General features: G+C 34.8%; 5 protein-coding genes and 1 long non-coding RNA gene across 17 annotated transcripts in view; 4 read left to right on the top strand and 2 right to left on the bottom strand.

The window, feature by feature from the left end:
• Window positions 1-3,601, bottom strand: part of LOC149383690 (nucleobase-ascorbate transporter 6) — a 6,778-nt gene extending 3,177 nt beyond the window's left edge. The window contains exons 1-7 of one of the 3 annotated variants that reach the window (XM_089629472.1): window positions 3,165-3,601; window positions 2,668-2,816; window positions 1,931-2,028; window positions 1,318-1,497; window positions 772-872; window positions 279-354; window positions 1-58 (exon numbers count right to left, since the gene is read on the bottom strand). The exon at window positions 1-58 is cut by the window's left edge and continues 2 nt beyond it. In XM_089629472.1, the coding sequence (XP_089485598.1) occupies window positions 1-58; window positions 279-354; window positions 772-872; window positions 1,318-1,497; window positions 1,931-2,028; window positions 2,668-2,770 (616 nt within the window). In that variant the 5' untranslated portion in view covers window positions 2,771-2,816; window positions 3,165-3,601. The other 2 variants (XM_089629473.1, XM_089629471.1) reach the window with 2 other exon arrangements.
• Window positions 3,602-20,711: 17,110 nt separating this feature from the next.
• On the top strand, window positions 20,712-23,382 carry LOC149383689 (ribosomal protein L29 family protein). 2 transcript variants are annotated; one of them, XM_089628174.1, is made up of 4 exons: window positions 20,712-20,850; window positions 21,009-21,211; window positions 22,329-22,486; window positions 23,028-23,382. In XM_089628174.1, exons 2-4 carry the CDS (start codon window positions 21,034-21,036, stop codon window positions 23,133-23,135), a joined length of 444 nt encoding a protein of 147 aa, XP_089484300.1. In that variant the 5' UTR covers window positions 20,712-20,850; window positions 21,009-21,033; the 3' UTR covers window positions 23,136-23,382. The 2 variants fall into 2 exon arrangements, with proteins under 2 accessions (XP_089484300.1, XP_089484301.1); XM_089628175.1 differs by having other exon boundaries at window positions 20,761-20,850; window positions 21,016-21,211.
• Window positions 23,383-24,409: 1,027 nt separating this feature from the next.
• On the top strand, window positions 24,410-25,860 carry LOC149383688 (uncharacterized). Its single transcript, XR_016301898.1, has 2 exons — window positions 24,410-25,317; window positions 25,646-25,860. It is a non-coding gene; the product is annotated as an uncharacterized LOC149383688 (long non-coding RNA).
• Window positions 25,861-29,922: 4,062 nt separating this feature from the next.
• LOC149383687 (uncharacterized) lies at window positions 29,923-36,287 on the top strand. 9 transcript variants are annotated; one of them, XM_089628464.1, is made up of 6 exons: window positions 29,923-30,113; window positions 30,275-30,424; window positions 30,832-31,203; window positions 31,308-33,570; window positions 33,646-35,619; window positions 35,970-36,287. In XM_089628464.1, the coding sequence occupies exons 2-5, from the start codon at window positions 30,341-30,343 to the stop codon at window positions 35,580-35,582; spliced, it is 4,656 nt and encodes a 1,551-aa protein (XP_089484590.1). In that variant the 5' UTR covers window positions 29,923-30,113; window positions 30,275-30,340; the 3' UTR covers window positions 35,583-35,619; window positions 35,970-36,287. The 9 variants fall into 9 exon arrangements, with proteins under 9 accessions (XP_089484590.1, XP_089484589.1, XP_089484584.1 ...); XM_089628463.1 differs by having other exon boundaries at window positions 30,239-30,424; XM_089628458.1 differs by having other exon boundaries at window positions 29,923-30,151.
• A 682-nt stretch (window positions 36,288-36,969) lies between these two features.
• LOC149383686 (rac-like GTP-binding protein 3) lies at window positions 36,970-39,520 on the bottom strand. Its single transcript, XM_089628468.1, has 8 exons — window positions 39,134-39,520; window positions 38,647-38,734; window positions 38,363-38,472; window positions 38,206-38,269; window positions 38,047-38,111; window positions 37,862-37,927; window positions 37,465-37,562; window positions 36,970-37,372 (listed from the first exon to the last, which is right to left on the bottom strand). The coding sequence occupies exons 1-8, from the start codon at window positions 39,236-39,238 to the stop codon at window positions 37,333-37,335; spliced, it is 636 nt and encodes a 211-aa protein (XP_089484594.1). The 5' UTR covers window positions 39,239-39,520; the 3' UTR covers window positions 36,970-37,332.
• A 3,876-nt stretch (window positions 39,521-43,396) lies between these two features.
• LOC149383685 (uncharacterized) lies at window positions 43,397-47,839 on the top strand. The gene is made up of 2 exons (XM_089627881.1): window positions 43,397-44,492; window positions 45,804-47,839. Exons 1-2 carry the CDS (start codon window positions 43,397-43,399, stop codon window positions 47,837-47,839), a joined length of 3,132 nt encoding a protein of 1,043 aa, XP_089484007.1.
• Window positions 47,840-63,900: the final 16,061 nt, after the last annotated feature.

Genomic DNA, 63,900 nt, shown 5'->3' with positions numbered 1-63,900 from the left:
GTGAGACAAATAGTAGGATAATAAGTTGTGGAAGCCCAATCTCCACGCATTTAGCAACCTGATTTTTTTTTTTTAATCAAACGATTAGTTTTGCAGTGGTTCGGTTTATCAAGTACATGTAACAAAAAGATGGGCTCTTATATCCGGATTTTAACCAGAAAAAGTAGCTTTTTAATACATGTTTGACTTTTTAGGCTATATTTGTCAAACAAACGGTTGACCGAGGCTAACCATTCCTTCAAACAAAAATTTAACTTTAGTCTCTCATCTTTACATACCCCAGGGAAACCCAACTCATAAAGCCCAAAGCCAGCAAGAGCTACTAAAGGCGTAGCTGAAAGTGGACTCAAAAACCTGAAGGACAGCAATAGGAAAAAAACATTAAATACACAAAAAAAAGGAGTCCAATAGGTAAATAAACAGATTTACAGTTTGACATTGCTAAATAGTCAACGTTTCGTAAATCTTAGGTAAATAACCACTTTCATATATTTACAGACGTAAATGTTAAGTAAATAGTCAGTTCCATTTATTAGGCCACATCATCTTTATGACTATTTACTTAAGATTTACGAAACGTTGGCTATATAGCAATTCCAAACGTTTTAGTTGGCTATTTACCTAATTTTTTGTAAAATAAAAAAAAAAGTTAATTACTTGTATTCGAAATCAATTGCTACTACAAAAGCAATTGCTATACAAATAGGTTTTTTTTTTCACTTCTCTCATCTAGATTGAGTTCATGAGAAGCTGATCGACCACGAATATTACCTTGCAACATTACGCCAAAGGCCACTGAAGCCCAAGACAATCTGAAGAGTTGAGGCAACAATGAGAGAACCCTGAATCGCCCGCATTGTGCTCTTGAATTTCTGAAATAATAAAACGGGCAATCCCACAGTGAGAATGAAAACTGAAAAAAAAAATATTGAAAATAAAAAAGAGTAAACGAGCATGCAATAGGACCAAATGTCATGTGTATCTATTAAAAAAAACACTAATAATAAGGTTTTATTCATAACTTGATTAAAATAAAATGAAACTTTTTTTTAACAACATGGGAAAAAAATTTGCAAAAAACGTCTAGTGATCTTACCTCGTTATGAAAAAGGAAAATGCATATTTGAATTCAAATTAAACTTATAAAATCGAGTAGTTGGTTTGATTCAAAAGCTTCTAAACTGACAGTTGTAAGTATCCCCAGAAACAATGAAATTCGTAAGTTTCTTTAAAAAAAATAAAAAATAAATAAATAAATAAGAGAAGAAATTCAGGCAAGCCAATAAACATAGCTAGGGGCGTAAAGATCGTAAAAACCTCAACAGGGTCGTCGGCGTTATCGCTGAATCGACCGGCGAGGATAATAGAGATCGTGGCGGGAACGAAGGTGTACGATCCTCCGATTACAGCGGGTAATCGAGTTCCAAACAAAGTCTGTAGCAATGTGTTGAGACCGGCGACGAAGAGCAAGGTCTGGATAACCAGAGCTTTCTCTTTCTGTCATTAGAAATAAAATAAAAAATTGTTAAACAACTATGAAACATCAGCTATTAAGCTTCAAATGGCTAGCTTGTTAGAATGTCCTTTAAAAAAATCAACAAAAAAATATTTTACAATTACAGCAAAAAACATAGTAAAAATAACAATAACCACAGCTTTCTCTTCCTAGTATATTATATATAAAAAAAATGGCAAACACAAAAGGGTCATTTAAAAAACAATAAATATGGTAAAACAACTGTATTGGACACACACACACACACACAGCGGGTAAAACAATATATATATACAGAAATGGCTGAATTTTCACATTCTACATTGACCTAGTGGCTTCAGAGTGTCGATTGCATATTAAATTGGCTATTTTGCAAAACCTTAAAGTTTCGTTAAAAAAATTACAATCGAGACTTGTTTGGTTCTCGGGTCTTACATTTCCACCTCCCATTTGAGGAACAAGAGCGGTGGGGATGAGAACAGCGGTCCCGAGCATCACAAGATAATGCTGAAACCCGAGGAGAATCGCCTCCGCTGCATCATCGAAAAAATGGTCACAACTTCATCAAGTAATTTCAATAAACCTCTTTTAATTACTGATCTTCCACATAGTGCCCAAAAATGTAAATAAGTATGTTAATTCAATCCCATTGAATAAGTAAAAGATCATTAATTAATTATTAAAGAGCAAGGAAGTTAGTTCAAAACTAGAGTCAGCTAAATTAGCTCCATCATATTTGTGAGTACAACTTTCAACCCAGAGCAACATACTAAATGCTTAAATTATTACCAATAAATATAATTAGGACAATAAGTGACTTATCTATAAGCTTACTAACTAGTCGTTTAAACAATAATACCCATAAATTCTAAAAAGACGTCAGCAAAGGAAAACTCAACTTAAAAATTATTTTCCAGATATGGAGAATCTAAAAACTCATCTTAATCATCACCTTAAACTAAAATTCATTTTCCTTTTTTTTAATCTCTTCTTCAAAAGAGAAAGACCGAAAAAATATATTTTTTTTTTCAAGGAGATAACGTGCAAACATAGAACTACTGCTATTTTTGCAATGTAAACATCATCTTATTTCTATAGACCAACCAATACCACTCCGACGAACATCAAAATGAATAGAAACAATTAAAAATAATTAAAAAATAAAAACTCACGCCATGGTGGTGGACTGGTGATACAGTAAGAGATTCCCGGAAGTTGATCCTTCGGTGGGTGTGGCTGAGGCTCTTCCGCCTTCGGAGCTGCTCCTCCCGCCATTGTTGCTCTGAAGCTTTCTCTCTCTAGACCTCACTACTTTCTCTCTCTAGAAAAAAATATCAAACAACAGAAAGACGGCGTGAGAACCGAATCTCCTAGAGAGATACCCAGATCCCAAATCTTCCCTAAGCCTTTCGAAAGCAAAGAAGTTTTTCTTTTTCGACTCTACCGGAACAAGATGGTATGGAAAGAAAGGAGAGAAAGGAAAGTAAAGGAAAAGGAACAAAACACTCTCACATGTTGAATCATGAAAGCCCACGAAGACTTAACATGTAATGCTTTTCTCTTTCTTTTTTTTCATTTTTTTTTTTTGGTGATAATAATTGCGAGATAAAGCTGAATAAGAGAAAAGCAGATAGAGAGAGAGAGAGAGAGAGAGAGAGAAAGAAAGTACCTTTTAGCGAAATGTCGAACAAGTGAGAAAGTGGTGGAGAGGGAGTGAGTGAGTGTTAGCTAGCGAGCAAAAGCGAAGAAGCTCAGAGCCAAAAACCCATTTCAGTACTATTCTTTTTATATTATTATTATATAATACTTTTATACCCCCCACTAAAAACCCCAACAAATATGCTTTCTAATCTTCAAAGTTTAATCACAACTCACCCAAAGAGAGAGAGAGAGAGAGAGAGAGAGAGAGAGAGAGAGAGAGAGAGAAATGTTTCTTTTTTCTCTCTTTCAAAGCAGAGAAGAAGGTATATAGGTGAAAAAATGAAGATATTGTTGTATAGAGAGAGAAAGTGCAATCATAGAGCTTAATTAAAGTTTATATCTACTCTATTTCTTTCCTTCCTTTTCTCTCTCTCTCTCTAAAACTAGAAATAGTATCTGCGTGTGTGTTTGTCTGTGTATGGTACCATGGTGTTTTTTCATTTCACTGTTTCTCTCTCTCTATCTAAGCTGAATTGTTTTTTACTTTTTTATATTATATTATCGTGCTAAACTTTACTTTCGTCTATTTTATTATTTTCAGTGCATTGATAATTATTCGGTGCTTTTTAATATTTACTGTTTATGCAAAACGCCATGGAAGAAGGAAAAAGAGTGGAAAAAATCCAAATACGAAAAATTAAAATATTAACGTTAATTGCGTTTACGTGCAACAAGATTGAAGACAAACGACGTCGTTTTGTGATCGAGACGTGTCGGCCGCGGAATATCTCTGTATATACTGGCATTTGGCAATATTATCATCACCATGTCCCGGTTTTCAATATGCCATAGAAAGGTGTTCCTGAAATAAAGTATCACGCAAAGCTTTTTCCTTTTCCAATTAATTTAAGCCCTGTGGTTTTGTACTTTTGTTTGCCCAAAGGCCAAAACACACTAAATAATGTCCTTCTAAATTTAAAAATTAATGAAGTGAGTCGTGTTTATGAATTATGACCTTAAAGTTACCTACTTAAAATTTTAAATTGTTCCCTAACCCAATAAAAAAGGATAATTACATTTTTAGTTGTAAAGAATACACAAATAAATACAATTGCTACAAATAATACAAGGTATTGTAGACTTAGGCCCCGTTTTGTTATGTTTTCTATTCCTGTTTTCTGTTTTCTGATTCTAAATTTTAGAAAATAGTTTTAGAAAAACTGTTTGGTTATAAATTCAGAAAACAGATTTAGAATCATGTTTCTGTTTTATTTGAAATTTGCTTAGAAAACAGAAAACAATGAAAAGTTATTTTCTATTTTATCTCTATACAATTGAATGGAAAACATAACCAAACAACATTTAAAATACTCTTAAACGTAATTCTAAATCTATTTTTTAAATTTAAAAATTAGAATCAGAAAACAGAATTTAAAAACAGAAAATGAGTTTAGAAAACTAAACCAAACGGCCCCTTATTTTTTTGCCTTTTTAAAAGGCAAGAGTTCCTTTTTTTCTTCCAAAGACACAATAAAGATCTTCCAGTGAGCATATTCAACAAAATTCAAATAAAATGGTTTATTTATCGGTAGCTATAAATACAACATACTTAAATTGGTATTCAAATAATATTAGTTTGTATCTGAACACAAATTAATTTGTTATGATGATGTTTTAATTTTAGCACTACTTGACAAAATTTAAGCATTATACAATTTAGACATTAATATAATTTTATCTCAAACAAATTTGAAGGTTGATATCCGTTTATTTTTTATGCGTCTCATTTTGTGATATCTAAGTTTATAAAAGATCCTTCCTATTTGGAAGTGATTTCAAGCATGTTTTATAAATTATCATGTCATGGAAGTGTGTTGCGGAGAATATCAAGTACTTGACTTGAAAACAATGTACATTATGATAGTTTAAAATTGTCATAATAAATTATACATACTTAGTTTGATATATTGATAATTTCACATTACTTTTAAAGTGGAAGACGCATGTTCAATTTTTATGATAGAAAACGTCCTAAAAAAAGTAAAGAACGTCATGTTTGATAAATGTTGCAAGTAATAATGTATAACACATCATGTTTTGTTTTAGAGAGTGTAAATAAATGAAATATGATTTGCAGTCGATAAATAGATCGTTGAATAAAGCATCATGAGATATGTGAGATATTATACTTAATACATTTCAGATTGAGAGAAACCCGAGTCGCAAGCTGTTAATGATATGTGTGTTCTATTAGATATGTGTGTTCTATTAGAGAAAACCATGTTAATGATGGTGTGCCCTCCGCCATACACAGAGCTTGGAGGATAAAGCTGAGACTCTAAATAGAACACAAATTCTACAAAAATGGGCACTTATGATTCAACTTACGAATTATATGCATCCAATAATTATATTATCAAAATAGAACACAAATTCAACAAAAATGGGCACTTATGATTTAACTTACGAATTATATGCATCCAATAATTATATTCTCACTATATTGAGTCCTAGTGCTCTATTGTCGGTGCATTGTTATTTCATTATTCAAATAATATATATATATATATATATATATATATATATATATTATTGTATTTAGCCATTGATTTACATTTCGTTACAAATATTATTCATTCTTCTTATTTTTTTAGCAAATTAGACCTATGACGAACCATAGCTGAAAATCAAAATTAGTACTCCAATTCGTAAAGCAAGAAATTGTTTTAGGCGAATTTTCACATCAACACTTATCATTACAAGTCTTGTTGTTCATCCTATTCCCTGGTTTCTTTTAGCGTCGATAGAATTCTTGAATGAGAATAATGATATGAGATAAAAACATCTTAATCATCATAGATTATAGATTTTGTGGATCGTATCCAAGTCTAAAACTTATACTGTATAAAAGTTTTTGCTTATGCACTTTGTTAATACCGAAAATGGATCAACACTTAAAGTCGGCCGCGGTTCGGTCTAAGGCCGGACCCTATGACCGTGCAATGGTCGGACAGAGAAGATATCTCCAAACTTGAGCCTCTGCCATTCCGAAACGAGGTTTTCGATGGCTCTTGACCTGAAAAAGAGAGAAACGTGAGCTAGATGGGTGCAGAGGGGTTTCCTCCGGCACGCACTCTGCCGCTCAACATTAGTCAAACTGCTATGTGAGGTGGGGGCCTTTGTTATCCCTTAGGAATTATAGAGAGAGGAGGTATGAGGTGAGAGGGAGGTTTAGTTCTGTTAAGTTCATAAAAACTTACCTCCAAAATAATGAGATTATTGGGAATTACACATGTTTCACTAATGCGGAAAATAGAATCCTAAACAATTTAGATTCTACAAAAACATGAACACCAGATCTAGTTTCCATTTTAATTCTACATTCGATGAGCTACTATAAAAAAATCTAATAAGAACTATTCTAATAGAAGGATCAATGAAAACTTACATGAATTCCTGCTATTTGAATTTCTAAGCCGGTTGACAATCTTCAAGTCTTCGAGATCCTCGCATTCTTTGTGGATAGATCGACACCAAGTCTTCCGAGCCGTTATCCGGATGAACAAAGATCTAGGTGTGGGCCAACTCTATTGCTACACAATTACTTCGACAATGTGTCGGAATAATTTTCACTTTTTTGGGAAGTGTAATAGACGAATCCTCTCAAACCGAGAGAGAGAGGAATTTCGACCAAACATTAGGGGAGGGGTCGCACCGTTTTCCAAGAGTGGAAAAGTGTTTGTATGGTCGATTTTCCATTTAACCTAGGAGAAGTACGTCATGCTAATGTTCCTTGGATGATCCACATCTCAGGGTCAGGTGCTGATGAGCACATTGAACTATCCATGTGGCTGAGAGCTCTTACAACTCAGGCACAACGACGCAATTATCAGGGGCGCGTTCTACCACTAAACTAGGTAGTCCGTCGTGCGGGCCTTCTGCTTGGGGCCCGCTATGCCAAAAGGAGACAAACTTCATTCCTCTATTTCATTTTTTACGCCCCCACGTCCTTCCCGTGTGGCAATGTGGGAACGTAAAAAATGGGATCCTATCAACTTGTTCTAACCTAAGATAATAAGCTCATGAGCTTAGTTTTACTTCACCGTCGAGAAATGAAAGAAGACTTCCATCTCCAAGTTTAACTCAAACGTAGCCCGCTTATTTTTGGGTGTGAATCAGTTTTAAACCAAAAAACCCAACAAGCATTAGCTCTCCCTGAAAATGAGGTGATCCAGCCGCACCTTCCAGTATGTCTATCTTGTTACGAATTCACTCCAATCATTAGCCCTGCCTTCGGTATCCTCCTCCTTGCGGTTAAGGTAACGACTTTGGGCATGGCCAGCTCCCATAGTGTGACGGGCAGTATGTACAAGGCTCGGGAACGAATTCACCGCCGTATGGCTAACCGGCGATTACTAGCTATTCCGGCTTCATATAAGCGAGTTTCAGCCTACAATTCGAATTGAGGACGGGTTTTTGGAGTTAACTCACCCTCGTGGGATCACGACCATTTGTCCCGACCATTGTAGCACGTGTGTCGCCTAGGGCATAAGGGACATGATGACTTGAAGTCATCCTCCCCTTCCTTCGGCTTATCACTGGGAGTTTGCTCACCAAACTCAACGGTGGCTACTAGACATGAGGGTTGCGCTCATTACAAGATTTAACCCAGCACCTTACAGCACAAGCTGACGACAACCAGGCACCACCTGTGTCCGCGTTCCCGAAGGCACCCCTCTCTTTCAAGAGGATTCGCGGCATGTCAAGCACTGGTAAGGTTCTTCGCTTTGCATAGAATTAAACCACATGCTCCACCGCTTGTGTGGGCCCCTGCCAATTCCTTTAAGTTTCATTCTTGCGAACGTACTCCCCATGTGGGATACTTAACGTGTTAGCTACAACACTACACAGGTCGATACGCACAACGCCGAGTATCCATCGTTTTCTACTAGGAATACTAGGGTATCAAATCCCATTTGCTCCCCTAGCTTTCGTCTGTCAGTGTCGGCCCAGCAGAGTGATTTCACCGTTGGTGTTCTTTTCGATCTCTATGCATTTCACCGCTCCACCTAATATTCCCTTTGTCCCTCCCGTACTCCAGCTTGGTAGTTTTCACCGCTTGTCCAGGGTTGAGCCATGGGATTTGACGGCAGACTTAAAAAACCACCTACAGACGCTTTATGCCCAATCATTTCGGATAACGCTTGCATCATCTGTATAACCGCGGCTGCTGGCACAGAGTTAGTCGATGCTTATTCCCCAGATACCGTCATTGCTTCTTCTCCGGGAAAAGAAGTTCACGACCCGTATACCTTCTACCTCCACGCGGCATTGCTTCGTCAGGCTTTCGCCCATTGTGGAAAAATTTTCACTGCTGCCTCCCGTAGGAGTCTGGGTCGTGTCTCAGTCACATTGTGGCTGATCATCCTCTCGGACCAGCTACTGATAATCTCCATGGTAAGTTATTGCCTCACCAAGTGATAAGTGTTTGAGTAATTCTGTCATTAGGTTGTCATTAGGACCTTATCCCGGGATGGTCATGCCACTTTGCCATTCATCCTGGTCGAGTCTAAAGACTCTTTGTCCTTGTCGTGTTGTTAGACCTTTGTCTTGATCGTGCCCTCGATGTCTTTATCCTGATCATCTCGTTGGACCTTTTATCCTAACCGCCTCGTCGGGTTCTTTGTCATGATCGCCTCGTTAGACCTTTTATCCTGAATGGGTCACTAGGTTGTTTATCCAGACCATCTCATTCAACTTTTTATCCTGGCCACGTCATCGGGTTTATTATTCTGATTTCCCCGTTTGACTTTCTATCATGGTTGCATCATCGGAGTTCTTATCTTGACTGAGACATTGGAGTTTTTATCATGACTGTGTCATTGGATTATTTGTCTTGGATGTGTCATTGAATTCTTTGTCTTGATTAGGCCATTGGATCTTTTATCCTTGTTAGATCGCGGGACATTTTATCCCTGTCGCGTTGCTTGAAATTTTATCATTGTCGCGTCGTTTGATATTTTATCATTTTTGTGTCGAAGGACGTTTTATCCTTGTGGCGCCGCATGTCATTTTATACATGTCGCGTCGTAGGACATTTTCTCATTTCTGAGTCGCGAGACATTTTATCCTCGCCGTGTAGCTGAAAATTTTATCCTTGCCGTGTAGCTAGACATTTTATTCTTGCCATGTAGTTGAGCATTTTATCATTGCTATGTAGCTGGACATTTTATCATTGCCACGTAGATGGATATTTTATCCTTACCGACTACCTGAACTTTTATTCTTACCACGTCACTAGACCTTTTGGACATGCTCTATCATATTGTCTTGATCCTTCTTGGGTCGGGCATTGTGAGTCACTTCCCTTTTGCTTTGGGTTGAACTATCATTTTTGGTGCAAGGAAAATTACCCCATTACACACTTCCCATCTTTTGATTAGGAATCGTCACATTTGCTCTGGTGGAATGGTTTATTTTTTTAGAGAAGTCGGGATTAGTGGAAGCACTAGAGATAAACATGTGGAATGAAACAATTTGTAATTGATATTGGTGTATTTATCCAAATACAATGCATGTGTGGACTAAACTTGGGTATTCGTAACAAAACGTCATTGCAAATCTGTCAAGATTGGCTTCACCATCGTCCCCCCTACCTTCGCCTCGCTGGTCGCATCTCTCCTCATAGGGGAACTCGTCCCGCCCAACTTCGATGTGTCGAATTGTGCCTCCAAAAAACACAACTTATGATTCTCATCCACGTATAGTCGAAGAAAACTCAACCGATGAATAGAGTCGCGGTCAAATTTGGTCCAAAGGGAGAGAAGGAAATTAGATATGATAAAAAGTTTCGGAGAAAAATAGAGGGATGGAGAGAAGAATAAAAAAGCGCTAGAGTTTGAGTAGTCGTCGATCATTCTTTTATATTCGACTTAAATTATAAAATAAAAAAATAAAATAAAAATTCCCTTCTTTCTTTTGTACTACCAACCTGAATTCACATTCCGTTTCCTTTCTTTAATGTGACTTTTCACACTGGTCTCCAGCTTTTTTCTTGCTTCCAAAACATAACTTGAAAGTCAAAAGTCACAGTGCTCTCCTAATCCTCCTATCCGATACATCCCTTTTCTTTCACTTTCTTTTCTCATCCTTTTTTTATTTCTTCTTCTTCCTCTCGAAGGAATACAGTTGTAAATACATTTTTTTCTTTTTGCTTGCAAAGAACCTTTTTCTTTTTCATAACAAATGTCTCATGCATATAAATATATTTACGGAGATAATTAGAAAAGGTGTATGACTGAATAGCTTATATATCACATCATACCTAAAAAGTTCCCTTTCCTACTTTATAGTTTTTCAATCACCAATGTTAAAAAATATCCACGCATAAAATTAAATTTAAACAGTTTGTAATGTATTTGAAAAACTTGAACAACTGGGAATTATTCCATGGGGTATTTTTGCGTGTGTTCAACGATAACATTTATTAAAATAAAAATTTTAAGCTATTTTTAATTTTTTTTTCCTTACATAAAATGGTCGACTCCAATATTGAATATTGTTATCATCTTAAATTAAGCTATTAATGAAATGGCACAGTACTAATATAAAATTGTCATATAAATTCTCAAAGTGTATGAAAAAGTTGTACGTCCTCCAGCTCCAATATTTATATTTTACTTTTAGGCGCGTTCTATTTGTCAAAAATACATAACTCTTAAAGTTTAACTACACAATCACTTATTTAATAAATAAATAAATAAAAAAGAAAAAAAAATTGGGTTTGATTTTAGTATGTAGAGGTATATAGTCACATCTCAATTTTTTTCTCCTTCTAAAAAGTCTTTGTGCTAATTAATAGATAAATATCGCTTGTATGCAGTGATGGAATTACATGAGGTCCAAGGGTTAACCTTCAATTTTCTTTTTTATATTTTTTGCTTTTTTTAAAATTATCTTAAAAATTTACAAATTAACTCAATTTGAGATTTTTTTTTTCAAATTAATCCCTTTTTAATTTAATCCCCTAATGAGTATTTCTTCATCCGTCACTGCTCATATGATATCACTTTTTAACTCAACAATTAATTCTTTGTAAGTCAATAATTCTTTGTAAGTCGCTTTTTATGGTTTCTAATATATTTTTATTATATGCATGGCTGTATAGACAAAGATATGTCAATTCGTGAGAGATTTAATGCTAAAAACTATATATGGGGTTGGAAATGAGGGATTGAAAAGATGTAGGCACATGGTGTTGTTGTGGTTGGTCATAAAATTCATGGCTAACTTACTTTCATGTATTTATCATGGAACTTTTCTTTTTAATTTAACTTTTTATTTTTTAATTGGTCAAACTTGTACACCTAGTAAAAATTATTTCCAACAAAATAATTCACGAGGATAAAGTCAAAGAAGCTTGGACATGTGTAGAGAGAAAATGAGAAATTGGTCGGTGAGCATTAGTACTTTTCTTGGCCAATGCTTAGAATTTTATTTTTTGGTTGAAGATCACTCTGTGAGTTTTTTTTTTATATAAATAATTTATTCATACATGTCAAAATTATAATTAATTTATGCTGAACTTCTTTAGTGCATAGTATAAGAGCTAAATCTTAAATTTTAATATGTTTATATTTTAACATATGTGAGAATTGAAGCATCAACATTTCAGAACAGTGCAGAGCTTCAATAAGGATGGTATAATACCAAATCTAGCTGTTGCGATGAATTAATACTTATGAGGTGGAAGTGGATTTGAATTTTATTGCACACGTAGTAGTAATAATAATAATAATAATAATAAAATAGCTATCTAAGTCATTTCAAACTTATTATTTCCTAAATAACTAACGTATGTTTCAAAAGTTTAAGCAAAATAACCATTTGACTTAGGTGGCATCAATGATAGTGTTGCAAAATTCCAAATCTAACTTTGGATATATAATTCACATTTTATTTATTAATTTCACAATTTAAAATTCAAATTCGTAGCAAAATATTGGAGTTGACACGGTTACTATCAATTACGTGATTTTCTTTTCTAAATTTGTGGAGTTAGTTATTATAAATATTTATTTACATTTGGTTATTGGCTTTTTTACATAATAAAAGGAATAATTTATTTTATTCAGTTTTTACGTTTTATATATGGTTATTTCATTTTTAATAATTTTTAAGCAATATTTGTAATAATTTGAACGATTTGACGCATATTAACGATTATTATTTACGACTATTAATAATTTTTTTTTTTTTGCATGTTAACACATATTTATAAATATTAACGTGTATTTCATTAATATTTTTGTAATCACCTGTGTGAATGTTTGTTTCTTCCCATATTATCGAACTCAACTTACTGACATGTGCACATTAAAATACAGGAATTCAAGAATTAATAACTAATATTATTTTTTTTATGATTAAGAACCAAAATAAGTACATCATATTTTGGAAATATATTAACTGCTATTAATTATTATTTACTACTATTTACAGTTATATATTAACATATATTTGAACGTCAATTATGAATCTACTTGGTTTTCTTCAGTGGTATCATCTTCTTGCACGTTTTTCTTCTCATATGTCAAATATATCTTGTTGACCTGTACACAATTATTTTGTTAATATATATTCATATGCAAATCCAGAATTCACTTTTTTTTAATATGCTATTAACATGTAAAACTCTTAAAAACGAAAAAAGCAAAATGAATCTGCTTGGTTTTCTCCATGTGCGTTATGTTCTTTTTCAATTGATTAACTACTATTATCGCATTTAAATCACAAAAAGGCTTAAAATATTTAGTTATCAATAACAATTATTAATCGAATAACAATTCAAAACAAACAAAAAGCCTACAAAAAATTATTGAATTTCGAATTTATGATTCATCGGGACAGGATTGTACGAAACCCTTTCAAAATAAAAAAAAAAATTGTTATTAACACTTACCTCAATAGATTCGATTTCTTCAAATGCTAGTTTAATCGCGATTCAAACCTTAGCTTTTTCTTCGTGGGTTGCAGAGGTTTTTTTTTTCTCTCGACTGAAATGTTTTTTTTTTCCCTAATGAAATTAAAGAGAAAGTAAACTTTCCCATTGCATGTTTGTTTGTATTTATTTCCTTGATTAGCGCAATTCAAATTAAGAACTGATATTTATTTTGATTAAATGAAAAAAATCGTGTCAACTGAGCGGGAAAACACAGGGACATCACATTAACTAATTGGCGATATTTTGATGGTTAATAAACACAGTGGTCAATTAACTAAAATGAACTAATCGTTGACTTTTTCGCAAAATTATAGTTTCATTTTGGCTATGTAGTTATAGGACCCTAATAATAATTATATATAATAATAATATGGACTAAGTTATAGTATAAGTTTTTGGGTAATTTTCAAAACACTGGGATGAATTTATATATTTTTTGCTGTAACTAAATATACGTGTATGTTGGAAAACTAATTTTGGATTATGTGTATATATATATATATATATATATATATAGAGAGAGAGAGAGAGAGAGAGAGAGAGAGAGGTTCAATTCCCTTGAATATAAATGTGACAATGACCAATGTTATACAAGTTTGGTAGTTTAAGCAAGGTTCATAACCAGATTTTCATGCATATAGGTGTAAAGTGTAATGACTTTATTTTAATGGTATTAGGTTGATGTATTGGCCATGAAGTTATAATGTATTCTTACGCAGTATTATAATTGCAATAGACGTGTGTTACTCTCTTTTACTTTTTTTAAGTAAGAGTCTAATGACTATCTAGTCATATGAAACGTTAGAAGTTTTCAAATAATCAACGTTTCATTATTTTTTTATAAATAGCAATGTAAATCTATTTACGCTATTAAAATGATAAAAACTAGAGTAAATTTTTTATAAATATGTGTAAATAACATTAGTTACGTTATATTTTATGTTATTTATGAAGCATTTTGGCTATTTACAAAAAAATTAACAAACGTTGATTAAAACGCAAACGCTTATGTCTATGTGGCTTACATCACTAAATAATTGTTTAAGTAATCACAAAGAAGAAGAATGTGTGTAAGTGTGTGTAAGAGAGAGATTATCATGATGTTCCTTAACAAAATTCTTGTGCCCACATGATAGCTTCAATAATACAATATTGAAAGATTAGTTGGACACTTGATCGTTACATGAGCAACTTTGTCAATGTTGAAAAAATTAGAGAGAAAAGGAGAACTAATAATAATGTTAAAAAGAAAAAAGAGCAATTGAGGAATTATAATATTGTATATATAAAGAAGGAGCTGATAAGTTTGTCTTCTATCTTTAAAGATTCAAGATTAGATTTCCCAATCAACTTTTTATTTTCCAATCAAGACATGTCAAAATCATATTGGTGGGAGCTAACTTTTTAGAGATGTATTTCAAATCTCAAAACCTTAATAGATGATTATGAATTAGAAAATGAGTTGTCATTCTCAATTTTCATGTACAAACCCATTTAAAAGAGGGTGATTTTCAAAATCACTATAAATAATCCGCTGTTCAACCCTAATGGAGCAAGGGAACATGTTTACTATTTTGTGGGGCTAATTAATTGAAAAAATTACACATATACACTCTGTCTTTTAGTGAAATGTCGATCGAGTTTAACTTTTGATTTTAAAAAATGTCGACTTTATACTTTATGTTTGATTAAAATGATGAAATTATACCTTAAAATAGATAATAGTGTTATAAATATTTCTTCTATTGACTTTTCATTGATGTTGACTCTAATATTTATATGTAAATCTCATTTTACCCTTATTCACTCGCACCCTATATGTAATATATTTAAAACAGAAAAACAAACAGCAATATCTGAATTGTGAGAACACAAACACATGAAATGGGTAAAAACCGATAATTGATATCAAAATCACTTATTCGAGTACAGAATCCAGGACTCAGAGTTGCAATTCGAACATGGAAGGAAGTCATATCTTGGAGTGTATAAATTTTATTAATCTATTTTGATTAACAGATTTTTTTATTTCAAAATTGGAGATTTGTGAGTTATGATACTGGTTAAGGGTTTGGTTCAGTTTCTTATATAAAGTCAACATCAATGAAAAATCAATAAAATGAAGATTCGTGACACTATTATCTATCTAATGTATAATTTTTTCATTCTAATTACAAAAATTTAGCGATATAAGCCACATAAACATAAGCGTTTGCGTTTTAGCCAACGTTTTGTAAATTTTTCGTAAATAGCCAAAAGTTATTGTAAATATTTCGTAAATAGTCATACTTACTAGAAATGTACTCTGCGTTTTTTATTATTTTGATAGCGTAAATAGATTCACGTGGCTATTTACAAAAAATTAACGAAACATTGGCTATTTCAAAATTTCAAACGTTTCATATGGTTAGATAGCTACTGGATCCTTTTAATTAAACGGAGGGTACAAACTCGATATTTTTTGAAAACCAAAGATTAAACTCGACATTTCACTAAAACACAGGGTATATATGTGTCATTTTCCCTAATTAAAAAACGAAATAGGGATAATATAAAAATTTCTTATTTAATTTTTTTAAAAAAATAACAATAATAAATATAAGAAAATCAATATTTGAAGGGGCAAATAATAAATATTAGTCCCTATATTCTACAATTCAGCAACCCGGCTCCATTGAGATCACAAACATCAAAGTTTTCACGAGATAATATTATAATGGCAACTTGTTCATGTGAAGAAACGGCGCAAAAAAAATAAATAAATACATCCTTACAGACAAGTACAACTAAGTGCCATTACATGGCTTGTTCGCTCTTCGATTTTGTTTTAACTAATTTTCATTATGACTCATTTTTTTTAATTTATTATTTTTCGTCAATACACAATGTGAGAGAAAAATTAAAGTTTTTCACTCTCACCCAAGTCGAGAGGAAGTCATAGAGATTATGGGATGAGCAAGACAACAAATTAAGAGAGAAGAATATGGTTCTTAGCCACCTACTATCTCATCCAGAAGAGACTATATTTTGATAAATGTTGACATAATTTTTAATGTTGAAAACTCATATGGAAACCTCCAATATCACTCTTCTATTGAATCTCGAAGAACCGCTATACAATGGCAAGTATTAATGTGATTTTTCATATTGCATTTGTGAGACGCGTGACGGGGTGGAGAATTGTCGCATGCATCACTTAAGGTCTTCGGAGTCGCTTTTGACGGTCTTGAAAGGGTCGCGAATGATTGCGATGGACCCAAAAATGTCGATATCTCAAGAGGTTCTTCGAAATCACGATGAAGACGGTCAATCGTTTTTGTTTGTCGCAAGAAGACCGAGGTAAATTGGGTTAGTTGGAACAAAACACACATGATCTCCAAGAAACATTGGAAGAGACGATCGAGGTGGTGGTCCTGGTTTTCTCTTTGTTGGAAAGTCAGATTTTCGATCTCCGCCCCCTAAAAGAGAAAAGCAAAAATATGCAAAGAGGGCAAATAAAGATTACCCCGAAGTCATTTAAGCTAAATTTTAAGGGGGGGAGGGGATCTTATTTCGTCTCTAGAAAGGAAGTCGAAAGTGAGGACTGAGAGAAAGAATGTTGGGATTAGTTTATCTTGTGAAGAGTGAACTTATCTCACAATGATGAAAATGAGATGTATTAATAAGAGTTTAAGGGTGTTAGGTCCTTTGGTTGGGCATTTGGGTGATAAGAGGTGTGGTAGGCAGTTGTGGCAGGCCTAGGCGAGCAGCTGAACTCGCTGGCTATTCCTGGCGAGTAGATGAGCTCAATTGATGAGCTCGTTGGAGAGTAGATGGCTCGCCGGATGGTGTTGGAGACTAGTTGAGGTTGTCGGCTGGTCCTACAAACAGTTGAGCTCGCCAAGTGGTCTAGGTGGACTAGGTTGGTCGAGCACATTAGTGAGCCAGTTGAGCTCCCCGGCTGGTCCTGGCGAGCAGTTGAGCTCGTCAGCTGGTCTAGGTGGACTAGATTGCGCGAGCACATTAGTGGGCCTTCACAGGGACCATGTGAGCTTCAAAGTGCTCGATGGGCATTCCACTGAGGCAAGCGGGCCAAAGGGCTAGGCGGGGCTTGTGTCACGTTGGCGAGCCTTTCACTTGTGATAGGTTGGTCACCCGTGATGGCGAGGTGGCTAGCGGTATGCGATATGTCTTACGATATGTGCATCTGGGCGAGCGTGGCGTAGTGCGACTCTGCGCGCTGGATTTTCTGTGCGCGAAGAGGCTTGGTCTTGAGCTTGTATTTTGGGCCAAGCTTTGGCCCTTTGGTGTCGTGGGCTCGATGAGCTGGCTTGAGCTTTTGGTTTCTCGGTCTTGTTCTTGAGTCGTTTTTACATTTGAGATAACGTTTTAACTTTATGAAAAATGATGTATAATAACAGAGTACCCTCGTTTAGTATCCTACGACGAGTTTGATATTTCATTGTTTGTTATTTCATATGCGCTGATTTGAGTTTGATAGTTCATATTGGTTAATAAGGTGTTGGTTATTTTTTTTTTCCTGCATCGACATATACTTCTTGATAATTATTTCCATAATAAACTAGCTATTTGAAAAATAATACAAAGGAAAAAAATTATAATTTAAATTATGACATTTCTTCTCTTTTTTTTCTCTCTTATGCACTAAACAAAGTGGTATGGGAAAAGAAGGTTGATGAGAAGGCAATAAAAAAAACAAAGGACAGAACATGGATGTTGTTTTCATTTCTAAAAAGGGGATACACAACAATCACACAGTGTAGCACCCATGAAATAAAGGGACCACAAATTAGCAAATTGCATGGCATTTCTAGGTCCCTTTTAATTTTACTTCATTTTATTTTATTTAATGAATGAAAGATGGAAGAGATATGGTTGTTTGGTGCTTTATTTCTTAATTTCACGCGCACACTTCTCGTTTGCCATTTTTAATCCACGCACAGAGATTGTGTTGTTTGGTAGCAATGCCCACTAAGACGTATCAGTGGTTACTACATCTATTTCACGCCAATGTAACTTTGGACTCATTAGGAAATTTCTCAAAAAAAAAAAAAAAAAAAAAAAAACTTCCTTCACTTTTGTCATTTAAGCTGTTTTACTTTCTGTTTGTCAGGAATCTGTTCTGAATCATGAAAGTAAAGTTGGCTTCTTGATAAATAGTGAAGAATAACTTATTGATGTCAAATCTTAACCAGTATGAGTGAAAAAAAAAATTGTACCAATAGTTTCCCATTATTTATACCTTAAACTATCGATTGCAGAATTTAATTTATGGCAGAAGCAAATGAAGACTCGGAAGTTTTCCATATTTACCAAGTTTGACACACTTCTAATATCTATTATGTTCATAAGTATCACTTGTCATTTGAGTCAGAGCCTGTATAGATTACCACAATAAAGCCCAACACTGAATTCATGGGTCAAATCACAGGCCCGAAAATGTAACGACTAATTAAAATAGACTAACTGTTTGATATTAAAAAAAAAATGAAGTGTTGAGTATGATATAAGCTACTAACATCATGACATTCGGCACGGAATGCAACGGAAGTGGAAGCTTGCCGTTAACCTTGGTGTACCTGTCGGAAATACTGTCTTCCGTGTGGCACGAAAATGGCAGTCGTCCTTCCGTGGATTGTCGGAAATGGCAAAGAAGTTGTCGAAAATGACATGCACAACGAATATCGTAAAGAGAGCGTTATGAGGGCAGAAGAACGTGGCTTGTTTGAGTTTTTTTTTTTATAATTAATATCAACCGTTAGATGAGCAACGGTTGGAAAATCATTGGCTGAAAATAAATGACCGTTATTTGAACGTTGGGACCGTTGGAAAATCAGAATAAAGTGTGTCTAATTTATTGAGTTTTAGGGTTTTCTTGTTGTTATTCATACATTAAAAGAGAAGATAAGAGAGAGAGAATGTCACTGTTGGAAGTGTGAAGAGCGAAAATCGACATATGAAAGTAATGGGTATGTTTCCTTTGTGTTTCGACATATAATCATTCATTTACAAGCTCTAATTTCTTTTTATTGACCTAAAAATCATGAGTTCTTTCGCTTCTGAGCGTTTTTCAGATGTTCGACCGATATCTTGAATTTTCGACCAAGTTTAGGAATTTTCGACCGTTTAGTATATTTTTTGACCAATTTAGATTTTGTGTTGTTTTCGACTGATTTCAACAAAATTTTGACCAATTCTTAAATTTTTGACCATTTATATAATGGTGAACTTTCATCGAGTTTAACTGTATTCGATCGTTTAGTATATTTTTCGACCAAATATTCAGAAGAAGTATTGGGCAATTTATTTTGATGGATAATTTAGACTTTTTATGTGGGTATGTGTAGATTTTTTTAGATAATTGGTATATAGTGTAGTGTTTTGACACCAAAGGCTCTATAGTGTAGCTTTTATCAAGTTTCTCATTCTTAATTCGAATAAACGATTGATTGGATAACCAATTTCAAAACATAATAACCAAGTTTTGAAATGATTTTAGTATACATTTGCTTGTAAGAATCAGTTGATCAAAATTTGAATTTAGACAAAATTGAATAAGTTCTTGATCCTAAATTTTGAAAACCAAAAGTTCAATTTCAATTATTGAAATGGGTTTAAACCAAACTGCACCAAATCGAAATCTAAGAAGAAAAAAAAAGTGTATGAGATTGAAAAATAACACAAAGAGTGAGCTTAAGTTCATGTGAAAATTAGGAAAATAAAATTTAAAAATACATCATTTCTAAAAGTGGAATTTGCTGTGGAAGTCACAACAACAACATATTATTTCATTTGTATCACAAATGAGTCTAAATTGCATTCATGTTTTTTTTTTTTGCATATTTATCACTTATACAATGTCTTAATTACCCTTCTATTTTATATTCAACAAAAATTCATATCCACACACAAACTCTAATCTCTCATCAAATTCCCTCTCAAACCCTAATCTCTCTAGCTTAAGCTCCGACTACCGCGCCGATCGCCGCTCTGACGAGGCCACCGCCGCCGTAACCCTCGCCGGAGCTCTCGCCGGAATCACAAATTCAACCTTCTAGTCTACTTTTGTTTTGTAAATATTTATCTGTGGTTCTACTTTCTTCTTCCAGTCTATTTTTGTTTTGTAAATATTTAACTGTGGTTCTACTTTCTTCTTCTAGTCTACTTTTGTTTTGTAAATATTTAACTGTAGTTCTACTTTAAGGGTATTTTGGTCTAATAATAAATAAAAGTGATTTACTTGTAACATGTTTTTTGGTGGTGACATAGATGCAATTTTGTTCATAAGAAGTGACTTTGGTGCAAATCTCCCTTTCTAAAAATGGGTGTTTTAAATCCATATTTTTCAAACTCTAAACAAATATATTCTTTATTACATAAAATTTTAAAAAATAAATAAAATTAAATAAAACAAAAAAAAATATTTAAAAAATATATGTAAACATTAAGAAAAATATACCACTTAAATTTGTGTATATAAAAAAAATTCAAAACACGTTACCTTTGGGATTAGTTTCAAAATGACACTACCCCATAAAATTTCCACGAATTTAATAGGCTTGAATTGTAGCTGAGGTTAGAGGCCCATTTTATTAGTACCGTAAAAAGCCCAATCATTCGTCTTTCTCTTCACTCTCTCACTCCGTCTCTGCCCTTCTTCTTCTTCACAGAGTCGAATTCCATTAAACGCGAAGCTCGTATCGTCACCAAGGTACTCGAAACTTCCATCGATAACCTCAGTTTCTCTAATCACTGCGCATAGATCAGACTTCGTGATATTTCTCTCCTTGTTTCTAAGTTCCGTCACGGCTTATTTGACTTGTACTCGAAGATTCGTCGATAACGTAGTTTTTTCGTTTCCCTTCTTAGTAAGCAGCGAATTCGATCGCGAGTCATGTTTCTGTCGAGATATTTGGGTAGAGCGCTCTTGTCCGCGGCGAAATCGGAGACCTCAGCCGCCACGGCGACGGCGGCGGCGACGGCCACTTTTACGGCGAGGAGAGCGAGAAACCCTCTCGAGGAGTTCTTTGAGGCGGAGAGAAACGTTGAAGACGAAAAGCCCGTTGTTTATGGTACATTTCTTGTTTTTTGATCTAGCGATGCGATATTATTCTTCGTTGCTTTTTCTTTTAATGGCTTCCAGTTATATCTCTTACAAACATTGAACACTCTTTTATTTCTGTTGGACTGCAAATATTCTTCCGCAACTCTAGTAGTAATAGTATTGGTTCAATTTCTAATGTCGAATTCTCTTCATAGTTCATTCGAAAATGTAAAAAACAATGAAACTCGATTAAGTAAAGTGAGATATGTTTGCTCCGGTTTGATCCATTTCTCCCTGGCTCTCGCTGGAGGATAGCGAGTATATTTCAGATATCCCAGAAAAGAAGCTTGCTAGGAAATTAGGATGTATGGTACCGCGTCGTTCTAGCGGCAAGGTGTTTGATGAAATGCCCGAAAAAGACTTGGTTTGAGAAAGGGCCAAGTAAACAAGATTTTGTTTGAGACTTAGTTGTAGATTTTGGATTTGGTATTTCTGCAACAATTTTACTTCAAATTTTACTTAATTTGGTATTTAATCCTTTGCACTAAATCCTTGCAGTAAAATTGCAAATCTCCAACAATTTGAAGTTTGTTTACTGATTGTTTTAACACGTTTTTTCATATAATATTTTTTATATGAAAAAACTGTTTAATGAAAATTGACGTGTTTGTGTGTGTGTGTGGGTATCTGTATTTTTTTTTTTTTAAAAACATCTTTCTGGTTGAGCGTATTTGTCGGCTAAGGTATACACAGGTTGCAATTTTTTGAAATGGAAGGCTTGATGGGAGCTCTTAGCTGTACATATACCTGACTACCAACTCATGGCTGCATAAAATAAGACCCTAATGACTCATTAGGGTTTAGAGAAGCTTATGGCTAGTGCTTGATTTCATTACATTTTTCCTTTTGTTTAAGTGACAACAAAATCAGCATAGACAATGCAACCTGAGTTACAAGAAAAACAGGATCGAGATCAACCGTTATCAGTGTCTTATGCTGCCTATACCTTCAATTCACTAATACCTAAAGCGAAAAGAATTGCTGAGTTTAATGATGTTCTTTTCCTACATTTGAATAGCCATGGTATTTAAACGATCGCTTGTCATCATTCTTTTGTATAAACAAGAATACCACTACTCTTTCAGGTCGTGGCTGGAAAGCTTCTGAATTGCGATTGAAGTCTTGGGATGACCTTCAGAAGCTCTGGTTTGTTCTGTTGAAGGAGAAGAACATGTTGATGACACAACGCCAAATGCTCAACGCGCAAAACCTTCGTTTTCCGAACCCTGAACGAATTCCAAAGGTATATATAATATTATTCTTACCTTGTTGCTCCGCTGTATAGGCTAGATTGTTCTTCCACGTGAGATTGATTTATTCTTATTTTTTGTGTTTGTAGCGTAGCGTTGTGGATGATCGTTTTTCCATTTAGAATAAAATTAAACTAGATATCTAGTACTTTAAGCTGATTGAGTATTTGACAAAACGCAAAAGAACATGCATTATATATGTAAAGCAAAGCCCACCATTAATGATTTAAAGTGCAAGTCGTTTATCTCTCTTTAAGTCGTACTTGAACATGGATGAAGTAGAGCAAAAGATTTTTGTAGTTCAGTAACAGTTGATTTTATTAGCCGACTAAGTGAAAGCTTTTTTCTATTAGCATGAACTATTCATCAGAGTTTGAACATAACGTAAACTATACTAAATGTCACACCATTAAATAAAACATGATCTGTTTACTTGAATACCCAAATTTTCTTCTGCTTCCGACTTTCTTGGCACAAGATGCTAATCTATATCTCAACAATTACCTGTTGGCCTGAACACAACTTTGTCATCAGGTGAGGAAGTCAATGTGCCGAATCAAGCACGTACTTACAGAGAGAGCTATTGACGAACCTGATCCGAGGAGGTCTGCTGAGATGAGAAAGATGATAAATGCTTTGTGATGGCTTTCGAGCTCTCGTCCTCTATTGGGTACGCCAGATGTTTGTAGCGCTATTATCTTTATCTTTATCTATATGGAGTCATTAGAGAGACAATTTTAGATATCGAGGTGTTGTCTTAGCAGTTAGCAGTGTCGTATTTTCTATTTATGAGTTTTCTTGATAGAATTGTGCAATATGCCTATGAAGAAACACTTGATGTTAAGTACGAACTGAGTTTCCATAGTCCAATCTGCTTTTTTCTTGTGTATGTTTTTTTTTCCTTCTCCTTTTCATGGGGTATTTGTGGAAGAATATATCATCATTTTCTTATTTGAATAAAAAAAAATGGTTTATTCAGATAAGAAACTCTCAACTCTACTTTTGCCTAATGAAATGAGCAATTTTGTACATGTGCTGTCATATCGTTGACTCTACTAGTACTAGTAGCCAACCCCACTACTTCTGTGTAACGCTTGAAGAGCCAAGACAAGTCATATGCCATAGCCAAATCTAATCAAACTTGTGAACCAGACTGTTGAACTTTCCTTTTACGGTAATTTCTTTTCTTTCTTCAGATCTTATATAGAATTAAAGCCTCATTTATGCGTCATCATAGCACCAATCAATACTTCTGTGTAACGCTTTAAGAGCCAAGACAAGTCATAGGCCATAGCTAAGGGCAACTCCAACCCATTTTCTATATTTGGTGTTAATTCAACACAATTTTTGTGTTGATTTAGCACCAAATTTTTTTCCAACTCCAACCACAACACCAAATTTCACACTAAAAATACTATTCATCATTATTATATTATTAAAACAAAACAATCTCTTTATTAATAAATATTTCAATAAATAATTATAATGGTGATATTTTTTAATTAAGTGATTAAAATAATTTAGTACTTACCAATAATTTTCCCGGTTATTAAATTGTGTTTTAAGTATTTATTATGTCTTTTAAAATTATGTTATTGTTTTTAGTTTTTATTTTATTTTGTGTGTTTAATTTAAACTTTGTAATCTATGTTTAAATTTTTATGTATTGTTATTTTGTTTTAATGTATTTTTGTAGTTGAATTTTGGTGTTTTAAAAATATTTGTAAAGTTATGTATATATATATATATATATATGTATAAAAAAAAAAAAAAAATTGCCGTGTGAACAGTGCCACGCCAAATTTGGCGCAGCACTGTACAACACTGCAAATTTGGTGTTGGTTTTGCAGTGTGGTTGGAGGAAAAAAAACGGCATATTTGATGTTATAGTGTGTGGTTGGAGATGGCCTAAATCTAACTAAACTTGTGAACCAGACTGTTGAACTTTCCTTTTGGGGTAATTTATTTTCTTTCTTCAGATCTTATATAGAATAAAAGCCTCATTTATGCGTCATTATAGCCCCAATCAATAGTTCACAGTCCTCTCTTTCCCATTAATCCTTGAGGTACCAATCAACAACTTCTATTTTCTATCTTTCGGGATTCAGATCTTATATAAATAAAACCCTAGTTTATGCGTCATCATAGCACCAATCAATAATAGTCCACAGTCCTCTCTTTCCCATCCGTCCTTGAGGTACTTCGTTCATTCATTTCATAGGCCATTCAATTATCCCAACCAACACGTGTGCTTGCTCCGTTGAATTGCTCGATTTGTTGCTGAGACATAATTCTAAGGACCAAGGAGTATTGATTCCTTTCAGAGATTATGCACTTTTTAAAAGCATTGGGAAAAAAAAAAAAATTTGTTTCTGGGTTATTTGCTTTTGTGTAATTCCGCACAATAACAGTCTACTTCTTTTTGTTTTGTTCTGTTTTATGTGTTGGTGAAATAGTACTAAAATCCCTCTGGCTTCTGTTTTAAAACAATAAAATTTTAGCATAATTAATGTTTGATTAAATTTAATTGTGTTTATATTTGATAAATAAATTTGAACATGAGTTATTTTTTTTTATTATATTAAAACGATAAAGCATATACACTTGAAGTTTTCCCACCTAAACATCTTCAGAACTGAGAAAATGAACTACTTAGATGAGCTGTTATAAAGAGTTGCAGTGGAGCTAATGGCGCTCGAGATCGGTAATTAGCTCAGCGATATGATAGAGACGATGTATTATCGTCTTTTTCAGCTGATAAGAGTTCTGAACGACTACAAAGCCAAACTTCAAGTTCTGGACAAGATGATGCCAGTTGTCACGGGTAAGTCTTACATGCTTATTATCAAACATAAAACATACAGATCTATGAGAAACTGAACTAGACACCTAACAGATCTGAAAGTTTTATGTCTAAAAGTAACCATGTTAGACTTACCGTGATTGTTGGCATCATCTTGGAGCTCCGTAGTCTTAAAGAACTCTTTATAAGATGATGAAGACAATAATATATGATCTTTGTAGTTTAGCAACCACATGTTTCTCTCGTTGAGTTGCGCTACTATTTCATTATAGCTTCGTCTAATGTAATTGCTACTCTTTCATAGTTTGAAACCGGATTATGCAAGTAAATTTTCTCATATTCTGTATAGGTTTTGGCGGGGAAGGAAAACAGGGTTAGGCAAACAATTGTATGTGTTCTGTTTGAAAGAAAAAGCAACACACACTTATTAGGGTACTGTATGTATATAAACTTCTTGCAATGTTGAAATTGTATTTTAGCTAAGTGTTTGGTTAATAATTAGAAATCAGCCATTCTTATTATCAACCAAATTGACACGTCATTAAATTAGCTAATTTTCTCTCTCATTATTTGCTATGTAATGAAATTGGCTAATTTTTAACTATCAACCAAATGGCGACTAAAATGCAAAGGACATAATAATTCAAAACATTTAATAAGAAATTAGAATAATAGCAAAACAATAACTTACCCACAAATAAAAATCTCACGAAATTTCCAAGAAACTCTTTATTTGTTGTAGATCTTGATAATATCTATGTTACATATTCTTGCTTGATGAGCCCAAACGAATTTGAACGATAGTTTTGAAAGATTAATGTCTGTGGATGTGGATAAATTTTCGGTGAAAATTAGTATAAATAAATAAATAGAGAAACAGTTAAAGTTTTGCCAGATAAACTGATAAAGAACCAAAAGCTCTTAAAGCAACTACAACCATTCTTTATTTGAAGAGTTTGTGTGTAAAATAAAAGGGCAAACTTTATCTCTTTGGCAAAAGATAGAGAATAGTTGTTTCCCTTTTCTTTTTAGTAAAAATAAAAAATCAGAGTGTGAGACTCTCAAAAAAGAAAAAGAAAAAGAAAAAAAAAAAGAGAATGAGACTCGTTATCGTACGATAAAAGAGATGGTTTTTCTGACTTCTGAGTTCTGACAACCTGCAAAAACACGCTCTCAATTAAGTTCCTCTTTTTAACACGGACATATAACGTGGTTTGTGACGACCATATAAAGTAAACCCACCAACATTTTCCTAAATAGGAAAGAAAGGTATAAAAAAAATTAAAAAATGTGACTAGTTCGAGTTTTGTTTTTAAATTCTTATTTCTTCTAGTATACAAATAGTGCTACTATGAGAAGGCATAAAACAATAAGAAAAAGACAATTCGGCTTGTATATATAATGAAGTTTAATTAAAGTAGCAAATATATTTTTGCTTCTTCAAATTATCCAATGGAGTTTAATCGTTTTTATTCTCTCTTAATTAATTTATTAATGGAGCAAGTCTACGTGTCCCTTACCCACTCAATTAGTTGAAACTTGAAATGTTATTGAAAATGATCTAGGATGCATACGTGAATTGGTTCAATTTATTTGTTTCCATCATTCCATAATTTTAGATGGTGATTTTATAATGTTTGATAAATGACAATACCAATACAAAGATTCATCAATTTGAAAATGAAAATATTATTTCAGATCAAGAACATATTTTGAAACTCATTGTTAATGACTTGGGATCACCATCTTCTAGCTTGTCACTCTCAAAATTTACGCCACTCTCGAAGGAACTTAACTCATCATTTAGCAGGGCTATTAGACCGTGAGGCTATACTCTGCTTTAAATTCGTAATCCACTTGCAAAACTCTGGCAATACCTTCAACGAACTTGGCCTTGTTTAGAAAAATTAATTATCTTGTCTGAGAACTTTAATTAGTATGTCCAATTATGCCCGTAAACGACAACAACTGAACCATTTTCTTGTTAAATTGGCTTTGAATTTTTGTCCGATGTAAATTAGACTAATAAAATTCTTATACAACTTAATATATATTTTCAATTCACTAAAATGTATTAGAATAGAATACAATACGATATCATATTTTTGAGGTCTTTGTTCTCCAAACTGAGAATTTCTACCTCGCTCGGGTTCCTCATAACATTTCATGCCATTTGTCTAAGTCTCTCGTATTTATAAGCTAATATGAGTTCTTAGTATTATATATTAACGGTTAATTTTTCTTATAATTATTATATTTCTCTAATTATAGAGTCATAACATACTATCTGCATAGAAATTTATAGTGATAAGAACTTCTACTAATTTCATATTAACCAGCTTATTGAATTTATGAGTATTCTATATTAGTGCCTAACTTATAATTTTTCTAGAAAATTGTAAATGTCTAATATCTAGAGTCGTAATGGTTGATGATGATAGGTAACTTCTCAATTCAAGTAATATAAACTATTATTTTCCGTAGAAAAAATAATTTTTAGCTATAAAAGAAACAAATTAACTATACATTAAATATATATAATATGATTAAAGAGCTAAGCATAATTTTGACGGTGAGACTAAAATATAATGTTTCGATCAGCCATCAACTGATATTCTTGCAAACTTAGAACGAAACACTCCGTTCTGCATTGTTCCGGAATTAATCATGTATTAAAAAGAAATATAAAATAAACTTTAATATCTAAAAAAGACTTATAATTTTACTGGTAAATAATATAAAAAATGGAACTAAATTTTTTGTATCGTAAGCAGACCGATTCTGGGTCGGAATAGAATAGAACAGAACCGGTTGTGCGCATATTATTATTATTATTATTATTATATATGAAGGAGAGGAGGGTCTTTCTCTCACGAAACACTTTTTTTAATTTTTTTTAGATTGGACCCTCAATACAAATAATGTTCATTCGTATTGATTTTTTTTTAATCAGAAAGATAAAAATATTTTTCAAAAAATTTTAAATATATTATTTCAAACTTAAATATTTCTGAACATTTCTGTATATATTTATTTTTTCAAACTAAAATATATTATTTATTTTGGGAGACATATATTGTTTGTTTATTATAAATTACACTGAATTGTCTGAAAACCAAGCTGATGAGTTAGAAGAGCAAAGATATAGCTCATGCTTACTTAAGCACGCAAGTGTCATAATAATAATAACCCAAAAAATATAATAATAGAAAAAAAAACTTCCAAAGCTTTTTCTGCCAAAGAAACAGAACATTCACATCATCATCTCTCTTTCTTACTTTTAGTAATGTGTGTTGGAACAACACAAGACAACCTTAACTTCTCTATCATATTATGCGTCTCTCTCTCTCTCTCTCTCTCTCTCTGTGTGACTGTTTTACCCTCATAATTACCTGTTTGCCCTTCCAGCGCAAACACTCGTATTGGCCTCACACCACAGTCCCTACCCCTATCAGCACTCACCATCACCAATTTTGCCCACATCTCGATGCCCAAACTAAATGATTATTTAAAACTTAATTTGATCATGTAAACTTCAAATTATACCTTTTTCTTTGAAGATTGAGAAATTTCTTAGTGTTTAAATTAGTTCTTAAATTATTTTCGATGTAAATTTTGTCCAAAAATTCAAATCCCTCAAGCTAGGATAAAATATAGTATAAAATTGATAGTTAATTTTTTTCCCCCGTAATAAATTCAGGAAGTATTTATACAAATAACTAAAAAAATAAACAAATTAAAGTAACATTTTGAATCATGACTCCCCAATAATCATCATAAGAAACGAAAAAAGTCATATGATGTTAGTGACAACAAGGTATCCCCACAAATCATTATGCTTTGAGTTACATGAGTGTTTTGTGTTTACATAGTGTTCAACACGACAAAATTATTTTTAATATGTGACCAATATAGATAAATACCAAATAATTATATATAACAATATTAGGAAATGCATTTTTTTTTCATTGAATCATCACGACTTGTGTTTGTTTAATTAATCTATGTAGTTTTGGATAGTTCATCAATTTTTAGTGTTTTGTTTTGCTGTTAAGACATAAGACATCAAATTTTATATATTATGCTTGTTTGTAAAAATAAATAATCTTTTAGAAATTGAAAGTGTTAAAACGTAAATAAATGATATTATTATTTTCAATTTTCTTTAAATATCATCAAAAGGCATTAAAAATTAAAAAGAATACATTTCTTATTATTCTTTTAACCTTGCGATCTAAAATTAAACCACTATTTAAAATCATAGCTACACTAGCTAGTTCCATATTTACTAATTTATTGATTTATTTTTCATTAAAAAAACTATAAAAATACTAAAATAATTGTTTAAAAAAAAAAGTCAAAGAGGTTCAGTCAGTCAAAACACATCTAATTGCCATCAAAAGTCCTCTTCCAAGTCATATTTCTTTTTCAATAATAAAAAAATAAAATAATAATATTAAAATGACACATCCTATCTCTTTAGAGTTTTGAGAGTGTCACCCGTGGGTGGACCTATCGTTTTTCTCTTTCTCTATCTCTCTCTTTTCGGGCTGACCGATCTGCCCGAACTGACCGTTTATTTCTCTCTCTTCCAAAATACGCCTTTCCTTTTTTTTTTTTTTTCCCTTCCCTCTCTCTATCTCTCTCATCGTTTTTTTCCCTCTCTCTCTCTCTAAAATTCTCTCTCGCGAATTCGATAGCGTTGGATCGACAAGCGGCTCGAAATCTGGACCTCTCAAATTCGGATCTGACCGAAAGTCTCGGACTTCGAATTCCGATGGTTTGAGTTAGGGTTTCGGTTCGGCGGTGAAATTTAGGTCTGGTCCTTTTCTTCGATCTAGGGTTTTGATTGGAGGTAGGTACGAGAAATCCAAATAAAATAAAATAAAAAGACCAGCTTTAATTATTTCGGGTGGGTTTTGTTGTTGTTTGATTGGCGTAGAAATTAGGGTTTGGATTTGATGATTTTCGTGGCTAGGATTTCGATTCAAACTGGAATTGGGGGAAATGCGAAGGTGAGAGAATTAGACAACAGAGTCGGCTTATGTGGACAGTCCCCTCGCGTGTAGTCCTCGCAGCGGATGGTTCTTCTTCATCGTCTTCGTCTTCGCTGAATTCATTTCACAAGGTTCGATTATCGTATGTTTGATTTTTACTTCAATATGTTCATAGGCTGTTTCTCGAGATCTTTTTTTATGTCTCGGTTTTAATTACTTTTTTTTTCTTTTCGATTCAATTCGAGGCTTTCAGATTCGAGGCTTTTTTGTTTTGATTCGGAGGAAGTTGATTTGAGGGGTTAAATTTTGTTTTTTATTGTTAAGTTTTTGTTTTTACGCATTTTTAATTTCTTTATGTTTATCAGATAGATACATAAATTAGTTGGGTGTTTTTGCTCGTCATAACTTGGACTTTTCAATTCTCAAGTAGATACATGAATTTATGAGAAATTCAAGTTATAACTCTTAAAACCATTTCTTTTACCTTCTTTCTGGGAAAATAACATGTAAAGAATCGCTATGTTTTTTGTTCTTGTAGGACGGGCGAAAGATCAGTGTAGGTGAATGTGCTCTGTTTAAACCTCCTCAAGATTCACCGCCGTTCATTGGAGTAATTCGTTGGGTTACAACAGGAAAAGACAAGAAGTCAAAGTTGGGGGTCAATTGGCTATATCGTCCCTCTGAAGTAAAGCTCGGTAAAGGCATCCCGTTGGATGCTGCGCCGAATGAACTTTTCTATTCATTTCATAAGGATGAGATTCCTGCTGCGTCGCTACTCCATCCGTGTAAAGTTGCATTCCTCCCAAAAGGCGTCGAACTTCCATCTGAGATCTCCTCGTTTGTCTGCCGGAGGCTTTACGACGTTTCAAACAAGTGTTTATGGTGGTTAACCGATAAGGATTACGTTAACGTGAGTTTCGACTGCCCTTAACTATATTAATTTTGTTTTTCTTCACTTTTCTTGGATTCCCAAAAATTTTCGAGGTCAGAGCTGATTTTAATTTTCTTTTACAGGAGCGACAAGAAGAAATAGATAAACTTTTATTTAAAACTCGAGTAGAAATGCATGTAACGGTGCAATCAGGTGGTCGGTCTCCGAAGCCTACGAGCGGTCCTACATCAACCTCACAGCTAAAATCTGGATCGGAGGTTATGCAGAATAGTGTATCGTCGTTCTCTTCCCAAGTCAAAGGGAAGAAAAGAGAGAGAGTGGAGCAGGGCTCTGAGCCCTTCAAACGGGAGCGTGTTACGAAGACCGACGATGGGGGTCCCGGTCTTAGTAGACAGGAGTCCCTTTTAAAGTACGAGATTGGAAAAATAGCAGAAAATGGCGGGCTTGTTGGCACGGAAGGCGTCGAGAAATTGGTGCAGCTCATGCTTCAAGATAGAAACGAGAAGAAAATAGATTTGGCGGGCAGGACAATGCTCGCCGGAGTAATCGCAGCCACGGAAAAATACGACTGCCTCGGTGAGTTTGTGCAGCTACGAGGGTTGCGCGTATTTGATGAATGGCTCCAGGAGGTCCACAAGGGAAAGGTTGGGGATGGAAGCGGGTCCAAGGATAATGACAAATCCGTCGAGGAGTTTCTCTTGATTCTGCTTCGCGCGCTGGATAAGCTCCCCGTGAATCTTCAAGCCTTGCAGATGTGTAACATTGGAAAGTCTGTGAACCATTTGCGTTCTCATAAGAATTCGGAGATCCAGAAGAAAGCAAGGAGCCTGGTTGATACATGGAAGAAACGTGTGGAAGCCGAAATGAATATTAATGACACGAAGGGCGTCTCTTGGCCTGGGAGGTCTCGCGCCGAAGTTGGAAACAGGCATTCGGGTGGGTCTTCTGATGTCGCCATGAAGAGCTCGGTTGCGCAGATTTCTGGCTCCAAATCCGCGTCGGTTAAGATTGTCCATGGAGATAGTACAACTCGGTCTGCTTCTGTTTCTCCAGGGTCTATCAAATCTGTCCCGTCCCCTGCCTCGGCTAGTATGGCGGTGAAAGACGGGCATCATCGGAATACTGGTGGAGGTGCTGGGATGTCTGATGTTCCTTTAACTCCAGCCAGGGATGAGAAAAGCAGCAGCTCGAGCCAATCCCACAACAACAGTCAGTCTTGCTCCAACGACCATGCCAGAAATGGAGGCGTTTCTGGAAAAGACGACGCAAGAAGTTCCAGTGCTGGTTCAATGAATGTGAATAAAGTATCGGGCGGTTCCTCTCGACCTCGGAAATCAGTGAATGGATTCCAAGGCTCACATTCTGGGAGTCATAATAGGGAAATTGGGTCCGGCAGAAATTCTTCTCTGCAAAAGAATAAAGCTGTTGAAAAATCATCACAGTCCGGGTTGACTAGTGATAAGGTACTTGATGGGGCCAATGCTGAGGGAAATAGTCATCATAACAAGTTGATCGTCAAGATTCCAAATCGAGGCCGCAGCCCTGCACAGAACAGCGGAGGCTCTTTTGAAGACCCTTCGATCATGAGTAGCAGAGCTTCCTCTCCGGCACCTTCAGAGAAGCCCGATCAGTACGATCGTACCTCAAAGGAAAAGAACCATGCATATCCGGTCACTGTTACCTCTGAAATAAATGCCGAGTCGTGGCAAAGCAATGATTCTAAAGATGTGCTGACGGCCTCTGATGAAGGCGATGGATCTCCTGCTGCCGTGGCTGATGAAGAGCGATGTAGGACTGGTGATGTAACCAAGAAGGTCGTTGAAGTACCAAAAACTGCATTGTCATCGACGGGAAATGAGCCCAAACCCGGGAACCCTCAAGAGGCTTGTCTCAGTTCTATGCATGCTTTGGTAGAAAGCTGTGTGAAGCATTCTGAAGGTAATGCTTCGGTGACAGCTGTTGATGATGTTGGTATGAATTTGCTTGCCAGTGTTGCAGCTGGAGAGATAAACGACTCTCCTCAAAGAAACGCCCCGATTGAGATTGCCTCTGTAGGAAACAATCTCAAAGAAATATTATTGCCTACAGAGAACCTTGCTCAAAATAAACGACCAACCACATGTGGTATGGTTGACAGACATGGGAAGCATGATAGCGAAGCTGGTAATGCTGGGTTGAAAATTAGCGAAGAATCCTTGATCAAGTCTGGAGAGAAGCCTATGCTGGAAAGCACTGCACTCGAAAAGGTTTCTAGTACAGATTCTCAGAGAGCCGAAGGCTGTGAGGAAAGCAAGGGGTCGAAGGAGGGTGTTCTGGCTGCTGCTCCTGCAATTGTCTCCCCAAAGACGAGCGAGAGAACCACAGGTGAAGCTAATCCCAGTACAGGTGATTATTTCCTATGTTCATTTAAGATTGGTAATAGTTGCTCGAGTAAAGAAGTTAAGTTGACGATTCCTAAAGTGTCATCTTTATCTGCAGCTCTGGAAACGGAAAGCAAGAATGAAGGGATTAAGAGTACCGTGCCAACAGACGAGAAGACCACTGCCTCAGTAATAGCCTTGAAGCTCGTGAAAGGGGATTCTGAGGACCGATTGCCTTCTGTATCGGGGAGAAAGATCCAGGAAATAAAAACGGAAAAGTCTGAAACAGTGGATATTAAGTGCCGAGACGACAAGTCTAAAAGTCCAAAAACTGAGCCAGAAAGAACTGTGCCTACGACTCCGGAGATTCGAGTTACAAGTGAGGCATGCACCGGTGTTGCTCGCACAAGTAGTGAGAATATGGAGCGCAAGACGGAAGGCAAAGAGACTGACAAATGTCTGGAACCAGAGAAGTTATCATCCACTTGTGACGTCCAAGAGGCAGAACTGGGAAGATCCAAGGCTTCAAAGTTGACCGTCCTCAAAACGGACAATGCTGAGGAATGTACGTCCAGTGGAGATTCTTCTTCAAAGTCCTCTGTTGTGGTATCAGACGCAGATGCAAAAGTGGGATTCGACTTGAATGAAGGTTTTAATGCGGATGATGGGAAGTACTCGGAGCCCAAAAACCCGGTACGTGGATGTTCACCTGCTGGTAATTTGATCAGCCCGTTACCTTTTCCCGTTTCTTCGGTTCCCAGTGGGCTTCCTGCTTCGATAACAGTCACCGCCGCTGCTGCAAAAGGTCCGTTTCTTCCGAGCAAAGGAGAGGTTGGATGGAAAGGATCAGCAGCCACAAGTGCTTTCCGCCCCGCTGAACCCAGAAAGGCACAAGAAGCGTCTTCTGGTGCAACGAATATCGCACAGCCCGAACCCACTACGGGGAAAAAACGCCCTCTGTTTGATTTTGATTTGAACGTACCCGACGAAAGAGTTTTGGAGGATACGGCATCAAGATACAGTGGTCACGATACAAGTCCTCAACTGCGAGGTCGATCCACTAGTGCTACACAGGTTCGTAGTTCCGGTGGACTCGACCTTGATCTGAACGAAGTTGACGAGGCTGCGGAGACGGGTAATTTCTCAATAAACAATGCCTCGATTTTGCAAGCTAAATCATCGGCCGCCGGCGCTCGCATGGATTTCGACTTGAACGACGGTCCTATTGCTGACGAGGCGAGCACCGACCCGGCTCTGTTCGGTCATAAAATCCGGAGCAGCGTGCCGTCCCAGATACCGGCTTCGAGTCTCCGGTTGAACAGCACAGAAATGGGCAGCTTCTCTTCGTGGTATCACCCGGGGCCCGCTTTCCCAGCCGTCAGCATTCAGCAACAACAGCCTCTCTCGATCATCACGGCCGGCGGGCCCCAGAGGATGATGGGCGGGCCCACCATTCCCGGGAACCCGTTTGCTTCTGCTCCAGAGGCTTACCGGGGAGGACCTATTCTCTCGGCTTCTCCGGCCATGCCTTTCCCTTCCACCTCGTTTCAATACCCCGTCTTCTCTTACGGAACGAGCTTCTCGATGCCTCCCACGACGACCTTCCCAGGCGGTCCCACCACCACTTATATGGACTCATCGGCAGCCGGTGGGAGGCTTTCCTTCCCTGCGGTGCATCCGCAGCTAATGGGACCCGCGGGCAGCGTTTCGTCCAATTACCCGAGGCCGTACTTGATCAGTCTCCAGGACGGCGGTATCGGCAACAGTATCGTCGGCAGCGAGAGCAGTAGGAAGTGGGGGAGGCAGGGTTTGGATCTCAACGCGGGGCCCGGAGCCCCGGAAATCGAGGCGGTGAGGGGAGAAGAATCTTCTGGTGGCCTTGTTCCGAAGCAAGTATCGGTGTCGGGTTTTCAGGCCATGGCGGACGAGCAAGCCTCGAGGATGTTCCAGTTCACAGGTGGCGTGTTGAAGAGGAAAGAGCCAGAGGGAGGACGGGATGGTTACAGCAACAGCAACAAGCAACCCTCGTGGCACTAGGAACGTGTATTAGTGATTCTGGTGACAGTTAAATCTTGTAAGTTTCTAGTTATGTATATCTTACTCCCTGAGTAAAAAAAAAAAAGGTTCTTTTTTATTTTATTTTATATATTTTCTTTTTGAAATAAAGTTGTTGCCGATACTCGAGTGATTGCCCCGACTGGCCAGTTTTCGATCATTGTTCAGAACTTGCAAGATTTTGCCTTAAACTGCTACACTTATAAATCGGGTTCAATTAGTCGTGGCTGTTTTTTTTTTGTCATTGTAAAATGCATTCTTGGACTCGAGATGCATATAGTCAAAGGGGAAGAAAAGTCTGATTTTTGTTAGTTTGGTGTTATGATTATTAGCGAATACCTAGTCTTATTAATATCATTGGTTTTTCAGTGATATGATGAGGATGGGCATTTGCTATAAAACCCGGTTCCTCGAGGTGATCATCATCTAACTAGTTGTGCTTTTGTGGAGAGGATGGGTGGTAAGTGAGTTATTTGAATCTTGTTCATAGTCTCCGACCTCCTCCTCCGTGGTCGACAAAAGCTTGTTTCTTCCTTTTAATTAAAGGGGTTTAGCTTCAGATTCCCCTATGTAGATATGTAACTTTTTGTATTTTATATTTTATTTTTGTCATACATTATTATTTCACAGAAAATCTCAAAACACTCGTGTTACAGTGCAGCAACTAAATATACCCCATTTGGACCACCCAGAATCAATCTCTTTCTCAATCGATCGTTGCTAATAAATGGAGAGTTTTGAATGAGTGATCAACTCCTTTGAAGAAGGATAAAAACCATTAAGCGCTTTGTTATATAAACAAAACATATATAGAAAACAGACCGGCTCTCTTGATGATAATTTTTCTTCTGGGTTTATTTTTTTATTTTTATTTTTAATATAATTTTTTTCCTCTGCGAATCAGAGTATAAAATGCTTTCTCATGTACATATCCATCATAAATTTTTGAACCCAGAAAATAAAGGGTGGTTGACTTTGACTGTCCTTGTGTACACTGTACACCAACCAAGTTTTATGTAATAAGTGTTCGTGTCAGTATTTTCTCAGAGTTGCTTTCTTGTCCAACTACTAGTACAATTGCCTCATATTGGACCTCTGAAAATTCAACAACCAATTTGTGTTTGGTTTATTTAGGGGAAAACAAAAAGCAGCTAACGTAGTTTTTATAATAAATTGCGTAGGTGGTGTGATTTATATGCCATTCAGATGTTGAATTCAATTCACTTGATTGTATTGTACCTTATGTGTGGCTTTATCACACAACCAAAGCAAACTTGAAATTGAAAATCATTTACTCATCATACCTAATCTTTGCCGGCAAATAAGACTGCAATAAATCTATCTACTTACTTGTAGCATCAATCATGAATTAACCAGTAAGCCATGTATGTGTGTTTTTGTTTCTATTTGTGCAAAAGAAACTTGTCTTTAAAATCAACTCTTTACAATGATCAATATACGTATATATGCAAGAGTTTTGTGTCTACTACATACTATATGGTTTTAGACAGATTTTTCAATACAAACATGAAGGGAATTAAAACAAATACAAAAAAAAAAAAAAAGATGGAAACGTAAACAAAAGTGGTCAAATTGTGAAGCAAGTAGTCACGTTGAGTTGAGTAAGAAATGGTCTTCTACAAATTCCATGGTTGACGAGGATTCTATGTTGAAGATGACAACTATGAATGAATGTGCGTGTGAGAGAGAGATAGAGAGAGCGTGTCTAGTATCATTTTAGACATACCAGTTTCCTTCCACACAGCACATGACTGCAATTTGAAAATCAAATTAAATCAGAGATGAGGATGAGAATGAAATAATAATAAAAAAAAGTAGCTCGAGAGAGAGAGAGAGCACAAACATTAGGCATCCTCTGGACTGTTTTTTCTTCTTTTCTTTTTGCTTTTGTGGTGGCTTGATCACAACTTTGATTGCTGCATCAAATATTGCTTTCACATTCTGCGATTGCATTGTGTCGCCGTATATCAGCCAAAAGGACTCAGAGTCGAGTGCAAGTAACCAAAGGAAGGAAACAAAATGAAGAAGAAAGAAAAAAAAAAAAGTATTTTCTTCTAAATTCACTAAAAAAGAAGAAGCAAAACCTAAGACCAAATAGTCCAATTTATAAAGCTGCTGTTAGCGTCTATGTATTTCCAAGGCAAGCCAGAGAATATAAACACATACGTATGTATGTATGTATATATATATATATATATATATATATATATATATATATATATATATATATATATATATACCTGCTGAGTTTTGGAGCTGCATTCTATGTAATACGCAGCGCCTATCTGTTTCCGCAACTCCTCGCCCTAAACAATCAGGGAAAAGCAAATGCAAATAAATCCATGAACTGAACTCATCGTGTATCTTAAAGCGAACCAAATTAGCCGTATTTTCTTAATTACATAGCTAAAAAAAATAACCTTACCTGGGCTGTAGATACAGGTACCAACCCTGGGTGATCCGCCAAATAGTGCTTGTCCTCTCGAAGATCTAGCCCAAAAACATAATAAAAAGCAATCAAGACAGGGTTTTTTTTAGATTCAAAGTGTTCTTGATTTTAATCAAGGTAATTGAATTGGCTCACCGAGTTTGGTTCCGGCGAGGACTACCGGGACACCGGGAGCGAAATGCTGAAGCTCAGGGATCCACTGGAAGAGTGTAAGAAAAAGAAAAGTTTAGCAAGTTCATTGTATATAAAATAAAAAAATTCCCTTGAATTTACACAAGTGAATTAAATCAACCTTTTTCAAGACATTCTCATAACTTGCACGGCTAACTAGTGAGAAAGCCAAGACAAAAACATCAGCTCCTCTATAGCTCAACGGCCTCAATCTGTTGTAATCCTCTTGTCCTGTTCAACAATTCATTATCAATACAATGAATGAATAAAAAAAAAAAAAAAAAAAACAAAAAGACAAAGCACGAGACAAGATTGTTGGCTTAGTTTGGCCACATTATAGGATTTGAAATATAAAAATAAAAATAAAATAATAATCCACAGAAGGCAAAGATATGTTTTTTGTACCAGCTGTGTCCCATAAGCCTAAATTCACAGTGGTCTGTTCAACAACAACATTGGCACTGAAGTTATCAAACACCGTCGGTACATAGTCCTGAAGAAGAAAGAGTTGAATAGGTACGTCAACATACATGGGTTTGAAAAGTCAACCAAAGCATTACAATGAAAGGAAAGAGAGAAAGAAAAAAGAGACAAATTTAAAGATTCTTTCTTTGGCCTCGTGGGAGAAAAAGGAAAAGAAACCCAGATGACTTTACAAGCACAAAAACTCATATGATAGAGAGAGAGAGGGTACTAAAAAATTGAAAAACTCAAAAAGCTGCAAAACCCAGATGGGTTTTTTGAACAACTAATCAAAAGCTGAGAAACCCAAGAAGTTGTTTTTTTATTTCTTTCTATTTTTAATTTATACTTCCATTTTTTTGAACCATGACTACACAGAGAAACTGATACATATATATATACATATATGTGTATAAATATGTACACATACAGTTGGGAATTTGTTGCTTGTGTAGCAAATAAGCATGCAAGTTTTGCCCACAGCACCGTCTCCAACAGTCACACATTTTATGAACTTTGAAACACTGGAAGCCATTGAAGCCAATCCAAGACCCCGTTTATTTCTTTTTACTTTTTGGGTCCAAAGAGAAAGGCTATACAAAAAATAAAGCGAAGAAGAAGAAGAAGAAGAAAGAAGAGAGAGTCTTGTTTTTGGGATTTACACAAAGTTTATGGCTTTTGATTTTGAGTGAGAGAGGCGACAGACACAGACGGGTTGGGTTTGGGTCACATGATTCTTTTTTCTTTCTTTTTTTCGCTGAAATTGGGTCACATGATTCTCACTCTATGTCTATGCAACTCTCTCCAGTCTTAATTCTTATTAACTCTTTATTTACCCTCCTCAAAAAAAAAAAAAAAAAAAAAAAACACACTCTTTATTTACGTTGTTGCTAATTAGTCCGTTTTTATATAAAAAAATTCTAATCTTTACCCTTTTATATGTTTTTGCAAATTATTTTTATTTGGGCAAGAAAACGTAATTTCTAATTTGTAGGTTTTGGCTTGGTGGCTTCATATGATCCCATCAAGTATTATTTGAAAGATGGTATTTGTAAGTAACTAAGCCACTTTAAACATGTGATTTTGGATCTAACCTATGTTTGACAATTTTTAGGGATATAGCCAAATGGCTTATGTGACAATAATTAAGGTCTGATTTGCCCTTATTTATTAACAAATTCGTCACTTTCTCTCTCCTATTTTTTTCAAATAATTTTTTTTGCATCAAAACTTCAAAAATTCGTATCTTTCTCATACGAACTCGAAATTGAGTGATTTCAGATCCTACAAATTCGTGGCGTCGAGATCTTCAAAAATAGACCCATTGTGTTTGATGAAAAATGATGTTTAATGCATCATAGTTACGTTTCCATTTATTTTTTTTGATAATTTAAAAAATTTCCAGTTATTTTCATATTTAAGGTAGTAACATGATTTTTCTACATCTATGATATTAACCATGATTTTTCATCAAACACAATGGATCTAATTTTGAAGATCTCGGCATCACGAATCCGTAGGATTTGGAATCACTCAATTTCGAGTTCATATGAGATAGATATGGTTTTTTGAAGTTTTTATGTAAAAAAAAGTGTAGGAAAAAAGTAGGAGAGAGAAAGTGACGAATTTGTTAATAAATAAATGTAAATCAGTCCTTAATTATTGACACATAAGTCTGTTGGCTATTTCCCTAAAAATTGTGAAACATAGGCTAAAAACAAATTTCATAGTTTCATTTTGGCTATTTAGCTACGGTGCCCTTTTTTTTTTTTTTTTTTTTTTATTTTTTTTTTTATAAAAAATGGTCTGCTTCTTAATTTATTAATAATAAATTGTAACATGACAGATAAGAAAGGAAAATAAAGACTTACAGATAAGAGTTTGAATTCTGTTTGCGAGTAATTTTCTATTTTCTTAGCTAAACCAAATATAGGATTTCTCAATTTTTTTTCTTCTAAAACTACTCATTGTCTCTTAAATATTTTCTAGAAAATTAATTTATAAAATTGAAATCAAATACTTTCTCTTTATAATCAGATAAACAATTTGTTTTTCATTCTTTTCTTTTTCTCATGCAACGTACAATCCCACGAGTAGATCTAAATTAAGCTACAACTTACTATACATTTATAGTTATACTACAATTTGTGATTATGACTAGGTACTTTTTAGGATAGTTTAAGAATGTTACCAATTTCAAACATGGTTTAAAGAATGTAGCCAACGTTTAGTAAATTTTATAATTTAGCCATTTACATAAATACACAGTTAAAAAAATATCGAAAATACTGTATGTAACATAAATAATAGAAACCAATTACTAGTCAACGTTTCAGCCAGCCAAAACTTATCGCGTGTATAATAAACGAAAATTAATTGAAATTAACCCAACAAAACTTGATATTGCAATTAATTGGACTACAGAAAAGGAAAGATAATATTATGAAATAAAGGGAATCAAGTTAACGTGTATTAAATTTGCATTATTTGGCTGCGATCAAAACGAAAATTTAAAAGACAATTCATTTTTAAAATGAATACAAAAATATAATAAGTAATCGTGCAAAAATAACTACCTCATTTTCTCTTTCTTCTCAGTTACCGAAAGTTTCTTTTTTAATGTATGATATCACGTGTAGAATAAACGGAAATTAACTAAAAAAAACTTGATATCGCAACTAATTGGACTACAAAAAATGAAAGAAAATATTATAGAATAATTCAAGTTAACGTGAATTAAAGATGCATTATTTGGCTATGATCAAAAGACGTTGGCTACATGTTTATGTTTAGCCGATTTTAATAAAGGTTAATATAGTAATTTGTTAAATGAGAATTAAAGTCACGTCATCATATGTGGTTACATTTGAAACTTAAATGAAACGTTTGTTAGATTGCAATACCAACGTTTAAAGTGGCTTAGTCCATATAATTTTTCTACTTTTTACATAATTACATCTTAATAATTGTGGTGGCTAATTTGGTATAGTGATAATCTCACACATATCCAACCAAGAGGTCTTGGGTTCGAATCACTGTACTACAGAACTTCATGCTTTTTTTTATAGATTGAATATTTATGTTCTTTCAGTTTAATGTCGTCCATGCACTAAATCATGTAATATTAGTCAATAGTGCGCTTGTCATGATATAATATATCATATAATTTTGATCAATAGTGTCACTTCTCAAAATTAAAAAAATCTAAATCTTAATAACTAATCTCTTATTCGTTTATATTAGACAGATAGATATCTTAATAGTTGTTGTAACTGATTTGAGCAACTCTTGGAGTTGGTAACAAGCAAATGTCGCAACTGTAAAGTCTGTAATGGCCAAGCATATTACCATTGAGAAAAGAAAAAAAAAAAACTGTTATATATAATTAATAATTTATTTTTACGATATAATTTGTAAGTTACCGTAAATCACCATTATCTGGTATGAAATTTTCAATATCCTTTACGTCACATTAATTTCTCAACACTAATTGCCATACGTGATAATAGTTTTTGGCCATCACCAGTAAAAACAAGAAAATTATCTCCTATTCTTTAATAACTGTCTTAAAATACGAATTGTGACTCGTGACTCGTGACACTTGCATGATTTTTTTCTCAATTTTATTCAAATGTATTTTTTTATGTCTCCTATTCCTTATCTTAAAATTCTTTGTACACTTGATTTCATGATTTGACCCCAAATAAAATAAAATTTTGGATAGCGATGTTGCTTTCTCTTCAATACTTTTGAGACTAACAAACAAAGAAGCAATAAATAATTGAGTTTTTGAAAGTGTCACACACATCAAAGTTAACAGCCTGCAGTGTTTCTATTACAATAATCATGTTTATTCCATTTAAATGGGATTGAGAATTTCACAACTGTTAGGACTTTTTTTTTTTTTTTTTATTTTATTTTTTATTTTTTTATATATATATAAAGCCCATTTATGTGTGGCTCAAATATAATGCTATTACTAATTAATAGATTTAATATATAATCAAATTAAATTTTATTAATTAATTAAAATGAAAATAATCTATCTATATACTCTGATGGTGAATCTATATAAAAATAAATTCTAATACATAATTTTTTTATACCGTCAACAAAAAACTCTCAAGTCTAAAAACAGACAAAAGAGAAAAATCAATTCTAGTAATTTTACCACTGCTATCGTCACTCTCGTCATGGATCGAATTAGGTTTTTTCACTCTCTAATGATATGTGAAAATCACATAACTCAAAGATCTTAATTATTTACTATTGTTTAAATTTGTGTTTATATATGGTATCAGAGTATTGGGATTTACTCTTGTATATGACGACGTGTCGTTTTCCCTGTATAGCTTATTGTTAGTGTTGTCGCACTTAGTCTTTAGTCTTTATTGTTGACTTCGTATACGTGTCTTTTTCTTATTGGTCGCTGAGTTAGTTTAGTTTGTTTTTACTGTTTTGATTTCGCTTATATACGAATCAATTCAGAAACAGAGTTTTTCATCAATGAGAATTATTCTTTTCAGTTCTTTCTCATCTTCTCTTCTCTCTATCTCCAAACCCTAGTTTCGCCATTATCGTTCTTCGTAGCTCGGATTTAATATGGTATCAGAGCACAAATCCCCTCAGTTCCGGTCCTAGCTACGCATCTCTCTCCATTCTCGGTCGCACGCCTCACTGAAGATCATCTCCAATGGATCCCAAGATTGAAGCAACACCGACTGGAGATTTCTCCAATAAGGCGATCTCTCAACGATCGATCGAAGATGATCTTCTCGATCCTTACTACCTTCATCACTCTGACACTACTAGTTCGATCCTCGTATCGCAAGCTCTCACTGGAGATAACTACATCTCCTGGAGTAGATCCATGAAGATAGCGCTGGATGTGAAGAACAAGCTCGGATTCATTGACGGAACGCTTCCAAGACCTTCGCCAGAGGAAGTGAAGTCTCACCGCCAATGGAATCGCAACAACAAGATCGTGCTTTCTTGGATCCTTAATTGCGTCTCAAAAGAGATCTCATCGAGTTTGATGTTCACAGAAACCGCCATGGAAGTCTGGAAAGATCTTGAAGAGAGGTTTTCTCAAAGCAATGCTCCAAGAATCTTTGAATTACGCCGAGAGTTTGCGCATTGCATTCAAGATCAGAAATCTGTTGGCCTCTACTACACCAAACTCAAGGCAATTTGGGAAGAGTTAAGCAATTTCAGACCATGCTGCAAATGTGAATGCAAGTGTGGTGGAGCTAAGGAACTGGCAGCCTTCCTTCACTCAGAATATGTGATGCAATTTCTGATGGGACTCAATGAGAGCTTCGCTCAAGCCAGAGGTCAAGTGCTCCTCATGGATCCAGTTCCTCCAATCAACAGGGTCTTTGCACTGATCACTCAAGAAGAGAAGCAGAAATCAGTTCAGAATGACATGATTGGGAATATGGATCAATCGAGCACAATGGCTTTAAGCGCTGTTCAAGATCAGAAGAAGGCAAACAACAGGAAGGAAAGGCCCACCTGCACTCACTGCAAGATGGTTGGCCACACGGCGGACAAGTGCTACAAGTTGCATGGTTACCCACCAGGTTACAAGCCAAAGGTTAGAGGACAAGCGAATGCATCTGAAGGCGTGATTGAGGAGACTAGCAACAAGAATGAGGCACTGAATGTCATGGAGAATTTCACGACTGATCAATGCCATCAGCTCATCAGTCTTCTGTCAAATCGAATCACCACTGCAGCAACTCCTCAAACCAGAACTGGTGAAGTCAACATGACATCCTATACCACAGGTTCTTTATGTTATAGTTGTTCTGATATTTCGTCAAACAAATATAATAGAATGTGGATTCTTGATACTGGTGCAACTAAGCACATATGTTCTGATCATTCTTTATTCTTGAGTCTTAAGCCTTTACAGAATTCAAAAGTTACCCTGCCAGACCACACATCTATCCCAGTGCATTTTTTTGGTGATATTAGAGTCAACAACCGTCTTATTCTGAGAGATGTTCTTCTTGTTCCTAGCTTCAAGTTTAATCTCATTTCTATCAGTACATTAACACGCAAGACAAATCTGGTTATTTCTTTCACTGATCATGGTTTTACCATACAGGATACATTTCACATGAAGATGATTGGCAGGGGTGAAAATCACCAAGACCTCTATGTCCTCACTGATCAAGATGAATCCATTGCTCACATCAACAAAGTGGCTGATCATGTGTGGCATAGACGTCTAGGTCACCCTTCTCATAAATGTCTTGACGTTTTGAAATCTGATCTTGATTTTACTGTTAGTAGTAGAGATATTCCTTGTTATGTTTGTCCTCAAGCCAAGCAAAAAAGGCTTCCTTTTCTTTCTCAGAATAAACATAGTGACACTGCTTTTGACTTGATACATTGTGATGTATGGGGACCTTATTCAGTGAGTTCTAGAACAGGTCATCGTTTCTTTTTAACTCTTTTTGATGACTGTACAAGGTTCTGCTGGATTTACCTAATGAGAAGCAAAGCAGATGTTCACCATATTTTGCCTCGTTTTTGTGCATTAATACATAATCTTTTCTCTGTTAAGATTAAGCATTTCAGGTCAGATAATGCCAAGGAATTAGTATTTGCAGATTACTTCTCTAAGCAGGGCATTTTTCACCAGTTCTCATGTGTTGAAGCACCACAACAGAACTCGGTGGTTGAGAGAAAGCACCAACATATCCTTAATGTTTCTCGTGCATTATTTTTTCAATCACAACTGCCTATTATCTATTGGTCAGATTGTGTTCTTACTTCTGTTTATCTGATAAACAGAACTCCTACACCTGTTCTCAATAACAAGACTCCTTTTGAGCTGTTATATAAGAAAAAGGTTGATTATGAGACCATGAGAGTTTTTGGTTGTTTGGCTTTTGCATCAACTTTGAAAAATCATAGAACTAAGTTTGCACCTAGAGCAAAGGAATGTGTTTTCCTAGGCTATCCTCCTGATTATAAAGGATATAGGTTGCTTGATGTCAAGACTAGAGATGTTTTTATTTCCAGGGATGTCATATTCCATGAAAATGTTTTTCCTTTTCATAGGATCTCTGATAATTTGAATCATATAGACCCTTTTCCTGGTCTTGTTTTGCCTACAAGTACAGCTCTTGAAGCTTTGCCTACAAGTACTGCTCTTGAAGATTCTTTTTCAGACCATACTCATGAGATTGGTCATAAGGTTGCTGTTCCAGATCATGGAGACAACAACGACAGCCGTGAGATCAATCATGAGATCAATGATATTCCTGATCCCTATGATGATGATGAGGACATTGGAGAACAATACAATGGAAGGAATGATAGTTTGACAAGGACACAATCAGACCAAGTTCCTGCTGATTGTGAGGATCAACATGTTCAACCTGAGTCTACTATGAGACCACAAAGAGTTAAGACAGCCCCCAGTTACCTAAAGGACTATCATTGTGGGTTGATAGTGGACAAACCAGGTTGTTTTCCTACAACTAAGCATCATCTGTCTCAGGTTCTCAAATATGATCAACTATCTCCTTCATACTTGGCTGTTTGCTTGTCAATTTCAGATCAACCAGAGCCAAAGTACTATCATCAAGCAGTTCCCCATGAGCATTGGAGAGCAGCTATGAATGAGGAATTGCAAGCTATGAAGGAGAACAAGACATGGAGCATAGTACAACTGCCACCTGATAAGAAACCAATTGGATGTCGTTGGGTTTATACCAACAAATTCAAATCCAATGGATCTCTTGCAAGACACAAGGCAAGGTTGGTGGCCAAGGGATACAACCAGAAGGCAGGAGTGGACTTCATCAACACTTTCTCTCCAGTGGCTAAACTGGTCACAGTGAAACTGTTGATAGCCTTGGCAGCATCTCAGAAATGGCATCTTACACAGCTGGATATAAACAATGCATTTCTCAATGGAGATTTACATGAAGAAGTTTATATGGAGCTGCCTCTAGGATATCATCCTCAGGGGGAGTTTAATGAGGATCTCACAGGGAAAAGGCTGGTGTGCAAACTACATAAATCAATATACGGATTGAAGCAAGCCTCAAGACAGTGGAATTTGAAGTTTACAGAGTCAATTGTTTCAGCTGGGTTCACACAATCAAAGTCAGATTACTCCTTGTTTACTAAGGGAGTTGGACAAACCTTTGTTGCCTTACTGCTGTACGTGGATGACATAATCCTAGCAGGCCCTAATATGGAAGCTATAGAAGAGGTTAAAGAGTATCTGGCAGCTACTTTCAAGCTGAAAGATTTGGGACAACTCAGATTTTTCCTGGGATTGGAGATTGCTAGGTCTTCAACAGGAATAGTGCTGAATCAAAGGCAATATGCTCTTCAGCTATTACAAGACTATGGTTTCCTGGAGTCAAAGCCGGTCCACACTCCAATGGTTCCTAGGCAAGCGTTGACCTCGAGTAATGGAGTTGTTCTGGCTGATACAAAACACTACATGAGTCTGGTGGGAAGGCTTTTGTATCTAACCATTACAAGACCAGACATTTCCTTTGCAGTACATGTTCTGAGTCAGTTTCTCCATTCTCCAACTGATCTCCATCTCAAGGCTGCTCATCACTTGCTCAGATATATAAAGTCAAGTCCTGGCCTTGGATTATTCTTTCCAGAGAATTCTTCTACACAGATTAGAGGATTTGTGGATGCTGATTGGGGAAATTGTGAAGACACGAGACGGTCTGTTACTGGATTTTGTGTGTTCATCGGAGAATCTCTAGTCTCTTGGAAGTCAAAGAAGCAGTCGACTGTGTCAAGGTCTTCAGCGGAAGCAGAATACAGGGCAATGGGATCAGCGGCTAGTGAAATCACTTGGTTGCATCAGTTATTGAAAGATTTCAAGGTTGTTCCTTCATCAGCTTCGGTTCTCTACTGTGATAACCAAGCGGCAATTCATATTGCTACTAATCCCTCATTCCATGAACGGACAAAGCATTTGGAGATTGATTTGCATTTTGTTCGAGACCTTGTTAATAAGGGAACGTTCAAGCTTTTGCCTATCAGAACACAGCATCAGCTTGCAGATGTGTTCACTAAGCCACTTCCGGCACCGGCGTTGAAGAGTATTTTATCCAAGCTCAGTTTGCAGAACTTATTCGCTTGAGGGGGAGTATTGGGATTTACTCTTGTATATGACGACGTGTCGTTTTCCCTGTATAGCTTATTGTTAGTGTTGTCGCACTTAGTCTTTAGTCTTTATTGTTGACTTCGTATACGTGTCTTTTTCTTATTGGTCGCTGAGTTAGTTTAGTTTGTTTTTACTGTTTTGATTTCGCTTATATACGAATCAATTCAGAAACAGAGTTTTTCATCAATGAGAATTATTCTTTTCAGTTCTTTCTCATCTTCTCTTCTCTCTATCTCCAAACCCTAGTTTCGCCATTATCGTTCTTCGTAGCTCGGATTTAATACAGAGTGTTGATGGTGAATGAGTGATTTTCATTCATATGATTATTGAATATGTTTATCTATGCCTTTTACGCAATAAAATCTATTAGCGTTGTGTTCTTGTTTTTTGCTCAATCAATTGTATTTCGTTAAGAGTATAATCTCATTATTATATCTCTACCGGTTTTGGTTATTTGGTGCGTATGATATAGTTATTTTAAATCAATTGAATATGGGATTACAATTATTGTTATTTGTAAATTGATCTGGTTATTGATGCTTTCACCGATTGATTTTATTGGGCCAATACTCCGGCCACGGATACATTACTTTGAGAAGAAAGATTAATAATTTAGGCCTTGTTTGGTATGAGAGAAAATAGGAGGGATGGATTATATATGAGGGATTTGGAAGGATGGATTATGCATTTTCTTTGTTTGGTAGGAAGAGAAAAAAATGGAGGGATGGATTTGTATCCGTGGGATCCACCAAAAAACTTTCCCCTCCATTTTGGAAGGATTGTAGAAATCCATAGCATTTTATTCATGAAAATTACATTTATAATATTTATTGATGCAATTTCATAGTATCTAATTATTTTATACACAATTTATTTTCTAAATTATTTTGGATGTGAAACAAAAATGAGTAAAAATTAAACATAATTTTAAAATTAATGTTATATACTTTTATTTATGTACCTTGATTATATATTTGATATGTAGACAATATAGTTATTTTACTCACATATTTTATAATATATAAATATTAATATATATATATATATAAATATATATTAAATTGTTCAAATTATTTTTGGATAAATTACACAATTTGGTCTCATATAATAAAAGAGTTATTAATGTCATTAGTATAATAAAAAATAGTCATGTTTTTCTTTATTATTTATACCAAACAACAAGTGGATGGATTTTAATCTTTCCTCTTAACATACCAATCAAGTTTTTGGAAAGATACAATCCATCCATTTCTTTTCCTTCCATTTCCGTCCTCTTCAATCTCTCCTTTCATGTTTCCCTCCTCTCTACTAAGATGCGTAGACTTAGTATTCATCATTGATGTTTTACCTGCACGTGTAGCCTGATAGAATAAATTTGCATTTGCATTCTTTTGGTTTTACACATGTTCTAATTTCATTGAAAGAATTAATATTCTTGTTCATGATAAACTACACACAAATGACGATATCAGTCAGTCATCAGTGTATGTATTTCAATATGAAAATTTATGATGATATACGTTGCCTTTTATAGAAATTGAATTTTAAGGCCAATCAGTTTGCTGCCTATTAAGAATTTTTATAACGGATTTGTTTTAAGGAATATCACGATTTGATATATATTCTGAATATTTTTTATCCATAAAATTTGATTTTACCTTGAGCAGTTAGGAATGGCAACGGGTACGGATAAAGTCGGGTACACCTATTCCGTTATCCGTATCCGCTATAATTTTTTACCCGTTACCTGGACCCGTTTACCCGGATTGTGGCCGGGTAACGGGGATACCAGCCGGGTAAGCGGGTCAAAAATATTGGACCCGTTACCCGTTTATCCGGTTTAAAAAAAGGGTAGCGGGTTGGGTAGACCCGTTTACCCGTTTATCCGTTTATAAAATAAAAATCCATCAATAATATAAAGTTTAAAAATAATAAAATTAGGTGAAAAATATCAAAGTGCTACTACAATATAAAGAACATTAAAATTCAAAATAAATAAATAAAAAAATACAAAAGAAGTCTTCATTGTAAATTTGGTCATCTTCATTGCAAGGCTATCATCTTCATTGCAACATATAAAAATTTATTATCTTTTTAAATATTTAAAAGTTAACGGGTCGGGTCCTGGGTAACCGGGTATGGGATGACTATTCCGTTACCCGTATCCGGACCCATTAAAACCTTAACGGGTATTACCCGTTTAACCGTTTATCCAAAAAGAACGGGTATTACCCGACCCGATTAAATCGGGTAACGGGCCGGAACGCGGGTAACGGGTCAAATTGCCATCCCTATGAGCAGTTGATATTACCGAATCGTATTATGTCTTATTTATTTAATTTTAATATCCATCCATTATGATTAATATTTTAGTCATCATAGTGGTCAAATTATAAAATTTTATTTTGAATATCAAATTAAAATAAATTCAATTACTCATGTTTATGTGATTTTCTTAAGTTAAATGATATTATGATATTTTAAAATTATCATGATTCATGAGTAAATTGAAGTTAATGCTTATAAAATATTTTGGATCGCCCAAAGGTTAATTATTCTTTTTATAACCCGTGAACATTATCGTGATATATTGATATGCTTGGTTAGGTCTATTTATTATATATAAAAATTGCAAATATATCTAATTAAAGTATATAAATTACCTATTATATGAAAATTATTTTGAGCATCAATTATGTTATCTTATAATATGTATTGTTGTTTTGCCCAAAGGTAACTTCAATATATACTTTATGTTTATTCATGTATCTTATCATGTTCGTTATTCAATTTAACGAGCTTAATTTCTATGAATGGTGTGAATAAATTCAGTTTCACCTTGGTATTCTGGATCTTGATTTAGCCCTCTTAAGTATGAAACCCACTGCTCTTACTGAAGAAAGCAACGTTGAGCATAAATCTTTCCATAAAGCTTGGGAAAGATCTAACAAACTGAACTTCATGTTTGTGCATGCGAGTGAATGTAAAAACAACATCAAGTCCAAATTTAAGAGAATTAAAAGTGCTAAGGAATATATTAAGCTCGTGGAAGCTAGCTCTCAATTCGACTCGGCTGATAAGTCGCGTGCTGGGGCACTAATAGGTATGTTAACCACCATGAAATTTAATGGTTGTCATACTATCCATGAGCATGTCGTTGAAATGACGAACATTGCAGCAAGATTGAAGACACTAGGAATAGAAGTGAATGAAAATTTCCTAGTAACGTTCATCCTTAAATCCTTACCTCTCGAGTATGATACATTTCACGTGCATTATAATACTCTGAAGAATAAATAGAATGTGCATGAATTATAAAGTATGCTCATTCAGGAGGAAGCAAGGCTTAAGAAACCTAGAAATCATTTAGTTAATCTCGTTGGTCATAAATAAGCTGGAAAAAAACCATGGAAGAATAATGGAAAAAGCAAGCAAGGACTGTTAAAACTTAATCAGTCATTTGTCCAAATCCACAAGAGGAAACTAGCCAAAGATATGTGCCATTTCTGTAGAAAGACTGAACACTATGAGAATGATTGCATGTAATATAAGGCATGGTTCGACAGAAATGGTAGCCTAGTGCTTTATTATGTTCCGAAATTTGGCTGAAGTTTTTTATAATACTCGGTGGATTACTTCTGGTTGTAATAAACATGGTTTATCTAATGAATCATCGGCTCCCTTGTGAAAAAAAAAAACGTTTTGAGTCATATATCCAAAGGAAGAATTGAAAGGTTGGTAAAGAATGATATCCTATCTACTTTGAATTTTACTAAGCTTTGAGTTTATGTTGAGTGTATTAGGGGAAAGCACACAAAACGCACAGTTAAGAAAACATCCACAAGAAGCTTACAACTCCTTGAAATTATACACACCGATATTTATGGGCCTTTTGACGTTTTATCACCTGGTGGAGAAAGGTACACTACTACAAATTCACATTTCTGGTGTGGATAGGTATTAGGTGCGACATGTCGCACCTAAATATGTGCTTAGGTGCGACATGTCGCACCAGATAGTCCTCAAAATTTCGCTAATGTTTAGTGGTATTCGGTGCGACATTGTCGCACCGGATATAAAACTGTCGCACCGAAAAGTATTAGGTGCGACATTTGTCGCACCCAATACCATCTGTCGCACCCAATACCATCAGGTGCGACAAATGTCGCACCTTATGGGTTTAAAATTTAAAACGGTCAGAAAATTCCCCCCGAATATTTTTGGTTGTGTGATTTCATATTCGGTGCGACATGTCGCACCTAATACTCACCGAATATGAGTATTAGGTGCGACATTGTCGCACCCAATAGGTTTAGGGTATTTTAAATACCCGAGCGTCATCTTCCTCGCCCGAACGCTCTGCATATTTCCCTCTCTCTATCTCACTCTCTCTCTCTCTCCGACGCTCCACTCGGCCTATCTCCGGCGATGTGCGTCCTCTCCGCCGTGAACCTCGCCGTCCTCCTCCAAGGTACGTCTCTCTCTCTCTCTGTCTCTCTCTCTCGTTCAATCTCACTTCTGTCTTTCTCCGACTTGCAGGTCCGTCCCCGCTGCCCGTGACCTCCTCGACTCAGCACGGTCCTCCCCCGCCGTCCGTGACCCCTTCAGCTCAGCCCCGGTCACCCCTGCCGTCCGTGATCCCCTTGGTTCAGCCCCGGTCCGCCCGTGACCATCCCTCGGCTCAGTCCCGTGACCCCCTCGGCTCAGCCCCGGTCCGCCCAAACAGCTCCCGACCCTCCCCCGGACCGCTGCCGCCCAATTCTCCCCCGACCCGCTGCCGCCCAAACAGCCCCCGGCCCGCCCTCGCCCACCCGCTGCCGCCCAAATAGCCCCCGGCCCTCTCTTGGCCAAGCCCCGGCCTCGCGTCTAGCTCGTCGCCTCGTCGTTGCTTCGGAAAAGGTTAGTTATGTGTAATTAGTAATATTTTTAGATTATTTAATATTTTTAGATTATTTCATATAGATTAATTAGTAATATATATGAAAATATAACTTTGATTAGATGTTAACATGTTTAGTTAATTAATTAATTAGTAACATGTTTAGTTAGATTAATTAGTAATATATATGAAAATAGTAAGATGTTAGATTAGATGAAAAATATAACTTGATTAGTTTGCTAAAAATTTGTAATATATAGTAATTGTAAAAAAATTTAAGAATATGTAACATGTTAGATTAGATGAATTAAGTTAAAAGTAACATATTAAATTACTGGTTGGTTATATATGTGTTTTTTTTTATTGCAGATTTTGGTTAGTCACTATTTTAGCGGAAACTCTCCGAATTTTTCTTAGAATAAAATCTATTTGTCAAAAAATAACTCTTTCAATAATATATTTTAACGAATTAACTCATTTGTCGAAATTGATTAACTTGGTAATGAAATCAGTAGTGAATTTGTATATAATAACGAATTCTAACAATTTTTCAAAATTATTATGTCTTTCACAATTTATCTTTTACTCTTACAAATTCGCTCTCGACTCTTTCAAATATTAACGATTCATTCTCAACTTACTAACAATTCATCACTCTCAATTTTCTAACAATTGAATCTAAATTTCTAATATTAACGATTCACTCTCAATTTTTACCTCTCAATTTCCTAACAATTCACTCTTACAAAATGAATTCTAACGATTCATTTTTACCTCTCAATTTCCCGTCTCATTCAGCGGAATGTCAAATCCAATTACCTCTCAATCGGTTGAGTTTGCAATATAAAACAGTGGTTAACGAGTTTATCCGCCTTGCAAGCAGACTCCCGAACGAAAATGGTCAATATCGTTGTCCTTGTAAATCTTGCAATAACGTGAGATGGCAAGAAATCGGGGTCGTAAAGAATCACCTTTTGAACAAGGGGTTTACCCCGGGATACACCGAATGGTATCATCACGGCGAATGTCATGTGCTTACCTAAGTAGAAGATGCCAGCGAGACTAACCAGAGAGGAGTCGGTGGCTCTCCATGATATAATGGATCACGAGGACTTCGACGATTTTACGGATCCGACTCCGAGTGAAGTACATGCAGAGCAGTAAGTGGAAGACTTATTGTTGGAAGCAGAATTGTACCCTGGATGCAAAGAAATTTCGTCTTTGTCGTTCCTGATTTCGTTGATGCACATCAAAGTCACGAACCATTGGACGAATAAGTCGTTTATAGAATTGTTGCAGCTCTTGAAGAAGTCTCATCCAATTGGTAACCAAATTCCGGAAAAACACTACGAGGCAAAGGCGAAGCTGAAGCGTTTCAGCATGGGATACGTGCATCAACGATTGTGTGTTATTTTGAAAAGATCTCGAGAAAATTGTGCCCAATTTGCAATGAGAGCAGATGGAAGCCAACCAGGAAGAATGTATCACAAAAGATATTACGATACTTTCCCTTGAAAGATCGACTGAAGCGATTGTACGCTTCTTGACACACGTCGCTTGAGATGCAGTGGCACGAACGAGATCGCGTCAAAGAAGATGGCGTTTTGCGACATCCTGCAGGACGTGGAAGAATCTAGACGAGAGATACCTAGATTTTGCTACAGAGCCTGATAACGTACGTCTGGGACTAGCTTTTGATGGGTTCAACCCGTTTGGGAAAATGAGTCTAGCGTACAGTATGTGGCCCGTGGTACTAACTGCGTACAACTTGCCACCTTGGTTGTGCATGAAAAAAGAGTACTTGATGCTGACGCTTCTGATACCTGGACCGAGCTCACATGGAAAAGACATGGATGTGTTTTTAGAACCACTAGTTGAAGAGCTGAAAGAATTGTGGGATACTGGGTTCCAAGTGCGAGATGAGACGAACGATGAAGTGTTTCGGTTGCGTGCCGCCCTTCTATGGACGATAAACGACTTTCCGGCTCGATCGTATTTGTCGGGATGGAGTGGCCAATGGTATCTTGTGTGCTTCGCGTGCAACCTTGAGATGCCATCTATAAAAGTCAGAAACATGATCGTCTACTATGACCATCGTCGATTCTTGCCTACACCTCACTGATTGAGGAAAAACATTGATCACTACGTAGATCGCTACGAGAAGTGCCGTAAACCTGTCAAGTTGACTGCACAAGACATACTCGATCAGTTGGCTAGTGTTTCTTGCACGACAACTGGCAAAAATGCCGGTAAACGAAAACGTGCTGAGTGCGAATTGAATTTGACCAAAAAGAGCATCTTCTATGAGTTGTCTTACTGGTCAGAGTTGGAGTTGAAGCACAACATGTACGTCATGCATATAGAGAAGAACGTGTGCGAGAATCTTCTCGGGACGATGCTCAGCTTGGAAAAGAAGAACTATGATACGGAGAAGTCGAGATTTGACTTGATGGACTCGAAAATCAAGTCTTCTCTGCACTTGAGACAACAAATGAATGGGTGATACAAACTGCCAGCAGCGTACACGTTAACCCTTGAGCAGAGACAACTGTTTACCTGGAAGTGTCGCACCTAAAGGTATGATTATTAGGTGCGACATGTCACACCTAATACCTTTAGCGACAGACTTTTATGTGCGACTTTGTCGCACCTAATGTCGCACCTAATAAACTATTAGGTGCGACTTTTGAGGTATTTGATGTGACAATCGTCGCACCGGATGAATATTTTTATCCTAGTGGTATTTCATCACTTTTATTGATGATTTTCACGTTATGGTTACGTTTAGTTGCATGAAAAATCTCAATCAGTAGACACCCCAGTGGTGTTTATCAATGAAGTTGAAAGGAAATTAGACAGAAAAGTGAAAATTGTCAGATATGATGGAGGTGGTGATTATTATAGAATATATGATGAAAGTGGACAATACCCTGATCCCTTTGCTAAGTTCCTAAAAAGTCGTGATATTTGTGCTCAATACACTATGCCAAGAGCACAACAACAAAATTGTGTTGTAGAAAGGCGTAATGGTACATTAATGGATATGATTAGGAGTATGTTAAGCAGTTATTATTTACCCAAATCATTGTGGATGCATGCTTTAAAGACTGCCGTATATTGGTTAAACAGGGTTCCTAATTAGTCAATTCCTAAGACACCTTTTGAATTGTGGACAAGATATTTGGGGTTGCCCAACTGAAGTAAGAATTTAGAATACACGTGAAAAGAAGTTGGACTCAAGAACAATCAGTGGTTTTTCATTGGTTATCTAGAAAAATTTAAAGAGTATTGTCCTAACCATTGTACGAGAATTGTCAAAACTAGAAGTGCTAGGTTCATTGGAAATTGTGAAGTTAGTTGGAGTTTAGAACCACGCAATGTGGAAATTTAAGAAGTTAGAATGCAAATACCTATGCATCTACCTTCTTCTCAAATTGTGGTTCTTGTTCATATTGACCATGACAATGATTTGCAAGAAAAACAAATTAACAACCAAGCACCAGTAAATGATGTTTTACCATATGAATCTATCTAAGATGAATCACAAGAAGTTGCATTAAGAACATCTGTAAGAGATCGTAGATCCGATATTTCTGATGATTATGTGGTTTATCTACAAAGATTTGGAATTCGACTTAAGAATTAGTAATGATCCAGTTTAGTTTTCGCAAGCCATAGAAAGTGAGAGTTCTACTAAGTGGTTAAATGTCGTAAAAGAAGAGCTGAAATTAATGGATCACAACGAAGTTTGTGATATTGTTGAATTGCCTGGAGATTGTAAAAGAGTCGGGTGCAAGTGGGTCTTCAAAACCAAGCTCGACTCAAATGGAAATATCGAAAGACACAATGCCAGACTCGTTGCCAAAGGTTTTACTAAAAAAGATGGTGTTGAGAATTCTCTGATGATCATTATGGCTGGATAGGTCAATATGATTTAGTGATCAATCAAATGGATGTGAAAACCGTCTTTCTAAATGAGAATTTAGATGAAGAAGTCTCATGGATCAGCCTGAAAGTTTTGTGGTTGACGGAAAATAACATATGGTGTGTAAATTTAAGAAGTCAATATACGGACTTAAACAAGCTTCTCGACAATGGTATATGAAGTTCAACGATACCATCACATCTTTTGGAAATAATGAAAACATCGTTGATAGAAGTATATATCTAAAGATCAGTGGGAGAAAGTTTATTATCTTGGTTATGTATGTTGACAAAATTTTCCTTGCTACTAATGATCTTGGTTTATTACAAGGAGTTTCTCTCTAAGAATTTTGAAATGAAAGATATGAGTGAGGCATCCTATGTGATCGAGATAGAGATATCTCATGATAGATCACAAGGATGATTGAGGTTGTCTCAGTAAGCTTATATTAACAAAGCTCTAAAGAGATCCAAGATGGATAAATGTTCTGCACGTGTCGTTCCAATTTAGAAGGGAGATAAATTTAGTCTCAATCAATGTCCGAAGAATGAATTGGAACGCAAAGAAATGGAACAGATTCCTTATGCATCTATTGTTGGAAGCTTGATGTACACCAAGACTTGAACCAGGTCAAACATCAATTTTGCAGTCAGAGCACTGGAAAAGTATTAAAGTAATCCAATAATAGATAACTGGAAAGCTGCAAAGAAAGTACTAAGGTATTTGCAAGAAACGAAAGAGCATATGCTCACTTATAGGGATCTGATCACCTTGAGGTAATTGGATATTAACAATTCAGATTTTGCCGGATACGTGGATTCTAGAAAATCCACTTTCGGTTATTTGTTCCTTTTAGCCGAAGGAGCGATTTCATGGAAAAGTGCGAAGCAGACTGTTATTGCTGGATCCACTATGGAAGCTGAATTTGTAGCATGTTTTGAGGCTACGGTTCATGGTTTATGGTTGCGGAACTTTATTTCATGACTTGAAATTATCGACACTATCCCCAAGCCGCTGAAAATTTATTATGAAACAGTCTTCTTTTCTAAATACGACAAGTATTCGAAATGTGTTAAGCATATAAAATTGAAATACTTTGTCGTTAAAGAAGAAGTTCATAAACGAAAGGTGTTAATCGAGCACATTAGCACAAATGTTATGGTTGCATATCCATTTACGAAAGGATTGCCTCCTTAGGCGTTTACTGATCATGTCGAAAGAATGTGGATCCTTAAATGTCATCCTTGATGTAATTTTTGTTTTATGTGATAGACATTTTTAACTCGTTTATTTTATTTATGATATGAGGTAATGAATCTTGTTTATTATAATTAGTATATACATGAATGCATTATGTGATAAAGATTCGTTTTGTCTCTAACAAATAAATTATTGTTGGACTGTTATGAATACTTTATTATGTGTCATGTTAAGTGTGAAGCTAGTATTGTGATACATGGAAGGGACTACGTCGACAAATTGACGTACAACCGCTATGATCCTTACTAGTGTTCATGCTTAATAGAGACTTTAGGATGTAATCAATATTATGATGGATTTATTTTATACCATGCGCAATTACGTTTATTATTAAGCCATATATCTAATGACACATGAGTCAAGTGTGAGAATGTTAGACTTTATTTTATAAAGCCAACTTATGTGTGTGACCTACGTGTAATACTAATTAGTGGGCCTAATATATAATCAAATTAAATCCTATTGGTTAATTAAAATAAATGTAATTTCCCTACATACTCTTATAGTGGGTCTATATAAAAAAAAACTATAGGATTAGTCATCTCTCAACCTATTACGTAGTTCTTTATATACTATCAACAGAAAGCTCTCAAGTCTCAATGGGTTAAGAGAGAGAAATCAATTCTGAGGATTCCGCCATTGCTATCATCACTCTCGTTATGGATCGATCTAAATTTCTCACGATATGTGAAAATCACATAGCTCAAAGACGCTATTTAAGATTGTCTAAATTTAGGCTTACAACAACATCTAACAACCTTGTGTTGTGGAGTCTGATTCTTCCCAAGCGATCGAGATGCTCTCTCGTAAGAAGCCGGTGGTAGATGAAGCGGAACTGATTATCGATGACATCCTTGAAGACGCGAGATCAAGATCTATTTCTTTTTGTTGGATTAATAGAATAGGCAACAAGGTTGCTCATACCATTGCTACTTGTTATTCTATTTCTAGGTCGGCTACTTGGCTTGCCGAACCTCCAAATTGTATTCATGAACTTATGATGGCCGAGGCGACCTCATTTGTTTCCAGTTAGTAATAAAACCAGTCCTGTTTTACTCAAAAAAAAAAAAAAACAACATCTAACAGCCCATATTTATCTATGCCGAGACCATTTAATATATTAAAAACACATATTTACAATATATTAAAACAGTGGACCAGAATTGGAATAATATTCATGTCTCACCTACTCCATTTTCATTAATCACCATCCAAGAAATCGGTGGTGGTGACTACAAGACCACATGCATATTTAATTATAATAATAATAATAATAATTATTATTATTATTAATATCATATTTTCAATTCTTCTTTCATCTTTTGTAGGCTCTAGTCATCCTTTACTTTATTTTGACCTATATTTTGTAAGACTTTATAAAGTTGCTCTTCTGGGACCAATATTGTATCATATCATCTTGTTCTTTACACCAAGAGAGTTTAGGAAAAGAAGCTTTCGAATTATGGGCATTAACAACTGAATAAGAATAATGTGTTTTTATATCATTTTATTTTACTTGAACGTTTGTTAAATAAAACAAATCAAAGTACTTATTTGGTGGCCTAACTGGGACTCAAATAGATGTGTATTATTATAAAATGGAGGAGCATAAAGGAAAATCTCTCTTGGTTTGCTATTAATATATATATAAAGCAGGCCTTGTGAGCGTTCGGTAATGAAGGCATAAGTGAACCCTAAGCAAAACAAAAAGGGATAAAAAATTTCAATGAGTGATTTGATGATTTCCTTAGGCAAATAAGCAAGTATATAAGAACCACTTAAGTACTTATCTTTTACCCAAAAAAAAAAAAAATTTCTAATGGGATATTTGCTGATAAAGTTACGATATATTTTTATTCATTAAAATTTTGTAACTGCAATAATTTGTTTTAAGTAGGTATGTAACATTAATCTATGACAAAGAGTCCTGTATACTATCCACCACAATGTGAAAGTAGCTTTATTTGTATTTTACTTGCATATTAAGCTTTACTGCTTTAAAAAAGACAGAAGATTGTCCAGTGTCCTTCAAAGATGTATAATTTTTTTTTTTTTTTTTTTTCATTACCAACTTGACACTATTTATGCATAGAGACAAAATATGAGTCCACAACTCTTCAAATAAAAAACCAAGAAAAAATAGTTATTTTTTTAAACTACAATTATATTATGATATGAGATATCTGTAGAGCATGTTACTAGTTTAGCTAATAGTAAATTTGTTTTAATGTTTTTTTTTTAGTTTCTTTTTTATCTTACTAAGTTTTTTTTTAAGTCATTTTAATCGGTTTGGGATGTTTGGTGTTGGTGTATAATTTCATCACATAAAAAAGCACAGCCAAAAAGGACCAAAAAGCCCCACAAAAATAAATCACTACCGGAAAATCAGTCTCCGCAACTATTGAAAAATAATATTCTTTAGAATTATACACAAACAAATATGAGTAAATAAATTGGTTATTTCATATCACTATTTTTTTTTTTCAAATCAAACATATCTAAGAGTGTTTAGTTACAAACATATAACTAATAGTGTCAATTTTGTCACCATTAGTTACATGTTTGTAACTAAACACTCTTAAATCTGTCTAGTGGAATCAGCCACTTATTTACTTTTATTGGTGTCTAAACTCTAATATTTTTTTTATCCGCTAATAAATTAGCTTTTTTTATTTTTTATTTTTATTTTTTTATTTTGGAGTACAAGAAAGACCTCGAACATTATCAACTATACTTTCTGTTATTAATAAATTAATAATAAATTAATATCATCTTCACGAACGGATAGCGGCCATAATGATTATATCCAATTTAGTAACTAGCTATTTGGTAGTTCTTTTTCAGTTCTCTTTAGTTTGATCGAATCTTAATATCTTAGTGGATATTTTTGAATTATTATTGCCATATCAAGCATTGCTTCTATTGGACTTCTTATGTCAGAATATGGATCAAATAATAAACATTATTTTTTAGGTGGTATGTTGCTCAATCGGTTAGTTTTTCAGACAGCCTTGCAGGTCGGAACACATAACACAATAGCACACACTCTTCAGGGTAGACCCAATATGTATCTAGTCCTCATTTACAAATAAAAAATTTGTTGTTAAAAAAAAATTGTGCCTAAAAGAATTAGGCAATAATAAAAATATTGGATCTTCTAATAGCAGAGTCTCAATACTCACTCTCGACGATGAAGAGGATGAACTATAAAATTACGAGCATTCTTAAATATTAACTCAAATTTGGCTGGCCGTTATTGACCGAAAATGAGCATCTACATTTAATCCAAAACATTATTTCAAATCATACAAAATAAAACTGCTTGTTATCCTCTTTTTGGTCTTCTTATATATTAATGCTATAACTCTCGATAGTTTGCCTTTCTATTCAATCCAAAGTCATTTGTATTATTACGATAAGACACGCAACGAGAAATGTCAAACTCAAAGGAATCATAATTCTAACAAAAATAATTAAAGACATATTTCCGTGATCAACTTCTCAAAATAGCTCTCGTAACTTAATTATATCGTTTCACTAAACCAAATAATTGAAAATTACGTGCGTGTAAGTGTATAAAGAAAATAAACACTTATATGTAATCATGTCCCTTCTAATTAATTGATTATTTGTTTATGTTTGCATTAAGGGGTGTTTCTATTTGCTACCATGTAATATTGAATTTTCATCTGTTTCATATAAATGCTAATATATAAAAAAAAACAATTATAATAAGTATATCACACAATATGTCTTGAGACCAACAATGTGTTTGAAGACCATGTCGAATGGTCTGCTTCAAATATATAAAATGGACTCTCAGGCCAGCAATACCATATAAACGAATTTAGACCAAACGTACTATCAAATTTAATTTTAAACACCTCTATCACTATTTTATGAATATATCGTCATTAAAATATTTCAATTTATGGCGTTAAAAATATAATAATAAAAAGATGTAAATGCAACTTGGTGATTTTTTTTCTTCTTTTTTATTAGTGGTGAGATTCCAAACAATTAACACATACTTAATGATTGTATCTATAATTTTAAAGTACCTATGTACAAAATTATTTTAGACAGTATATTTAAATTTTAAACCACTGTAATTTTCCCAAGCTGTACACAGCTTTAACAATCAAACACACAGCGAAAACATTTAAGTGAATTTATTGGCCGTTTTTATGCATAACAGTTCTCAATTTCATGGCATGACCAATTGACCATTAATCACCAAAGCCCACATAACTCCACAAAAATAAAACCCCCATTTTTATTGAGAATTTGGGAGTAATATCTTCAAAGAGTCCCTTGAAAATATTTATTCAATCGAAGATCGACTTTAATTACTTACAAAAAACAAACCAAAGAGATAAGTATCGATTAAGATCTATTGGAACAGGGAATAATAGTATGAAGCATTTTAGAGTTTGTGATGAATGATTTATGGAAAAGCCTTTCATTCGTATTTATAGCAATTTACTATAAATATCGATTATAGCAATTTACTAGCGGAACATATATGGAAAAGCCTTTCATTCGTATTTATAAATTGGATCAATGATATTGCTCTATTTTATTGCCTTTCGTAGTTCTTAAAAGAAAAAAGTGAAAAAAAAAACATGTTTTGTATCATATGTTTGGAACATGTACATTTCAATGAAGCGTGCTGTTTTCGTATACAGCAAACTATGATTTACTACATGTCGATTTTTTGGTGTGATGAATTTGATGTCGTTTTTATGGTTGTGATGTATTTGATGTCGTTTTTTATGGTCGTGATGAATTTGATGTCGTTTTTATGGACTGGATTGCCCCTTTTTATAGTGTAAAATTTTATGCAAATAGAAAATAGATGAAAAGAACATAAAAACCTATCAATCTCAAAAGACAATAAATGCCATTAATGAGACATGTAGTCTACAAAGAAACGACATCAAATTCATACAAAAACGAGTCATTTTTCTACAATAACATGAGACATCACTTTGTTTTTTTTTAATAGTTTTATATTATTTATTGTTAAACAAATCTTTTGATCGTATAGAGTAATATTTATTTATTCTCACAAATGTCTCAAATTAACTTTTGTTTTTATCAAATAATGCGATATACCAAATTTATACGCAATAATGAAGAATTTGTTGCAATTAGCCAATTTTTTAGATTCTTTTAAATTCTAACAAAAGTTTTATTTTATTAAGAAAATAGTTCACGAAATCGAAGTAAATTAAATTAACTAAAACAATTAATTCAATTTATTTTGACCAGACTAAATTAAATTAACTAAAATAGTTAATTCAATTTACTTCGACCTGTTGAGTTATTTTATTAATAAAATGAAACTTTGGCTATTTTTTTTTTAAAAAGGGTAGACTATTGAGCTATTGGATATTTTTTAAAACATTTATCTGTTTTTTGATCAACAATTTTTTTTTTTTTTTTTTATAAGAGAGAGCAGTATATGTGGTGACTTTTTAAACCCTTATAATAATTAGCCTAATACTCTTATAATTAAAAATTAATCTAAGTGCACCATCTTATGTAAAAAAAAACATATATATGAATTAGATTTTTTTTTAATATTTGAATAATTAAGTTATAAATTTAATTAGAAATAATCATTCACCTATTTTGGTATAATTTCCTCTTTTTTAATAGGATATAATCTTTATTATTCTATACACGATCATAACACTAATTTTTCCTCTTATTTTAGCTCATAGTTTTCCTTCTTATAAACATATTCTTTATCACATTTCCTAGTCAACTTGCATTTTCTCGAAAGCTATTGGAATATATAATAGATACCAAAACCCATTCGACCTAGAAAATAAAATGTATATATACCAAAACCCTTGTTATACATATAAACTTTGTTTTGGTGCATCCCATTTCTCTTTTGTTCGACGGATACAAAAAAATGCGTTTTAGAAATATGATCAAAAGCAAACTTTATTTTTTGGTTTT

Source organism: Urtica dioica, chromosome 10 (genome assembly GCF_054948205.1).
Source record: "Urtica dioica subsp. dioica isolate 48M chromosome 10, U.dioica_male_clone48M_v1_H2, whole genome shotgun sequence".
In the NCBI taxonomy this organism is placed as follows: domain Eukaryota; kingdom Viridiplantae; phylum Streptophyta; class Magnoliopsida; order Rosales; family Urticaceae; genus Urtica; species Urtica dioica.
The sequence above is the reverse complement of the archived record's forward strand: the minus strand, read 5'-3'. Positions and strand labels throughout refer to the sequence as shown.

Excerpts from the sequence above, each read along its gene's own strand:
- LOC149383689 (XM_089628174.1), top strand. The coding sequence starts at position 21,034 with ATGTTTCTGTCGAGATATTTGGGTAGAGCGCTCTTGTCCGCGGCGAAA. Across the intron at positions 21,212-22,328 it reads CGAAAAGCCCGTTGTTTATG|GTCGTGGCTGGAAAGCTTCT; the intron begins GTACATTTCTTG and ends CTACTCTTTCAG. Across the intron at positions 22,487-23,027 it reads ACCCTGAACGAATTCCAAAG|GTGAGGAAGTCAATGTGCCG; the intron begins GTATATATAATA and ends CTTTGTCATCAG.
- LOC149383685 (XM_089627881.1), top strand. The coding sequence starts at position 43,397 with ATGGATCCCAAGATTGAAGCAACACCGACTGGAGATTTCTCCAATAAG. Across the intron at positions 44,493-45,803 it reads CATGACATCCTATACCACAG|ACCCTTTTCCTGGTCTTGTT; the intron begins GTTCTTTATGTT and ends TGAATCATATAG.
- LOC149383687 (XM_089628464.1), top strand. The coding sequence starts at position 30,341 with ATGTGGACAGTCCCCTCGCGTGTAGTCCTCGCAGCGGATGGTTCTTCT. Across the intron at positions 30,425-30,831 it reads CGCTGAATTCATTTCACAAG|GACGGGCGAAAGATCAGTGT; the intron begins GTTCGATTATCG and ends TTGTTCTTGTAG. Across the intron at positions 33,571-33,645 it reads TGAAGCTAATCCCAGTACAG|TGTCATCTTTATCTGCAGCT; the intron begins GTGATTATTTCC and ends CGATTCCTAAAG.
- LOC149383686 (XM_089628468.1), bottom strand. The coding sequence starts at position 39,238 with ATGGCTTCCAGTGTTTCAAAGTTCATAAAATGTGTGACTGTTGGAGAC. Across the intron at positions 38,112-38,205 it reads CCTCGCCGGAACCAAACTCG|ATCTTCGAGAGGACAAGCAC; the intron begins GTGAGCCAATTC and ends TTTTTGGGCTAG. Across the intron at positions 37,373-37,464 it reads CAGTCCAGAGGATGCCTAAT|TCATGTGCTGTGTGGAAGGA; the intron begins GTTTGTGCTCTC and ends TTCAAATTGCAG.